The sequence below is a fragment of the Micropterus salmoides genome, unplaced genomic scaffold (genome assembly GCF_014851395.1).
Source record: "Micropterus salmoides isolate LMB-PRFRI ecotype aquatic unplaced genomic scaffold, ASM1485139v1 Ms_hic_scaffold_10, whole genome shotgun sequence".
NCBI classification, from domain to species: Eukaryota; Metazoa; Chordata; class Actinopteri; order Centrarchiformes; family Centrarchidae; genus Micropterus; species Micropterus salmoides.
The window spans coordinates 10081474-10151437 of NW_024040041.1; the positions used below are offsets into that span (position 1 = coordinate 10081474).

Here is a 69964-nt window from a genome sequence, read left to right on the forward strand (position 1 = left end):
CAGAGCCAGGCTAACTGTTTCCCCCTGTTTCCAGTCTTTGTGCTAAGCTAAGCTATGATAAAGGCAGATTTACTGTCATCGAACTCTTGGCATGAATTTGAATTTCCCAAAACTGTTCCTGTAAGGTGCTGCAGACAGAACAACATAAACAAGATAAATGATTTAAATAAGGTAATAAACTATTACATCGTGGGAAAACGTGTCATCATGTTGTTGAAAAAGTGGCCCACAAACAGTGCTTTACCTGCAAAAGCTGTTTCTGCAGTGTGGCTTCCAAAATGTGAAGATTCACACAGACACTGATGTGAAGCCCGTAGCCAAATTCAAGAAAGTTTGCCTACCAGAGCATCCTAGATTGTAATTGTGTTCAATCCACGCCAGCACGACCAAACACTGGCGTGTGATTTATGATATTCCGGGTTAAGCCCTCGGCCTCTTGTATGCCATACAACAAAAAGATGAGTGGTGGCAACAACAACAGCTAAGCTGGCTGAAAACCTTTGTACCAAATGACTCTGGCCCCACGTTGGCTTCCACTAGTGGCCTCTGGGTCAGGCTGCTGAACATACTGATTGTACGAACACACAGACAAGGTGTTTTTACCAAAGGGCACAGGACTTCAACAGCTAAATTACAGTCATTTTCAGGAGCTCCCTAACTCTCCCTGACTCCAAATGACAGGTTTAAACCCCGAACTTCCACTTGTTGCTCTCGTTAAAGTGTCACTTAGTTAGACAAGTGGTCTATTTAGACAACCACTACTCGTATAATAGACATTATACACAACACCTCAAGTGTCTGGGTATAAACTACTGTCTGGATGAAAAATCCTCAGGAAAAAAATCATTAGGTGGCTCGATTGCACTAAGCAACTTGGCAGCTAGGTCCAGGTTTAGAGAGCCTGCATTTCACTGGCATCCAAGGTGTAAACACACACACACATACACACACTGTTATGACACATGAGAGGAGTCGTCCCGGGACAGTATTCCAAGCACTTTACTAGTAGAAATTCCCACTGAAGAGTGTTGACAACACATCACTTAACCAGAAACCTCTCACTTACTAGCAGTGAGCCATACACACAAATACAAGTAAATGCATGCCCAAGTCCTTATTACCTGACTGACACTTGATTTAACACAGTGATACAGAAACAAACTCCGGTTTCACTCTATTCGGAAGAATATGTCAGGCCAATCAAAAATTTCTTCACCTGAACCAAGGTAGGCTGGGCCGGAACAATTACTCACTCACAAACGTATAACCACACACACTGTGAACTTGAGAGGCACTCCCATCAGGCCAGATTACACATTTCCCAGCCAATCCCTGTTTAGCCAGTACAGTATCAACATGGAGAAACAATGTTTTCTGTTGAAATCTGTTAACAGTGACACCATTTTTTCCATTCCCTCAGCACAGAAATACAACTTGATCACCAGTGAAACAGATACAAATGCATATATAATATAAACAGGCAAGTTTCAGGCTGACTTAGGTCAGATAGGGATCAGTAAGGTTTGACATTTGACTCTTAATGATGAGATTTAAGGCCTGTAAATCAATAAGTGGGCCCAGTAGACCTTTGATCTCCTTAAACACCCTTCCTGCCATCTACAAACCCTCTAACAGCGTCTGTATGAGACTATGCAGAGTCTTTTACAGACTCAGAGTCAGACCTCTGTCTCAACATGGGTGAATTGACGAGTCTAGCTCTAACTGTTCCCTTTTATTGAATGTTTATCACTACCGAATAATCATTTAAGTCTGGGAGCAGGGCTAGGCTTAAACTGTGTTTGCAAGAATGGCCTGTAAGAACTGAAATGTGCTAATTAACAATTGAGAATCTGCAGGGTTAGAGGAAAGTTACACAAGCCTTTGCCATCTTTCTGCATATTAGAAGACAGCTGTTTCACACTGCACAGTCACTGAGTTGTGGCTAATTTAAATGGGTCATACAAACCATGTGAGGTCGACAGTAATGTCCATTTAAAGCCAACTTAACAGCATGAATGAAGACAAGGAAGAGAACAGCTACATGGGAGTTGACGCAACTGAGAGAGAGGAAGAGGAAGTGGCAAAGGAGGAAGAGAAGAAGTTGCTAGATTTCTCAGTTACAGCTTTAAATGGCACTGAGGCCGTCCAGCCATTCTGCTAACGTACACACTCATAGTGCAGGAGCACAACATGAATGCAAGTGTGTGACAGATGTTACACATTAAGGAGAAGATAGATAAGAGGAGGATGGAGGACAGAGGAGAGAGAGAGAGAGAATCTGGGTAAAGAAGAAGAAAAGAAAAAAGGAAGGTTTCTTAAAAGTGGGGCTGCATAATTTATGATAAGACTGTGGTCTGATGGGGTATAAACCTTAATACAGCACTGAATAAGGAATGGAAATTTTACTAGCCTGCAGGTCCATGGCTAGCCTTAAGATTTAAGTCTGAGATAGTGTCACATGGGCCTCATTAGTCAGGATGTGAATGAGGCAGAGGGTGAAAAGCTCTAATATTTTAAAAGTCCACATAATGAGCTGCACCAGGAAGTGGAAATAGAGCAGAGTGTGTGCATCTGTTTTATTTAATAAAGGTGAATAAGAGTGTGTAAAACAAAGGGGATTTGATTGATTAAGCTGGATGCTGTGGAGTGTGGTCTGTCTTATAGAAGGTGGAGTTTGTGCACTTCCTGCTTCACAGCCAAAATCACATGCAATAGCTGTTTCCTACATGATTGAAAGGTGGCTGAAACAGCAACTGAAAATCTCCAGGCTAGTACTTTCACTCAGAGTGTATTTTGGTGCTTTTGTAATTTTCCCAAGGTAGTTTACATTGTCTAAGGGGGATTATTTAACTCTGCAGGCAGCATGAAAATCTGAGGATGCTAACAAATCCCATCCTCTCCTGAAACAACACACCTTTGTCAAACTATTGTACCTCAGGCAGACGAGAGGTAACCAGCAGCCAGTGATAGGACATTTAGGTGGAGCCATGTAGCCACAAAGCACAAATACTTGATGAATAAATGAACATCATCAGCAAGCGTTGGCAGCGTGGGGTAAGGGTGGCCTACATAAGTGGTCATTCCCCAGCCTGCGGCAGGGCAGCTCCACTGCCCTGTGTGTGTTATGTATGTCATGTGTTTGACCTGATGATGCAGTGGCTATGAGTCCCACTGAGCTTACAGCTGGTTTTCAAAATAGACAGCAACATCAGTACGGCCTCCACTCTCCATAATGTCTGACATATATCGAATAGTGTCCTGTTAATATAAAGAGAAGAACTGGAAGCAAGGACAGCCTTCTGGAAACAAGTCTTGGGCCTTTGCAGCCTTCACAGGGAGGAGTCCAGGGCACTTCCAGTAATCATAAGCATGTACCCAACGGCTCAGAGCATAGTGTATGGAAGACATTTTCACACTTATTAAAGTTTATACATCATTTAGCCTGAATATAAAACAGTACATCAAGAGATTAGGCTTACTAGGCCTCACAACATCAATCCCTTCCCTTTTATTTTCTCCAATCCTTTGCTATTATCGCCTCCCCCCCCCCTCTCTCTCTCAAATCGCGAGCGCCCAGTGCACCACAGCGTGCACGCGACGTGCCCTAGTGCATGACGCTGGACCAATCAGAGGGCGCCATTCCGAAAGTTTACCTTTTATGGATAGAGCCGGGCAACTGACGCAGTATAAAAAACACGCGCCCACAGCCTTCAGATTCACTCTGAGCGCCGTCACGCAGCTTGTGCGGGATATCATTTGCCTGAAACCGGTTCCCTTAAAGCGAAAAGCCCCCCACCCAAAGGTAAGAAGATAGAAACTATCATTTACATATTTCTAATTTTAGAACAATATTTATCAAGTTAACAATGAGTTGAGTGTTTTTTCAGTACAGTTGTCTGAGGAATTTGATTTTGAAAGCTAAAGATGGCAGAGACCACGCGGTTCTTTGTCCTGTCATAACGTTACACCAACTGTAAGGTTACTGCTAATGTAACTTATTTAAAAAAGATAGAAACCATTATCCGTATATTGATTGTCTTTTTAAAATAACGTTATGCAGTGGTGATGGCTGGAGACCGCTAAACTTGCGACGCACAGGTGTTTTTTGCTGTAGCCGGCTTATGCTTTACGTCTTCTTGGAAGTTGAACGTCTTACTTTGTCTGTCATTGTGTCTGTATGCAGCGTTTGCATTAAGGTTGTTCCAGCGTTGGCTTACATCTCTTTCCCAGCAGGGTAGTCTTTGAAAGAAGCTTTTGAGTTGCGGTCGTCTGGGTCCCGGCTGCTCCTTTGTGCGCTCGATGCGGCGGGGTGTGACCTACTTTAGCATATTAGCCTAGCCACATCATGCTAACACCGCCCTTCAGACTTGTCAGTTTTAATCAAGATTTTATTTTTTTATATGGACACTTGTGTACACTTCCCGGGCCTGTTTTTTAAATTTTACTTTATCATCGGAATAATTCCCGTATGTAGAGAGAAGAATACAAGGCCTGCAAAAAAGCAGTGATTAATAGTTTAGAATAGACAGGTCTCGATATGAATTTTGTCTTTCCAGCTTGCACGAGGAAAAGAGGAAATGGCGAATGACAAGTCATCCACTCTTAAAAAAAGGCGTGGCTTTCAGGAAATGGAGCAGTCAAGGACTTGTGACCCATTCATGAGTCAACATGAATTCATTATGCAACTTGATTTGTCTCTTAAAAAGCAGCGTTCAAAGGCTGAAAGTGTTGCATTGTTAATGTAGTCGTGTCAAACGGGTAGTATGCAAGAAATGACGCAGTGATACTGGGGCGAAGCTTTCAGGAGGGTATTAAAACTAGTATGATTGAGCAACAATGGGAGGGGGCAGCGGAGGAAGTCTGAACCGGAGGGAGTGGTCGCGCGGCCTGATAATGTCGAATGTTCGCTCTTGACGTGCTCTGCCGCTCTGGCCGCGCGCCACGGCGCCGGTAGCCGCAAAGCTGCTCCAAACCGAAGCATGTCCTTATATGGTAACAACAGACTGCAGCGCCACTTCCTTTTGTCTGAGCTTGGTCGGAATGTGGGGGACCAACTCCACCCAGTGGCTAATCTCGTGAACTGCAGCTAGTTGTTGTTAAACAGGAAGTGAGCGCTCAAAGTGCCTAGCGGGCGGTGTTGAGAGGTGGATGTGAAACTTGAGTGTTCAACGGTACTTTTTTTTTTTTTTTTTTTTTTAAAACAGTTCAGCCATGGAAGATGAAATCGCCGCACTGGTTGTTGACAACGGATCCGGTATGTGCAAAGCCGGTTTCGCCGGAGACGACGCCCCTCGTGCTGTCTTCCCCTCCATCGTTGGTCGCCCCAGGCATCAGGTGAGTGATCGCCAGCACAATGAAGCCTTTTTTTAAAGGATTTGCAAATTATGCATTAATACACATACTATCGTAACTACATTCCCAAGTAATTAAAATGAATTATTCTTGAATGTTAGCTGAAAATTGCTTTGCTCAAATGCTAGGACTCCTAATGTGGTCTAACATAAGCAACATTTACATGCACAACCATTATAAAATAAAGTACTATATTACGGGAGACTGTATTACCTAGACCAAGTACATGTAGTCAAGATCTTCACCTTTAATTGGATACGGCTACATATCCTGTTTTAATTGAACAAGTTTCATGTCTTGTTCAGGGAGTGATGGTGGGTATGGGCCAGAAGGACAGCTATGTTGGTGATGAAGCCCAGAGCAAGAGAGGTATCCTGACCCTGAAGTACCCCATCGAGCACGGTATTGTGACCAACTGGGATGACATGGAGAAGATCTGGCATCACACCTTCTACAACGAGCTGAGAGTTGCCCCTGAGGAGCACCCTGTCCTGCTCACAGAGGCTCCCCTGAACCCCAAAGCCAACAGGGAGAAGATGACCCAGGTACACCTCCCTCTCCTGCACATGCAGAGTTGCACATATGTAGTTTAGCCACACACAATGTTAAAGTATTGACTGTTCAAAACTAGTTACTTTATTTCCTTCTTGGTTTCCTCACTTCCTTCTCCATTCATTCTCATTTGCTCCTTCCTCCAGGACCTCTCTTCTATAAGATGATCTATCATCAACAGGTCTCTCTTGACTGTGTGCCTTATCTGCACTTGTGTCTGTTTAGCTGAGTCAGTAAATCAGCTCCTAATAGACATCTGACATGCACAAGTGTGAGGGATGTTTACTTTCTGCACTTTTACTACTAACTTTAATCTTAGCCTCACTCTAATGCATGTAGTGAGTGCAGTGGCCACAAAAGCTAAATACTTCCTGCTGTGAGTGCACACTAAAATGTTCTCTAATCCTCTTACAGATCATGTTTGAGACCTTCAACACCCCCGCCATGTACGTTGCCATCCAGGCTGTGCTGTCCCTGTATGCCTCTGGTCGTACCACTGGTATCGTCATGGACTCCGGTGATGGTGTGACCCACACAGTGCCCATCTATGAGGGCTACGCCCTGCCCCATGCCATCCTGCGTCTTGACTTGGCCGGCCGCGACCTCACAGACTACCTCATGAAGATCCTGACAGAGCGTGGCTACTCCTTCACCACCACAGCCGAAAGGGAAATCGTGCGTGACATCAAGGAGAAGCTGTGCTATGTCGCCCTGGACTTCGAGCAGGAGATGGGTACCGCTGCCTCCTCCTCCTCCCTGGAGAAGAGCTACGAGCTGCCTGACGGACAGGTCATCACCATCGGCAATGAGAGGTTCCGTTGCCCAGAGGCCCTCTTCCAGCCTTCCTTCCTCGGTAGGTTTCCCACCTTAAGCCTAACATGCTTAAAACCTACTGAAGCTTATCCTGCACAACTCGCTGACTAGTATTTTGTATCTGTCCTCAGGTATGGAATCCTGCGGAATCCACGAGACTACCTACAACAGCATCATGAAGTGCGACGTCGACATCCGTAAGGACCTGTACGCCAACACCGTGCTGTCTGGAGGTACCACCATGTACCCCGGCATTGCCGACAGGATGCAGAAGGAGATCACAGCCTTGGCCCCATCCACCATGAAGATCAAGGTGTGCTGACTTGCTACAGAGCAGCATTTGTGTTGCTTGCATGGTGTCATTGAAGTTATATTTGAGCAATGCTTTGGATCCTAATTTTGTCATTGTCCCCTTGCAGATCATTGCCCCACCTGAGCGTAAATACTCTGTCTGGATCGGAGGCTCCATCCTGGCCTCTCTGTCCACCTTCCAGCAGATGTGGATCAGCAAGCAGGAGTATGATGAGTCCGGCCCCTCCATCGTCCACCGCAAATGCTTCTAAACAGACTGTTCTCCTCCCCGACCAAACACCCGACAACTTCAGCTCTGTGCAAAACAACCACACCACACATTTCTCATACACACTCAGGCGCAGAGCCTAGATGACCAACTCATTGGCATGGCTTCAGTTATTTTTGGCGCTTGACTCAGGATTTTAAAAAACTGGAACGATGAAGGAGACTAATGTTTTTGGCTAGGTTTAAAAAAAATGCACCCCAGGGTTCTGCAGTTGCATCTGGGGACTTAAAAAAATGTACATTTTGTTTTCTTTGAGTCATTCCAAATGTTTGTTAACTGCATTGTTCAGACACATGATTCCAAATGTTAACTGCATTGTTCAGACACGTATTTGCCTCTGTGAAGGCTGCCCAGTGGTTGGCGCATACTTAAACATGGTTGTAGTATCGCTTGTATGTAAATTATGTCTGGGTTTTTTGTACTTTCAGCCTTAAAAATATCTTGGTCCTGTTAATTTTTTTGTTTTTGTTATGCAAAACCCATCGTGACCTTCTTCCCCCTGTTGGAGGGTTCATGCCCGGGGTGGTGGGGTAAGGGGTCTCGAAGTGATAGGGTAACATGGGGTGCCAGACCGGTGGGGCCAACCTGTACACTGACTAAACAATCCCAATAAAGTGCACATGTGTTCCGACATGATGTCTGTCTCTTGTCATCCTTAAATATTTAAAGGTTAATGTGACTGTTACTGAAGGCTTAATGACAATCTTCATACTTTGTACAGCTCTTGCAATCCTCCTCCCTACATGAAGGTAATGCAGAAGTAAGTCAGCAACTTTTGGGTAGGCAAGGGAAGATGTGCACTAGTGTAATTTACACATTAGAACTGCTTTCACATGCATGAACATTAGCTGTTAAATTCAGGTTTGGTTTTTTTTAAGACTGAGCTCTTCAGAAACTCTGTTTACATAATAGAACTCAATGATTTGATTTTGTGCATATTGGACATGAACTATAATCTCATACATTATGTAGCCACCTATGTACCTTGCTAGGCAGGAATTGATTTAGGTTGAGTTCATATAGGCCTATATGAAATGCTATAGACAGCTGACCCTGTAAATCCCTGCAGCACCCCCTCGCCTGTTCATGGCTTCTCAACTTGTCCCTGTAGTGAAGGCATGCTGGAATGTCGCTGTATCAGGATAACGTAAGCTCTAGACTAAGCAGTCTGCCTGTGGGAGTTCAATTAAAGGTGTGCTTGCAAACCTGGGACAACCCCAAGGAGTATTTCACCTGTCTGTGTTGCACTGAACTCTGATGCAAATGCAACAGTATTTTCAAATTATCATTCCTGGATGATGGGAGATGATGCTACAGACTCCAATGCGCATTATGTTTAAACTGAAAGTTGATCTAGTGATCGCATATAGCGTCTTGGCATACTGGAGCTGACCAGGATCCATTCTTATCTCTTCAGAAATGTGTCCTTTGGTGAGTAAGTGACACATTACAGGACTTTTAAAACACCATGATTAGTATTTGGCAACCTAATATCTATTTTTTTTTGTGCTGTGACTTTTCAAAGCACCTGGACCGATGTCAGAACACCATCATTGTCAATACACACTCATTCATCACCCAGTAGTGCCGCATAGACTAAAAAAAAAGTTTTAATCTAATTTATCTGTACAACAAATATATAAATAGTGCAGTTAATGAAGATTATATTTGGTCATTTCATTAAATATAATGCAAATATACCTATATACTGTATCAGGAATAAATAAAGGTCATGTACAGGGCAGGGTCAGGGCAGGCTCATGAAGTGAAAAAGAGCTCAGATCACTGGTCACGTAAAAAGCCTTTTCTTTTTACCGTCGGGTGTCTCATCATGACATCATTTGCGATCATGCTCCCCTCGTGGGATCACGAGATCACAGATTATTTGTCAACTAGAAACGCTTTAATGATGAGATGGAGTAACAGAGGATGTTGAAATGTTACACTCTTAGGAAGGGTGTATATATCTATCTCGTGTTTGCAAATAAGAAAATATTTTTTACCTGATGACACATTCAGCTGCATTGATCGCGTAGACTTCGACTGCAATGGATCTCTCCACTTTCCACTTTTACATTACATTAGAGAACACTGCCCAAATGGTCAGATCTCCCCTGTGAGTTTGAATTTACAGCAGTTGCACAGTTGAGACAGCAGATGGCAGTGACCGTCCATTATTACTTATATCCGAGGTGAGGTGAGACTGCGCTGGATCCTACTGCCATCATTTTCTCCGCATGTCACTTTAACACTTTAACTCATATTAAAGCTCCTGCAAAGAGCTAGATCTGAACACGTGCTTGTTATGCTGGCTTGTGTGAATATCCTTCTTTGGCAATGACATTAAAATCGATGTGATTTTGCTTGAATGTGTGGGCTGGTGTTCTGGACAGTGGATATTGAGATTGGGGAGTGCAAGAGACTGGATGGTGAATTAAGTCCAGCGATGCAAAGACGGAGCGTGCCATTAAAAGTAACTGAGCTGGCACATGTTTTGTACCAGCCTTCCTGGAATGGTGGAGGAACGATCCTCTGCTGGCCACATTTCCCGTCCGCATCTAGGCTAAAAGCGGATCTCCACATTTGCATAATACAGAGATGAAAGAGGATAAGATGGATGGTGGATGGCTGCGGCCCCGCCCTCATGTTCTATGCATCATATCCTGTTTCTGTGCATGACACCACAGATCCAGCACTAACCCGAGTAACGCATGAGTCCATTAGTCAGGCTGGTCCCAGTTTCATACAGTGTTCTGGGGTGCACGAAGCCACCTAATGATTTATGAGCCTGGAGACTCTGTTTGAGGGAACACGGAGGCCTGTGCACATGGAGGTGTGTGTGTGTTTGCACTGATATGCATGCATTAAGTCAGGCTGGCTGCTGCATGCACATACACACTGGAGATCAAGTGTATTTGGAAATGTATTCCCTCTCACTGCAGCCCCACACCCCGTCTGTGATTCTGCTGAGACTGCTTCTCTCTGATATCCTTTTATTGCCACGCCAGCAAAACACTCACTGACAGGGAAGGGCTGCTTGGCACGAGTGTATGTGTGCGTAGTGTACTATACGTGTGTGTGTGTGTAACCATACTCCCATCTTTCTGTACTTGTCGAGGTTGTCGTGCATGTGAGGGTGTGTGTTCCCTCCGCAGGTGCGAGCACTGCAGGTGTTTGTGAATGAGGCACTCCAGAGACGGCACAGGGGGAGGCCAATTTGTCAGAAAATGAGGCGCGCTGTGTTCCTCCATTTACTACAGCTGTGCAGCTTTACAGCAGCTCCATTGGCCAGGTCACTGATCTGCCACGAGTGCAGATCTCATCTTTCTCCAGCAGGTGGTGCCGCTGCGCTACACGAGCCTGTGTGCCACATTGTTGAACTGAGTGAAAGAAGACTACCAGTGCTGACAGAAGGAGGCCAACAGAGAATAATTGATCATATTCTAATACAGTAGCCCCTCTGAGTGATTTGCATTAAACCGATGGTGACATATCCCTTGGATGTGATGCCCCATCTCTGCACCGCTATCCCTGTGAATGTTATTTTGTTTGATTGACTGACAGCAGATATAAAGTGCTGTTTGCTGTTTCTGAATATATGAGGCTATAAAACTAGTCACTTTACTCATTTTAAATCGGGGGAGCATGCTGTTTCGTCTCTGTGTTTTTATAGTTCTCAGATATGTCAAAGATAATCTCTACCCAAAGATGGAGACTGTTCCCATCTTTCACAAGCCTAGACCCATTTTCTGTCTTTTCTTGAGGTTTCGGTGGCCCTGACACATCACCACTGCACATCAGTGTGTCTCTTGCATCAATGTTTCCTTATGGCTGTGGCGAGGCTGGATGTTTTTTTTTGTTTTTTTTTCGAGAACATGATTTCACCGAGCTCTAACCTCAGACACCAAAAATACACACCGTGTGCACTGCAGGCTTGCTCAAATACCATGCATGCACAGTTGAACAACCCCCCAACCCCCATCTTGGATTGAAGCAGTGGCAGATGGGAATCACTTTGCTGTGACTGTCCTTGCATTGGTACTTTTTTTTAATTACCAGAAATAATAAAAATTCAAATGGCCGCCTTTTGGCTGTTTAATGGTTTGGACAGCACACACACCAATGTGCATGACTGTAGTATAGATGTTGTGAATTGTAGACATGTGGGTCGACTTATTTATTTGATGTGTTGTTCTAGTTCGGTGGCTCAGTCCAGCTAAATGAAGAAACTTCTGTGTAACCTAATATATGGGTAGTACATGTATGACCATATGCATGCCACTATTTTTTTGCAAACAGCAACATCCAATCATCCAAATAGAGCAAATTATCTATAGAAACTACTGGGGATGCTGAAACCAATATGTATCATTAATACTGGGCACATTCATGGTGACAGATTTGTGGAAAAACATTGCCTAGCCTACATTTTCTTCGTACATCCGTGTCATCTTATACAGTTGCATGACCGTCAGGGTTGTGTACATGTTACCGGTTGTTTGTCCTCCAGCAGTCCCCCCCCCCCTGCAGTGATCCACCATAAAGCCCTGCAAGACACTATCTGATGATTGGCAGCTACCCCATGAGAGCTGGGGGTTGGTGCGCGCGTGGTGATGTCAGTCATCTCAGACTCAGTTTATTGCTTATTTGTGCGCCTGTATTTGTGTCACTCCATCAGGAAACATGACTGCAATCAGCCTTCCTCACGATCATGTCGGGGACTTATCTTTGCTGCAGTGCAGTAGCAGTCGCTTCAGTAACAATACAGTACTTGTGTTGAGCTCGAGACAAGGTATGATGAATGATTTAGCCCTTTGGGCATGCAGGCGCTCCCTAGGGGTGTGTGTGTGTGTGTGTGTGTGTGAGAGAGAGAGAGAGAGCGGGGGAGGGGTCGCTTAATATATCTGGACTGTTGTTATTCACTCCTGCTCCTGTTTCACATTCGTCCAGTCAAGGAATATTGTAGAAAATATGTTTGATTGGGAGCATGGCCATCCTTTCAGACTTCATTAGCACCCCTCAGCCCCAAGTAAGATACTAACTGAAGTGTTGTTGTTGAAGGGTGGGTGTTTGTGCAGGAGGAGATCTTGCTGTATTTATTTATTAATTTGTTTTCCAGAGAGGAGTGTACCCCCAGCTGAATGAATCAATGCTGTCTCTGTGCTCTGTCCCTTGTGGGTTAATGCAGCCACGCGCCCGGGGACAGTCTGGCCGCCAAATCAAATCATTTACCCTGACCCTTCAGCCGATAGGGCAGAATTAACCCAAACCCCAACAATGGTGTTTGGAGCCACACATATAGAGGTGAAGATAGAAAAACACACACAGCTAGCCTGAAACAAGAGTCAGGGATAACAGATGTTCTCATTGAGTAATCTTTGGTGTGCAGAATAAAAACAATGTTAGTGGAATGAAACATTGGCTGTGGTTTTGTATTGACTCAGCAGCGCTTTAGGCTATAAATCATGGGTTTCAGTACTTTTCCACTGCAGCCCCACATACAGAACAAGCTTGCCGCTTTAAGTTGGACCATCCTCAAAGAACCCAGTTGGTGTAGGCTATATGAAACATAATCTACCCAACGGTCCCATCTGCTCCTGTAGTAACCAGTGGGACAAGCCTAACCTGGAAATAAACAGGCTCCATATCAGCGTTATTACCATAAAATAAAGAAGGTGAGAACCTTCACAGAAACCACACATTGTTCTATCTATCAGGTGGTTGTTGTTCTGTAGGTGGAGTGTGCAATAAAGAATTCTGAATTAGTCCTTACTTGTTTGTTACCGAACCGCTGATGGATTTCGTTATACGGCCATAATCAGCCTGTGGTTTTAAACTTAAGTCACTGCTGAATTTTGCATGCGTAAAATGCTTTATTTGTGCGTGCTATATGAAATATATTGTTTGTATCTATTATCTGAAGGAATCATGACTAAGGTCTCATTTCCACAGCCCAAACAGCTAAACTAAAACCACCCCACTAACGTCGCGGCATTTGACAAGAAAAACAACAAGAAGATGAAACCTGCCTCCTGCTCGCAGGGTGAACAGACAGCAACAATAGGGCCCTAATCTAAACGCATTGTCTGAATTCCAAGTCGGAGCAATTTGGAGAGCAAAGGCCGGCCCGGGCCATCACTCTGATCTCTGCCTGGTAATCCCCTCCCGGGTCACGTCAGGGGTGACAGGCGCTGCGAGCAGACGGGTCAGCGGGCTGAGGCGTTTCGCTGAGCGGCCTCTTCGTTTTGCGCAGCTCGGTGGTATAGTTGTTGTCCGGTTGGGCAAAAAAAAAAAAACCGAGGTGTGAGCGCCGAGGGTGTCGCTACCTCACCGGAACACCGGACATGAAGAACAGCGGGTTGCTGCTGTTAGCATGTGTCCGTAGCTGATCGGCCTCCGCCGCAGCCTCCTCGCTCCTCTCCGTCAATGATTTGCTCTCCGTTATAGCTCTTCCTTACCTCTATCGGGGGGTCGCCTTGAAACCGACACACTGTGGGGAGGAGGGGCTGGAGAAGCGGAGGGGGTGGGGGTGGTGACATGGGCAGCTTGAAACCGCCTCTGATTTTTTTAATCAACATTTTTTGCAACTATGTAACGCGGAGCGGTTTACCTCAAAGGGAATTTACGCATAATAAAACCCGCGAGAGTCTGACAGTGCTGTGCACGAGTAGGAGTAGAAAAGTCGTGTGAGAGGGATTTTAGAGCCCCGATTCACACCAAAAGGTCGACCAACCCCCTTTCTGAATATTAGCATAATAGTACTAAATCAGTTGCTTACGCTACTTTCTCTGCTCTTCTAATGCAAATCTGAGTGTCTCGACGCAGATTGCACACAAGGAGACACCCAGCGTTGCTTCACATACAGCCTGTTTTGGGAATTTGCATACCGAAAGCCGGCATTATTCTGAGAACTGGTGTGGGGAATTAGGACTGTAGCGGTCAACAAAGATAGTTTAGTGCGATCCTGGCTGATATGATAATAGTCCAAGATGCCTTTGAACCGGGAAATCGGCCTGAAAAGCCACCAAAGTGCCGAGTGATGGCCGTTTCACAGCAATTAGAATAAAATGATAACAATACGGTTAATAACCTACATTTGCATTTGATGGATGTTGCATTAAGTAGGCTACAAGGCCTTTTAACCCCACATCTCCACTGTTTTCTCCAGCCTAACAAACGTATAAAATATTTTTACTGTATGGGCTTCTTCATAGCCTTCACGGGTCACTCGGACGTGCAAGGACAGCTCGGTCAGGTGCCAGGCATAAACTTTTCACTTATCTATGTGTTTGGCTTTTTAACACGTTTCATTCCCATTTCTGTTTCCTGCCCCCTTGTATCCTTAATGATTGGCCTGTAATGGAAATTGCGGGGAACACAACGCCCAAATTGTGGTTGCCCCAATGCAACTAAATTAATAAATTACAAATAATTTAAGGGCCTGTAGAAGTGGTGAGATTGTTTTGATTAAGGTTAATTATCCACTGCTTCCTGGTGAGAAAAAGTAAACTGAACCCCACACCACATTAAAAACGAGTGCAATATTATTATGCGTAACAACGCCGCCATACTTTCCAACTCCCAATCTTGAACGTCTATTAGGCTATAATAACCGGCGTGGAAATTGGTTGGGAGGGGGGGTCGCCTTGAAACTGGCCCCCACCACCACCGTCCCTAAAAAAACAGAAACCCACCGCTTGTTTTGATCACTCGGTCTTGAAGGGAGAGGGGACCTTGAAACAGCTCAACCTCCTTGCTCCATAATTGGTTTTATAGTGCTGGCGAGCGGCCAGAGTGTTTTTTTTATTATGCTGGGACTTTGATTGACACGTCGTGCAGCCAATCAGGTAGCAGCTGTGTAAACCGTACTGGACTGGGCTGCGGTTGGGTGGTAGAGAGGGAGAGGGGCGGGGCTTGAATAACAATGCTGTGTTTCATTGCTGAGGAGTTGAGTTTACGGACGCGTCAGGGGCTGTCTCTCCCCCTCAGTTATCCCCCAGTTTACCTTCGGACGAGCCTGTAATGGACTAGTTCAGTTCTCCCAGAAACCTGGAATGATTTTGTGAAACGTTTGGATTTATAGGTCGTTCCCAGAGATTTTCCACATTCAAGTAAGCGGTCGGCATGTTTTTTTTCTTGTTTGATTTTTCTTTTTCCAGTTTAAGTGCCAGAGTTCCTCGGTGTTTTAAAACATAATTTGGACTGTAAATGTGGGTGAAAAGGGCGCGGAGGTTATTGCGTACGACATTTTGGATTTTTAGTTGCTTTTGTCGGTGTGAAAAGCCCACTTAGGAGACGTTTCCGCTGAGAAAGTTTTTTTGTGTCGTAAATGGAACCGTGAAAAGTTTGAAACGTGGCCGAAATGCCGAGCTCCTCCGCCGCCGTGCCGCATGGATCCCATCGGGAAAGGATACAGTCTAACATACCTCCCCGATCTGTTGCAGAGGGCTTAGAGGCGACATTTGTGTCTGGTGGATTTTTCTGAAGGAAGAAAGGTTTATTGTGATTTCTGAACGAGCCATTCTTCAGATCCCGCCCGCCTGGATATCACGAGTCATTGCTGTAATGTGTTTGCTTACAGCCTTTGAAGGTTAATTCGATTTTCGCCTTGTTTTTAACTTAAATGCATGTAGCTTACAGTGTTTGACTAGTGTTATTTATTTTCGGACAATATGCTATGTTTAAAAAATTACTAGATTACACAAGACGCGTTTTTATCTCCTTGTTGCACAGATAAAGTCGCAATTGCTTGTTGTTGTTCTCCTTAAAGTAACTTTTAGTCTTTTTGTTTGTATTTTTTTCATATCGCACATACAGGCCTCTACGAAGATTGTTTTATTCTTATTATTCTTATTATTTCCAAAATGATTAAGATCGACATTTTAACAGATTTGAGACGCATTGCTCGCGGGTCGATGCACCTTAATCTGAATATCCGTCGATGTGTTCTGTAAAATACAGTAGGCTATTATATCTCAATACTTGGGTCCAGATGATAAACCGTCGACATGGTGGATAAGCTATCAAGTGAGGTTTTACTTTATAAACATCGGACTGAAGTGTTTACGGGTTGGGTTTGGATTTCTTTCCTTGGGCAGCACCCATGTCCAACTGCGAAGTAGCCCGGACTAAAATCGCATCTGCGGGCAACAAAACACCGCTAAGCCCGCTGATGAATGATGCAGGCTTTTGCAACCTTATTTATTTTTAACCCGTTTGAAATTTATATTTGATGCGCCTCCAGTATTTATGGTGTATTGGTTTACAGCGCGACTCGGCCCATAGCCTACATTGCTGGTTTACGGTTTAGGAAAACAGCTGTGTAATCGGAAAAGGCAGAATAGGTTATTACATTTTGACGCTGTGCGTTTCCATCGCGGGATCGCAGTTTTGATGGCCGGGCAGAGCAGCTGGCCCCTCTCCTGCTTGTGTTTCCCTGGGAAGCGGAGCCCCGGAGCGGCTGCCTGCTCGGTGTTCCGTGGGGGTGGAGCGCTGCTAGTCGGCTCAAACATTAGATCATAATAATGTGGATATAAGTTAAAGCTGCATGAAGACCTGTAGTTCGGGTAGGCCTACACCAGGAGCAACTCATATGGCCCCTCGGTCGACCGGGTAACATTCCACGTTTAGTTTTTGAAGTGGTTTTCCAAACTGCGTCATTGCACAGATGGACCGCCTGTTCGCTGGAAAGATGAAAAATCCGAAAACTACCAGTTCCCAACAGTTTGCTTAGCCTGCCCTTTTAGATTGAATATCAAGCGATATGTTTCTTGTTGTATTTTATAGGTCAGCAGGATGGCTGAAAAGGAACCCGAATCGCCTGGAAAACTAAAGACATTATTATAGCCGGAATTGGCTTTTTCGGAATACGGGGCCTATCCGAACGGACGATTTCTTTTCACAACTTTTCTCTCTGTGGATAATGGATGGCAGAGATTTTGGACCTCCCCGATCCGTCCACGTACCACCTCCGTTGTTGGCGGGGCTCGCAATGGAGTCTCACCGACTCGGAGCAGCAGCTGCAGCCGGGAGGATCCCTCCCTCGCCCGGTCACTTGGGCGCGAGTCATCCGCCGCCTCTCCACTCTGGAAAATTCTTGCCATCGACCATTAACCTACATCCACACCACAGTAAGTATATTCTATTACACTGTTTAAATGCTGCAATGTGACTGCCCCAAAAGCACAACCATCAGATGATCAAATATTAACTTGAAATAACGCTGCGCAAAAATGCGCACAGTTTGTGGCTGCCCGTGGCAGCATGTGCGGTCATCACTTGGATGTTGCTACAGTGTTCTGTGAGAAATGAACGCAGACGTGGATTTCATACGGAGGAGTGGCTGCTCTAAAGCTGTGACAAGTTTCAGATGCGAAAGTATGGGATCATGTTAAGGATGCCCAGCCTTTGCAACGGGCATCGCATTAGCGGGAAATTACTTGGCAATACACACTTAAAACACAAACAGGGCTGACTTCGGATTGTGGTGTTGGTGTTGTTGCAGTGGTCTTCGACGGCATGTGAACCATTACACAGTCATTGCTGTGAGAGCAGATGCAGTGTGTGAGTGTGTGTGTTTGTTTGTGAGAGTGGGGTTGGTAAAGTTGTGACCTTATCAGGGATGACAGACCACCTCTTACCCTGTTGGGGGGTTTTTTTTGCTGTTGTGTTTGTGTGAGCCAGTGGCTGTGGTTCAGTCTCCAGTAGAACTATCTATTTGGAGTAAAGGCCATTCTCTTGGGACATTTGGCAAATGGCTGATGCTGCTTTTCCCTGCCTTTGTACCAATTCTGCTGGACATCCCCGCTGCTGCTTCTGTCACACTGGGGAATCTGTGTGAGGGTAAGAGACAATAAAGTGTGTGTGTGTGTGTGTGTGTGTGTGTGTGTGTGTGTGCGCGCGCGCCCGCGCGCACTCAAATGAGCACGTTGTGTGCAAAGTGGATGGTTTTGATGTGTCTGGCCATTAAAGAGAGGTTGTTGCATGAAGCAGGCACGGGCCCCATATGTTTGTTTACATCATGTAGGGGTGTGTGTGTGTATAGTCTATATATTTCTGCATTACACAACTGTAGTCAGTAATCATCTACAGTAGGCTATATGTTATTCCCCGCTGAGCTGGAGATTTTCCTTCACTTTCATTGCCTGCACAGTGATGTCTGCTCCTGCTATTAGTAATGGAAGCCTTGAAATAACATTGTGCAAAAACGATAACCTTACATGTTTGCCTACAGTTTCGTGGTCAGTCAAAGGGAAAGTCAGAGCGCTTAAACTATATTGTGTGTGGGGGGGGGGGGGAGACATGTCTGCTGTGTCTTTTGGAAAATGGAAAGTCTGACAAGTGCTCTTACATCTCCCTGCAAGTCATGTAGCTGCAGACAAGAGAGATACAATTACAGTTTCTGGTTTCTTTTCAGAGGTAAACCCCGGAGATAATAATATTCCAGTTTAGCGGTGTTCTCCCCATCCTTATCTCGCGAGCGTGGTTCAATGAAGCACTTGTCATCTGGAGCTCAAGGTACTAGAGGTCTAGTTAAAGTGAGGCAGTGCTCTCGCGGCTTCTGAAGCGTTAATTTGACACACCGGCAGAGCCCACACACTCAACACACACACGCACATGAAAAGCTGTCAGAGATGAAATCAACTCACAGCAGGGAGCGTGGGGATGATTGATGGGTGTATCGCGGCAAAAAGATGCGGCGCAGTTTGTTCCCACTAGTTGAACTGCTTTTGCGGCTCAAGGATAACATTTTCAGCTGAAATGATCTGCCGTGTGGATTTAGTAGAGCCCAAACTGTAGTATAATTTCTTGGTAAAACCTTTTCTTTGTGGCAGCAGCAGTGTATTTCACTTGGGATGGTGACCCCCTCCTGTGGCTCTGAAACGAGCTGAAAATTGCTTGCGGTGTTTGTGTGTGTGGTGGGGGCAGTTTAAACACTCCTTTTTAAAACGGGATACATTTGATTCTGCCCACACACTGACCTCCTCACACGCACACTCGCAGCCTCCGCCCACCGAAACACATCACTGCACGGCGCAGGTCATTTAGCTTTACGGCGCTCCTCCACATCAAATCCCCGCACATTACATTAACCAAACCCAACCGAGAGCTCGCTCCCATGCTTGTAATAACACTGTACAGGCAGATTACATGATAATTACTCGGTAATTGCAAATGTTCATAATGGGCCCGTTTAATTGCAATAAACAGCGTGAATCCAGCACTGAAGGAACCAGTGTGCAATCAGAGGAGCCAAGGTCGCACCGCTACTGTTTTTGTTTACACGTGTTTCAAGGAACTGGAGATTTTTTTTTGTTTTTTTTTCACTGTTGTTTTTGGCTAACCTCCTGACAACAGCGTTGGCTGTTTATAGCTGCCAACACACCCTTATTTCCCAGGAGTCTCTTTGATTTTTATTTTTTAGTTCAGTTTTAAAAAGGATTTCCACCTGACTAAAAAGGAGCAGAGTGTCTCCCTTTTTATTTTCACAACTCAGGGTTAGCAAGTGTGTGTGTGTGTGTGTGTGTGTGTGTGTGTGTGAGAGAGAGAGAGAGGCATCTCTGCATTTGTTTTAGCTATGTTGTGAAGCTGCAAATAGTTTGACGTTTGTGCAGCTTGTACACTCATGAAGACATTGTTTTCCATCAGCGAATCCTGCTTTCTAACCCGCAGTGCCTGCTCCAATCCATTCACACAGGTCAAATCTAAACACGATAAGGTCTTAGTCACTGTTTATATGATGGCTGTAAATGCTCCTCTGTCTACTGGAGGTCTGCTGGAGCCTCCCATCACCAGATTGAGGCCATCTGTCCTCTTGCCCTTCCTCCTGGCATCCCTAGAACAGCAGAGGTAGGACCCGCTGAAGTGTGACTGCACTGAGAGAACGATGCTACCTTTACTGCGAAAGGTTGGCGTGGCTGCAGATAATTTTATTGTGAAGGGCTTGTATCAAGAATCAAGATTGTGCAGGTGGTTGAAAATAAAAACCTGAATATTTATTTCCATTTGAGCAACATTTTAGGTGCTAAGCGCCGTTTGCACATTTCCCAGAGATCACTTGATAACCAAAGAGCGTGTGGCTTCTTTTTTCCTTATAGGCTTGGACCAGTTGATTACTCCATGCTTCAAAATAATGTTTCTGCTGCTGTTGGAAAAGAGAAGCACTTCAATTTTTTTTAATTTAATCTTTATTAACCAGGCAGGCTGATTGAGAACAGATTCTCATTTGCAATGGTGACCTGGTCAAGAAAGTGTAGACATGCAGATCAACATATGGTTACACATTGAATTCACATAGTATAAATTACAAAAATACGTAAAACAGTCATGAGTCTGTAAGGAGAATATTTGAAAGTGCAGTAGCGTCTATGTACATTTAGTGCAGGTGGCGATCGTTCATCCCCTGTGCACCAGCAGCTTTTCCCTGGGTACTGGGTGTAGCAGGTTGAATCTGTTGTACCAGTTGGCCACTGTTGGAGGTGATTATTGTAACTGTATCGAATGACCTTATACATTTAGGAGTGCAGTTTTGGAACAAAATGCAATTTTAATGAGGCGTCAATGTCATTCAAGGAGGCGTCCCTCCTCTGTGAGACTTAAGAGGACAGCGCGCCTGGACCAGCAACTTTTCAGCTCTTTTTCTCTCATGCACACTTTCAGTGTTCACAGGGGAGAAGCAGAAGATAGGATTGAGAAGAACAGGCAAATGTAGGTGTTGTAGTGAGTGCACAGAAGGGAAGTCAATACATGGACAAATGGAAAAGGAGGACTAAATGCACAATCCCTAAGGTGGAAAGCAGTATTTTGTTTTCACGGGATAAGAGCTGAGGTGTGTGTGTGTGTGTGTGTGTGTGTGTGTGTGTGTGGATTGAGGTGTTGTGTATGGGAACGGGAGCATGTGATTGTGCTTAGTGCAGTTAGAGCTGGGGTTTCCCCCTGGGACTTTCTGCAGAGAGAAAGGAAGGAGATTTATCCTGACCACAACACATTCGTACACGGTTAGATAAATGTGGTAGCCCTTCAAATGTTCTCTCTTTCAGAGACACACACACACACACACACAGTGTAAGTATAATTCATGCAGCTTACAGGGCAGGCCAGGGTTGTCTAGGCCGATAACAATTTGTCTTCCACGCCACTTGGTTAGTGTGTCTGTTTACGTTACAATTAATGTGGTGAGTGTGTGTTTATATATATTCAAGACACGGACCTGTGTGTGTGTGTGTGTGTGTGTGTGTGTGTCTGTGAGCGAGAGAAGATGTGGCTCGGACACATCCCCTCTCAGATTAATTGAATCTTTCAGGAGAGAAAACAGGCTCCTTAAGAGAAAGCACAAGGCACTGCTGCCCTGCTACAATAAAGCTGTCAGAGGCAAACAAATGACACGCAGTCATACACACACACACACACACACACACTGTCAAACATGAGAGTGATAGGCCTGTGTGTGTGTGTGTGTGTGTGTGTGTGAAAATGAGCATGCCGTGGCATGTTGAAATACCCAAAGCATTAGCTAAGTCCTTCACTCTGCCAGAACCTTCCCATTTGACTCAGCCTAACACACAAAGGTCACACTCTGCATTGTGTCTGTCTGTTTGGTTGCATGTCCTGTCTCTACATGTCCCATTACATAAGTTTTTTTTTTGTTTGTTTTGTTTTTTTAAGTTGTTTTTTTAAGATTATTGTTTCAGGCATTTTTGCCTTTTATTGGATATTGACAGCTGCAGGAGAAGACAGGAAAGGCAGGAGAGAGAGGGAGGGATTGACATGCAGCTAAGGGTTAAGTTAAAGCGAGGCTCAGGTTTATAATATTCCTCCTGGCATAGTTGTTCAAAATGTGTAGTGACATGAAAGGGACAGACAGAGCAGGTTTGACATGCGAGACAAGTCAAGACTGACTGTTTCTTTATTATGTGGTATGTGCTTCAGCCAGTTGAGCCACCAGGACGACCTGTATGTTTGACTGTTTGACACCTGCCGTTTATTTTTAAAGCGTCCGAAGACTGACAGATTAATCGTTAGCCTCTGAAACCAAATGAATGGCACACCTGCCCATCGTCCTTTGTGTGGCTCTTTACTCTGCACCAGCATCTCAGAAACAGTCTTGATTTAATCTTTCTATTGGGGAAGTGTCTACTGAGAAATGTAACTCCTGATAACATTCATCACTGATTTGTTTTATTTAAAAGATCAGATCAGTCAGCACCTCAATGGTTTTGTGTTACCACTTTTTGGTTTAAGATAAATGCTAAAAGCAAAAGTAGACCAACTCTGGGCTGCAGGCGGAGATGTAGGTGACACTTGTTCGTGTATGTGTGTGTTTCATTGCATCATTGGTGTTACCATGCAACTGTGCATGCTATTCTGTCTCCGTGTGACTCTGCATGATTGTGTGCGTGCGTGCGCCTGTTGCGAGTGAGTTTCCATTTGCTGGTATCGAGGTGTGTGTCAAAATAACACCTGCTGTCTTCACAGGAGATTTTCTAAGTGTGTCTCAAACACACATGAGGTGCGTTTCCATCCAACTGTCAGATCAAGTTTCCGAGAGTTCCAAGGAAAAAAAAAAACACTAACTTTGTTGGGGTTTTTTTTGTTCTTTGGTTGAGGTGAATAAAATTGGCTGTTGTACTATTGAGTTCCATTTAGCTTCTTCAGTGTCAGGGACCTGGTATTGTGCATGCAGGTTTTTTGCCACACTGTCATGACTCACCAGGACACTTGAGCCATCTTTTATGTTAGTAGTAACATCTGTGCTTAGACTATTGTCTGCTGTAAAAAAGCCCTGTTATAATTTCAGTTCATCAGTCTAAGATGATTAGTGTAGCTACCATATTCCAGTTTCCAGGGCCACTTAGTCTGCAGTGGATTTTCTTAGTTTTGACTTGGGTTCCAGTTCATTACATCTAACTTTGTTGTGAGCCAGTCTACTCACAGTGGAAGCAGAGAAAATGTTCCCACGAGAAGTGATTTTCATACATAGATAATTATCAACTTCATGTCCTATTTTATTTTTACACAGTTTTACTCCATATGACACCGCTATGACACAGTCACAAGCTTGTGTGGGCCCAAAGTTTGCAGGCTAGTATTCTATTAAAACACACACTGTCTTATGAACTTCAGTCACCGATGAACATATAACAGAATAAGAAATTCACCAAATAAAAACATGTGCTCAACTGGCTTTTAAACTTAGAAATGGTGAAGTCTGTGCCAATGCTGTCCTGAGTCCATTTTTCAATTTTTGTTTCCATTGTGCTTCTTTTAGTCTCAAGATAATGTACTGAACAACTTATGGACTTTTTATCCCAGTATTTGCTGGGACTACCATGTATAAAACATGTGTGATCTGCAATCTCGCCAACATACACGTGACATCTATGGTAACTTACTTTTCACCTTCGACGTAATGAAGAAAGAAATCAGATTTTCTTCTTGTCGGTGAAGTGGTGGATGTGTAGTGTGTTTTCAGATGGTTCTGGAGGTTGGTATAGGGAGCATTTGTGCACGCTGCAGTTAACTGTATTGTGTAATTTATTTATTTTTTAAACGAACAGTAATACAAAGTAAGGCCACATCAGATATTAACACATTTCAGTGTGGTTTGCAAAACTGAAGGTTGACATGTTGTAACGATAACCTTGCTTGTGTTCGCCTTGAGTTCACAAACACACAAACAAAATAGTTTCCTCTAAACAGCCTGTACACAGGAAAAGCAGACAAGCACATTTTGAAATCACTGACGGACACAATTTAAACCACACACTCACACAACCTGAAGGAACGCACACACAAAGACAGGATGGTTAGCAGTGTCAGTGTGCCAGTTAGCGGTGGCGAAGCCAAATAGCCGAATTTTACTGTTTTTGTTGTTTCTCTTGCAGAATAAAAAAACAGATCAATAGAGACAGTCCCCCCACCCCCACCTCGCTAGCCCTGTTCTGAGTACCACTGATGGATAACAGATGGGTTCACAGAGTGTGTGTTTGTGGCAGAGATTTTTTTTGGACCTTGTGTACATGTTCCAGTATTATTGTTTTTGGGTTCTGTTGCATTTCAGTCCATCTTAGGTTGATTTGCGATCAAGCGTCTTGTTCTTGAGGGGTGTGTGTGTGTGTGTGTGTGTGTGTGTGAGTGAGTGAGAGATTTGCAGCGGCGTCTCTTATCAGAATTTATCTCCAGCAGGCCTTCTACTCTCTGATATCGACATACTTTTCTTATGAGGATCTGAAAGTGGAGGCTCAAAACGCGTTGGGAGTCGAGGGAGCGTGTTTCTTGGCAACTTGCACATCCCAATATGGCAAACTAACTTGTCTTGTGAAGTGGGAGCCAATGTGTGTGTGTGTGGGGGGGGGTAGGAAAGCTGGAATGGAGTTGTGAAGGGAGAGAGAGGAAGGAAGGAAAGGGCTGAGAGAGAGGTGGTAATGAAAGAGTGATTCCAAAACATTTAAAGAAACATTTCCCTCACAGCTACCATTTGGATGTTGTTTCTGGAACAAGGAGTGCAAATGTTTTCTCTCGTTCTACCCCTCCCTCTTCTTCCTCCCATAGACTGTTCAGGAAGGGGAAAAGGGATTTGGGGATTGTATTTTTTTTTTCTCCAATCACCGGCATGAAGACTGTGTAGCTCTGTGTATGAGTGTGTGTGTGCACGTGTGTGTGTGTCTGTACTCTGCACACATGGATTAAGGGCCTGTAGGCGGCTGTGATGCTGAGATTGATCCATACTCCAGTGGGGTATCTGTGCCTCTTGACGTGTGTGTGTGTGAGACCCTGGTGTTTGGCCTGAAGGAATGGAAACTGCTGACATCCCACCAAGAGACCTTAACATCTTTGACAGGTGGTGGTTGTGAATGTATTCTGTGTGTGTGTTTTGTCAAGGAGAGGTATGTCTATGTTTTGTTCCACACACCAGGTAACAATTAGAAAAGAATTATAGGTGAGAATAATTTCTTAGAACAACATTGTCGGCACGTATCGTGACACACGCTGGAGTGAAAGGTGGATAGGTGGCAGTGAAAATATGTTTCTTAGCAATTTTTAGTGGGTTTATTTATATAAGAACTTGCATTATTAAATTCCATAGAGCAGTCATGAGTCGCTGGGGTTTACCATAATGCTTGAGGTCACATGTTACGCTGGTAACAAATAGCAAATTACTTTTTACAGTTACAGGGATTAAAAAACAACAACCATACTAACCAAAACTATTTCGATACTTAAAAAAAGGCCACCTAATGTACAGTTTAATAGTCAGTAAATATCAGGAGATATTTGACTTTAGCATTTGAGGTCCATAAAAGAATCATGTGTTCTTAATGCAACACAGCTTAATATAAATTGTCGTCGCTGTCCTGTAAAAACCCAAATCACCAAAATGTCAGTTTTTCATGAGCTAAACTTAACAGTTGTTTTCTGTTTTTTTTAATGATTTATTTAACATAAAGATATAACCATTATGATTAAAGCCAGTTTTTGATACTATTTGTGGTGATATTTTTCAGCAATGGCCAGTCAATATATTTCAATTCAGCAAGTCCACCATTCCTGCACTGGATTCAGGTTACCTTCCCATGCAGTGGGGTCCACAGGGAACAATGCACGTATGCATGTGTAATACATGCAGCTCAGTGGTATTGTTTGTAACTTTGTCTCATTGATATCAGCCTCATTGTTTACTTGTTTGCTCTCCTACACCTGTATCGGAGCTGGATTAAGTTACTGCTAATGCAAACCAAACCTCTCCGTGTTGCTGCTAGTCTGCATTAAAAGCATTAAACTTGTGAAACACAGGAAGGCCTTCATTTGTGAAGCAGGCACCACAAACCTAGTGCGTTTCTCACTGAGGTTAGCGCCAACCGCGGCCATTAAACAAAAATGCATCTACAAAGCAAAGAGGTTCGGCCAGTCGGTGGATGGGTTTAAATTTTTGCAGGGAGTAATGGAAGAAGAAGGAGTAGCCGCACTGAGCTGTCAGACGCAGAGTGGAAAACTGTGAATTCAGATGGTGGTTGCTCATGACATGATGTAAAACAGCCAATTATTGATGGACAGGGTGAGTTTGTTTCGCTGCACTGCAAACAGATACACCAGTTGCTCCTATTTCTGCTTGCTGTTGTATTAAACCACACTTTTATCAACAGTAACCACAGACCGAAATCCTTAGAAGTATAACCTATCTTACAAAATAATAGAACAGTAGTAATGTAATAGTTAAAAATGTGCTTGAAACTCCTGCAGTGTCTCAGACTGGAAGGGCATTAACTGCAAACCCACACAGAACTGCTTGCACATGTCAGTGGTCATACAGCGATGCAACGGAGCCTCTTCAGCTACACACAGAAACCCAGGGAACATACACAAACACACGTGCAACGCACACACACAATCACTGAGAGACTTGAAGAAATCTGTGTGATAGGGCTGGGTTTGGAAGGTCCACCTACACAGTAATGTTCAAAGCAGAGAATAAAGGCACACTGCATTACTCCTGTATGTGTGTGCATGTGCGTGCATCTATTTGGGGTTAATTGGAAAGCTGCATTTACTATAGTGTGTGTGTGTGTGTACACACACAGGCACTGACGGACTGCGGTTTTAATGTACTGATTTAGATGCAGAGGAAACTCTGAGCACAGCATGTCTCTCAGATTCCCACAGGACTAATACAGAAACACACACACACACACACACACACACACACACACACACACACACACTCGGTCCCTTCCCCCTCGCCCATATACAGACAGCACCCTTTCCCCTACACACATGGTTAGTTTTATCAGGGTAATGGCTGTGTGTTCAGTAATGGGCTGGGTGGGGGCAAACCTCAGCTAAACATGAAACCTTTCCCAGCTCTTCAGAGGTTGTGATTGGAAGAGCCAGTAATGGTTCAAAGGTTCAAAGTCTACTGATGGTCAGATTGTTTACATGCAGGGGATGGAGTCTAATAAAAAACAATCTAACGTTATCATGTTGAGATATGAAATGCTTTATGAGGATTTACTCTGTCGATGTTGCTGATTTTAATGGTGAAGGGGGTGTGGGTGTGGGTGTGTGTGTGCCGTCAGCGTGCTTTGAACGGAGTATGTGTGTGTGTAAACACGCATCACTGTGTGCGCTATGGACTGCTTGTTCAAATTAAACAGATGGAGTAGCGGTCGGTCTTACGTTGAAGCCAGTTTTCCACGTCATCAGGTTCAGAATGATACTTTTACATGGTAATGTCTTTTTATTCTAATTTTTTAAAAAGTTAGTGCCAACCAACCCTCCCTTGATGCAAGGATGAAATATTTTTTGAAAAGACTGATTCTGACATGAATCCAACAGAGAAAGGTTGACATCAGTGATGTTCCTGCATCCCACCAATGTATTTCAGAGGGTTTTCTGCCCTCTAAGAATTGACAATATGATGGAAACTATTCAAATAGACACATTTATTGCTGGGCTACTAAATATCAACACAATATTTTATATACAGTACTCTAGAGACAGATTTGATCTTACACATGCTTTCCAAGAGCCAGAATCTGCCAAAGCTTAATACTGACTGCTTTTTTTACACATTATCCTGCAGGTATTTTCAAGATCTCAAAGCGGCACTCAGCTCTGCTCTTCCTCTTAGCTTGACGTCAGTTAAAGTCTGCAGCTGTGGCCGGCGCAGTCTGTGGAAATATTGGATTTAAACGTTGATTTCCAGATGTGCAAATATCTGTGGGATCATAAAAAAACTTTTGAAGACACTTGCTACTGTAACAGTAATAATAATAATAAAATATAGCGTAAGGCTGACAAAGGACACAGCATGTGACTAAGTCATGGAGTAACTTACAATGGGAGGATTTGCTTTTTCTTTGTAAACTAAATATCTTTTGGGTCTTAGACTTTTGGTCAGACAAAACAAGACAATTGCAGATTTAAACTTTGTAAATAGGGCTGTATACCCAGGCTAGTTCTGTATGCTAAATTAGACCAGCTAATAATGGGCTTTACTTTACAACACACAACAGCTGTCAAAAAAAGAGATTTTAAGTCCACTAGATAAAGATGTATACAAGGTGTGTAAACAATCCTATTGTTTATAAACTAGCATTTAAAAGACGTGTTAGCAATGGGTTGTTTTTTTTTTTGTACATTTGTCTTCTAGATAAGACAATTGGATTAAGAGGTAACCAAATTCTCGGTTAAAACACCTACACAGCGACAGAGAGTGAATGTGCCAATCTAACCCAACTAGGTATACGCAACTCACTTTATGCCCCAACCAATCACTGCTCCCCAGAAGACAGGGTACCCTCACGATGGCCCCTCGTAGTTCACTCCTGTTCTGACTATGGTGGTTTTTAGTTGGTGGTCACATTAACTGTCCTTTTCTCCCGGGTGCAGTCTGTCTGTGGCCTGTCTTGTAGAACCAGAGTGCATGGTGGCTCAGTAATAATGTTATTACAACAGACTGCCTCTGCAAGGAACCATCAGCACGTATTGATTGTGCACCACACACACTCAAAAACACACACAGAGAAAGTGACAGCATGTACGGTATGAATCGATTGTCTTTGTCGTTTATTAGTTTGGTTCTTGTGGTTACGGGGGTGACTGAAAGTCCTCATTCTTTTTTTTTTTTCTTTTCTTTTTTTTTTCAAGGCGATGCCTTCCCGGCAGGCTCCAGTCCATTCCTGTCAGGTTATCCAGGCCCCTCGTCCTTGACCTCTGACCCCGCAGCGTACCGATCGGCCAATCCCAGCGGTCTGCAGATGGCTCAGGTCTGGGCATCACACGCTCATGAAGGTAAATCACCAGTCTCCTCAACAAACATTTCTCTGTCTCCTTTTTTTTTTTTTTTTCTGTTCCTCTCCTCTTTTTCTGTCTCAGTCCATAATTCAGATGCTTAAAGACACAAGTGAACCATATTTTCATGACATTTCTCACAGTCCGTTCCCGTCCAGAGCCCAGGAGGCTTGTTCCTCTGTTTCTCATTGCTTACACTAGTGGCATCCTGTTCCATTTCTGTCTCTCTGCTGTTAGCTGTGCTCCTGGCACTGTCCTATATGTGTCTCGTTTCCTCTGTCCTCCACCTGTCTCTTAGTTTCGCCTGTCATGCGGTACTGTAATCTATCTTCCTTTCTCTTGTTCTTTTTTTGAGCTTCCTGTCCACTATGCACTTTGTCTGTCTCTCTTTAGATCTTATGCCCCCACTTTCCCACAACATCTCTCTCCTGACCTAGCTTATAAACACAGTTTTAGACACACAGAGGTATGTACTGTAAATGTTTGTGTGGTTTTTCTTTTGTCCTCTCCTTGGAACCCTCTCTGTCTCTGTGCTCTCCTTAAGACCTGTTCAGTGAGTGATTGAATCTCACTCCCTCCTGTCCTTTTGTGTCTCCTTATCAAATCTCGCTGGAGTAGAAGGTCAGATAGAAGGAAACGTATCCCGCAGTGCATTTTGCCAAGGTAAACAGAGAAGGGCGAACGGATTTAATTTAGGATTCATTTTTAAAACAGATTGCATCGCCCGTGTGACACTGATCTTGTTTAGTGCTTTCCAAACCCAGCAAATCGGATTGGGTGTTATTCGTTTGTTTTAATTTTTACTTTCCGCCATTCAGGGACGGTTCAAGGGGGCGGCACTGGCAAGTGATTGCACCCGTGATTATAGGCAGTAGTCTGAGCAGTAATTTCTGCTGGTTCCCTGGCAACCGCTCGGAGCCAAGAATAGTCCGGCACGTAACCCACCATAAAGCGTAGAATTTGTCTTTACACTTCGGTTTTTGTACTGATTAAACAAACAAGATATACTGTGTTAAGTATTGTGCTTTAGAGGAACTGATTGGTGCATTTTGTTACCTTCAGACAGAGCCAGGCTATTTGTTTTCGCCGGTTTCCAGTCTTTATGCTAAGCTAAGCTAAAGTGCTGCTACCTTATACATATCTTTATGTTGAACTATTCCTTTAACGCTGGATTACATACGTGTGTGTGTGTGTGTGTGTGTGTGGGAATGGCGGACTCCGCCTCTCAATTAAAACTACTATATTGAGACGCAATCACAGAATACATTGAACGGCTATTCGTCAAAAAACAGGATTGGATCTACCCTGTTTGACTTTATATTCAGCCAAAGACGGAGGGATAAAGGATGGATGGACTTTTGACGCTTGACTTAAAGCCTGATTTGAAGCTAAAAGTATTTGAAGCTAAAGAAGCAAAACCTCCTGCTGGCTGAAGTAGCTGCAGAATCGACTTGCTCTGATATGAATAGAATATCTTCACAGCCTATGATATATTCTTAATACCTGGTGACTGGGCTGTAATAACAGCTAAAGTTACTAAAAGCTGGAGACGTTTCTGGGCGCCAGCTAAGAGGCAGACTGTGGACATTGCCTGGGATGCACGTAGCTGCAGAGGAACCCCATATCAAAGCTGTTAGAGATCAAGGTTAGCTGTTACTGTGGTTAAAGGAAGCTTTGCAAGAAACCTATCGTGCATGCCTTTACTCTCCTCACATCACTCCTCTTATATTTCTGTCTCCCTCTGCCTTCCTCTAACCGGTGACACCCCCACCACCCGCCTCCTCTGTCTTCTCCATTTCTGCCTCTCAAAATGAAGAGACAGATTTATACTTGGGCTCTGCTCCCCACCGCTTCATGCTGGAATGGCAGCGGCGTCTTTGATATTTCCTGAATGGCTGGAGTGTGGGAACAGGGAATGTCTCACCCTCTCTGGGTGGTAGTCTTTTTTTTTTTAAACATGTGGCCTTATGCAGTGACACCAGCCAGCATCAGAGTTGCAGCCAGCTCAGCCTTAACACAGAAGTCCAGAGCATTACACCAGGCGTGAGGCCTATATTAAGATCTGGTCTCTGAGAGCAGCAGCTGGCTGTCAGGCAGACTCTTGCCCAACATCAACCTCAAACTGACCTCATGAACAAAACCAGTAGTTGACAGTGACGTGGTAACCGTTACTGATGATGATAATGATTATAAAAGTGGTCAAATCTGGTTTACACAGGCTCAAATCTGTTGACTAGTACAAATTAACACTGAGAGTATAAGTTGATTAAAACATTAGTTGATTGACAGAAAATTACCAGGCAGCTATTTTGGGAATTGATCAATTTTTAGTTTTAGCCTGATTATTGGACAAAACAAGGCATTTAATGATGTCACCGTGGGAACATTTGGATGGGTATTTTATGCTATATATTGACATTCAAAATAACAAAGTGGATTGATCACGATAATGAAAATATTCATCAGTTGCTGCCTTAGTCACAAGGCACCTCACAAGGCATGTCATTACCTCACTAAAACAGTTTCAACGAAAACATAACCTTCATGAATGAAGGAAGTATTGTAGAAGTGTATTAGTTTTAGTTACATGTACCTAATAAACTGGCAACTTAGTGTAAATACTGTATATAAAAGCAATGATTTCCCTACCAAAAACCATGCATTTGATTGGTAGTTGGGTTGCTTTACTCAGAATCATGCAACAATCCAAAATCCAACCCCCCCCCTTATCTACTATTTATGGTCTTGTTAAAGTTACTCATTAATTTCTGGCGGATATACGGCTGCAATGGAAGATTGTATTCATTATTGATTAACCTGCCAATCAGTTGGTCTGTCAAATGTAAAAATAAATTAAAAAACAACACAAATTCACACAGTCCAAGTTGACGTCTTTAGGTTTTGTCTAAGGCATGAAGGTATTTAAATTACAATGACATAAAATGGAGAAAAGCTGCACTCACATTTAAATCGGGTGTTTTCTGCTTGAAAAAAGACAAACGATGAATGGATGTTCTAAATTCAATCCAGCAAATCGACTCATTGCAGCTCTGAGTTTAAGTACCAATGCTCTGTTTGTTACTTGGCAGCAGAAGTTGCTTTGAAATCCTCGTGCAACGAATCACCAGGGGTTGTCCAGGAGCTCCAAATGGTCCTCGTAAAAGTTTCACAGAAGCCGTGACATTATTTACACAATAGTCTCAGTTTTGTGTAAACTACATTATGTGACACATTCTGTGTTTGTCTGTTTTTGTCTTCAGGCTACCCTCCTCTGCCAAGCAGCCTGTACTCCAGCCCCTACCTGTCCCTGGGCCACCTGGATCCTCCCTCGCTCTCCCAACACCCTCTCTATGACTCGCATAAAGGTCAGTCGCTGTCAGCCACAACTGTCATGGAGACAAGTGGCTGAATTGAGTGTACATATTCTCTCACATCCTGTGATACCTGAGTGGAAGTAGGTTTTGTGTCAAGCCTTTTCATTTAGTTGTGGAACTGGGTTAAACCTCCAGCAGGGAGTGGGCAACATTTGACTGACAGACACTGATTTTAGCCTAGATTCTTATTTTATTTTCATGCTATAACGTATAATACATCTGGGTATGGCTGCTGAAGAAATACTGTTACATTTACTTGGCAAGTCTACATTTAAATATTTATTATACTCATATGAAATGCTCTGAATCTTCATCTGTTTCAGCAGTTTGCGTTGATGTAGTGGGTGTGTGACTCATGTGTCTTTATGTTTTGTGTCTTTTAGAGGGCTTTTACCTGCCAGCCTCCTTGAGCCAGTTGCCTCTCCACCCGCCGTCTGCTCCACCGACCACCCCGTCCAGCTCCACACCCCCTCAGAGGTTGTCCCGGGATGGGGGTAGAGACCGGCATTACCGGGTGGAGAGGGAGAGAGAGAGGAACAGAGAGAGAGAGCAGTCGAGAGAGGAGCAGAGGCCGCACAGCGTGGTGGACCTGACACAGGACGGGAGGAGCGAGGAGGACCGCAGGGCGAGGAGCGGCGACCGGGAACGAGAGAAAGAAAGGGACCGGGACACAGAGAGAGAGATTTGGTCCTTCCATCCTCACCCCCACCAGCAGAAGTCACACTCCCAACCTTCCACAGTGGAGCCCAGATCCAGGCCGTCACCTTCGCAGCCCTCCTTCCCTTCAGGTGGGGGTGGGGCAGGAGGTGCGGGCAGGTTTCATGGACCAGACACAGACAGAGGGGGCCGGGATGAAGAGGGGGGCTCTCGACCCCACCATAACTCTAACGCTAACTCAAATAACTCAAACTCTCACTCAGACAGACAAAGGAGGAATGACTCTGTGGCCACCTCACCTGGGGCGCTCCACGTTTCCTACACCCTTCCTCCTGCGCTTCAGCCCTCCGCTGCTGGCCCACCCCACCCCTCCACTCCCAGAGAGCTTAACAGAGAGCAGCGAGTCACCGCACCGACATATGTGCCTTCTGTGGAGGTTTACGACGAGCGGGCTGGGCCCATCCAGATCGCCTCGCAGGCTCGCGACAAGCACGGTGACAAACACAGAGACAGAGAAAGGGAGCGAGAGCGCGACAGAGAGCGAGAGCGGGAGAGAAACAGGGAGAGGGAGAGCTACAGGATTCCTGAGAGGAGCTTGATGGAGCATCCTCGGCTCTCCCAATCTAGCGATTCAAACAATCAAAGAGAGGAAGGTTCTGTCATTTGTTCCAATGGTTCTATTGGTAAACGAGGCCAGGACGCGTTTAACTCCTCCAGTCAATCAAGGTTCAGCCCTGAAACCAGGGACATCTCTAAACACTCAATCCGATTGGGCATAGAGCGGGCAGGGGCAGAGCCTAAGTGGAATACTATCAGCCCCTTAGCAAACTATGCCACAAGTCACATGGCTGCCCTGGCAGCCCAGCACGGACACACTATCTCCTCCCCCCATAGCCAGCCGACACACACACAAATGCCCCATTCCCCTCACACATCCCACCGGCCCAGCAACCACCCTCACTCTGCCCACAGCCATTCCCCCCAAACACACCCCTCCCAACACGGACATGGTCATGCAGGTGAGGAGGGGAGTCAGAGACGGTACCTGGACCCATCTGCGCTTTACCGACCTGGGTTGTCGTTGGTAGGAGGGTCCAGTGGTGGAGAGCGAAGCGGGGGTGCGGGTTCGGATCCCACAGAGGTTTCAGCCATGCAGAGTCTGATTAAATACAGTGGGAACTTTGCTGCTGAAGGTCCTGGGTCGTCCAGGCACGCTGCAGATGGCCGAGGGCCCTTCGGCGGTCTGGCTAACATTGGGACGGAAGCCGAGAGGGAGAGGGAAAAGGATAGAGAGCGTGAAAGAGACAGAGAGAGGGAGAAAGAAAGAGGGCGTGAAAGAGAGAGAGAGAGAGACAGGGAAAGGCTGTCAGTTGGATCGGGTGCTTCAGGGGCATTGAGGGTGCCTCCCCAGCTAAAGAGAGAGCAGGAGCGGCCGGACAGCGCCCGCTCGTTTGGCCGGGAGGCGGAGGGGGAGGTACGCCACCCTCCGGTTGGCATTGCTGTAGCTGTGGCCCGGCAGAGAGACAGTGGGAGCTCCTGTAAACAGACCAGTGGACCTTCAGACTCCCAGAGAACCCTGATGCAAACAGCTATTAAAGGTAACGATGTATTTATGTAACGTGGACGCCTCGTCATCGCTTCACTTGAATCCTGTGCTGCATTCTGCTAACCTTCTATAAAACCTTGTTTCCTTGCATGTAAATGATCTTGGTGCAAATTCAACTGAAAAATGAATCATTCCTCTTGTGATTGTGTATGAAAAGGAACAGTTTCCCCATGTTTTGGTATAATATGCATTTCTATTGGATGTACGTTAGAAGTACTTTCAGGAGTCGTGTGGTGACGCTTATTCAATCACACAAGTCATTTTATACATGATGGTGTCTGGCAAGTTAAATCAAGTGTACTTCATTTATTTGAAACATTTTTCTAATGTTTTTCCCGCTTTTGCTTTAAACTCTCTGCCGTGGCTTCTCTCAGAATCTCACTGCAGGGGAACGCAGATCGCCTCAGTTAAATGAACCAAGAGCAAATGATTCCTCATTTTGGTTTCCATGAATAATGGAAGATTCATTTTCTTTCGGATCAAAGTTGTGTTTCCTCAGGCCTGTTTGACTTTGAGGTGTTCATGCATGTGACGTGATTGGAATGGTCGAAAAACACAATTACTAATTACGTCATGGGTTGTATTTTGTTGAAAGGCTCCTTTTTGGCAAGTCTATCGGCTCTCTTCACTGCATAGCAATTCCTGCCATACAATGCTCTGTTGTTGTACGTCAAGGTCATTCAGCTACAGTGCTCCCTCTCCATCTATCAGTCTTTCTCCTTGTTTCTGTCTCGCTCTCTCGCTCTCTCTCTCTCTCGTGCACGCGCTCGCTTGCCGAGAGAGTCTGCCTTTGTAGAGGCACTCCCTCCTTGTCCCACCTCAGGCCCCCTTGCTCATTCTCCACTCTTTTCTTCAGCTCCACCTCCCCACCCCACCTCCACCCTCTCTGCATTAAACATGTCATTACGGAGCTCAGCTAAAAGCTACAAACAAGCCTTGAATTACAATAAGACCATGGGTGCGTTGCTAAGCAATGCATCAGACTTCAGAGTGACGGACTGTGTGTGTTTGTGTGTGTGTGAGTATATATCAGGAATTATGTGTATTTGTGAGATACTGTAAATGTTTGTGTATTTGCATGCGTGTGAACACCCCTCTTGGGGGCGTTTATTTATTTCCTTGCTTGAGCAGAGTGATTGGTCTAATAGCATTGGCCCCTCACGCTAAGAGGAGCTCTAAATAAACAGCAGAGGATTTACGCAGGAAACACAAGTAGATAGATGAATGGATGGATGGAAGCAGAAAGAAGAAGAAGAGACTGATGTAGGTGAGATGATATAAGTTGACAGATGGGAAGAGAGAGGAATGTCGGGAAGTAAAAGAAGTGAAAACAGTGAGAGATGGAGGGGAAGACCAGCGACGGAGGAACGGGGAGAAAGAGGGGGCGTGCAGCGCTAATCGCTGGCTTTCTGATGCAGAGAGGATAGCATGTGGGACAGGCTCCTTGTAACCTTGGTAACAGTCTTGAAACCTTTTCCTGCGGAGCATGTCAGTGTTTGTTCAAGTCTCTTGTCCCCACGCGCGCGCGCACACACACACACTCTTCACAAGCAGAACTGAAGGGTTCACCACACTTGTATAAAACCTTTCTGCTGCTCGGGGACCTTCAGTCAGCGTGGACGAGATGGAAGAGGGTTAACGGAAAAGACTGTGAGGAGATCCTCATGTTTATTCTAGATTGCTTGGTTGAGTGCTGCTACTGTCCTCCTTTTTTTTTGCTCTCAATCTCTTGCTGTTGGCCCTCATAGTAAGCTGTGTGTGTGTGTGTGTGTGTGTGTGTGTGTGTGTGGAAAGGCTGTAGTGGTATACTATGTTCACACATCACTAATTGACTGATAAGAGCTGACACTCAGAGTGAGAGCTGTCACTGTGTGCGTTTGGTTTGTACATTATGTGTGCACATGCTCTTTGTATTCAGGTTGTGGCCCAACATTGTATTTTTAGCTTCTCCTCTCATTTTGGCATGCTGTGTCGTGTCACCATTATATAGCCATGGTGTCACCTTGTCACCACATATTTTTTTCAGTATTGCTTCCTCTTACCTATGAGCCATCCAGCATATCCTACTTTGCAGCTCCTATTTATAATTTTTTCTTTTAATGTATATTACATGATCAGGGTTTAAACATTCAAGGAGCCTCAGTGATGCAACTACTGAACATCTAATCTTGTTCTTTACCTCGGTGTCTGAACCCATCGTAGATGAGGAGCGAGGGGACGACCATGCTCGTCATCATGATGACAGACTGCTGTCTGGCCGGCTGGAGCGCGAGCAGGAGAAAGTGCTCAGGTAAGGGGGTGTGGCTGATTAGCCCATGTGCTAATTTATCCTTATTAACCCAAATTCGAATGCTTGCTAATTGAAATGGTGTTATTAATTAGAAATTGCATATATTTTTGTTAATAAAATCTTCTTCTAAACACACAATATCTAAAACACAAATGTGTTTACTTCCAGAGAGTCCAAGGAGCTGGCAGAGTTTACTCAGATGCACCCTGCTCCGCTGTCTAGCGGCCTGACAGCTAGTATGATGACACCCAGCCTCATGACCCCCAACCTTATGGTAACAGGAGGGGCCGCCCTGGCAGGGGCAGGGCGATGGCCTCCCGACCCCTCAACTCTGACCTCTCACCCCTGGATGCCCCGTCCTGGGGCTCCCCCAGTCTGGCTCTCCAGCTCACCTTACAGTAAGTGGACCTACACCCGATGAAAGACACTTACTATTACAAGCAAATGATTAGATAAGAAAATTCTTATATCAGGAAAAAAAGTGATTATAGGTACTGAAATAATGACCCCATAAGTCTATTATCAGAAAATTGATCTGCACTGATTTTGATAAACAGTTCATTTTTGAATGTTCTAAGTAATTTTTCAAGCTGAATTTCAATACCAAGTTCTAACCTTTCAATTACATGTTATTAGCTTTAATTTATTGGCACAATATTTTCAAGTGTTCCACATGCATGATAAATGCAGAAGTTGATTCTTTGTCGGACTTGAATGACCTTTCATGTCTTCATGTGAGCTGCCACTTGATATATCCCCTAAATGTCATCTGCAAGGTGTAGTTAGTAGTACTATAGTTTGCAGTGTGCAGCTCTTGGCCTTTCCAGTGAGCATATATGTTTTACTGTGTCAGTTATCCAACCTGGTACTAAAGAGTCTAAATCAGTTCACCACCAGCATGAAGAATGCTTGCAAAATTTTACATGCACTTGTGTAGCCTTTTCTGATTGGTGTAGCAAAAAAGGGAGGTGTTGTCTGTCTGTGGCTCGTCCAGCAGCAGCCTCCAGGGGTCAAGTTCCTCAGACATTCCTGATCTTTGCAGGACATTCCTGCTCCTCCAGCGCTCGCTGTCCAGAAATAACAGCATCAAGACATACATACTTGTGTGAGCTTAAATACCTCCATATGGCTTCAACATGGGTATAAACACTGGGTGAAGAATGATGCTAAGTAAATGTTGGTTTTACCTAAGCTGAGAATTTTTTTTTTTTTCCTTTTCCATGTTTTCTTTCCATTTTCACCTATTTCTTCCCCTGCTCTCCCATTCAGGCCTGGGTCCTTCCTCACTCCACCAGACCCTCCCCCCAGGCTACCCACCCTCTCTGCCAGGCTCCATACCCCCTCACTACCAGTTTGCCAGGGACCCACAGTCTGGACAGCTAATAGTCATCCCCACTGAACACCTGCCACACTATGGTATGAAAGCCGCTCTCTCTTAATGTGTGTGTGTGTGCATGTACATGAATCTAAAGTAGAAGCATAATGTTGGTTTGCAGATTTTATCACTTATAAAATTACTATGTGTTGCATACTAGCGAAAATAAACTATTACCACATTCATTCTGAAACGGATGTTAGTATAAGTAATTACTGTATACAAATAAGACCCTGTCCAGCAATATTAACAGCCTCCATATGTTATTGTGAACTGTGTGGCAGTAGTTTTTTTGCTTTCTGATGCTTTACAGCACAAACAGGACAGCGCTGTGATGCACTTGAAACATGATTATCCTCTTCTCTAAAGTGAAAGAGAAAACAAACCTAATAGCTTCACAATAGAGCAGTGATTCCCAAACAGGGTACTTGTACCCAGGCGGCACTTCTACATCTCCAATGGAGTACATGGAAATATCGTAGCTCAAAAAATATATAAATTATAGTTTGATTAAAAATATAGGCACATACATTAGCTGAAACAAAAATCTTGTGATTAAGAAGGTGTATAAACATTTAGCTTAAAGTACTTGGTAAACAGTTCAAATAGTTAGCTGAAAGCACTGTTGGTAAATTGTAAATTTTTTCCAGGGATTGTACGATAGTCTTCATTTTTAGAAATGAGGCAGTAACAACGCTGTCAAACATGCTCATTTCTTTACCTTCAATACAACAACTTTGAAAGAATGCTACATTAACAGTGTTCCATTTTAAATATGGATTTTAATCGTGCCCTCCTCCATTGTTCTGCAGGAGGTGATGTACTGGAGCGTGGAGCCCCTGTGTGGTCAGGGGGAATATACAGTACAGGCAGCTCCTTGCAGCATGCAGCCCAGCTCCAGCTCCTCTCCCAGCAGCAGATGCTCCGGCAACAGGAGCTGCTCATGATCCAGCAGCACACCGCGCAGGTCCTGGAGCTGCAGAGGAACGCACAGCTAGTTGTAAGTGGAGTTGGTGTAGTTAAGCTCTCACCCATCAATAATTACACATACGTCAAACCCCATATTCAAAGACATTTACATGCCCAAATATGTATGATATATATCCCTACTGAAGACTTTTATCTTTTAAAAAGGGTCAAAAATATATTTTTAATTTGTTAAACTTTGTGGCTCATTTGTGTTTTTCACACACTTTTATGATAAAATACAACACATTCACTGAACAGCCACTTACACAGCATCCTGCAGCCGCAGAAGATTACGGTCAAGGAAGTCTAAACAATGCAACCACAAATTAATATTTATACTTTGAATATGTCACATCATGAATACAAAGCCGTCTCCTCTCCCCGTGTTTCAGGAGCGTTTAAAGGCCAGTGAGCATCGGCCGGAGATGGAAGAAAAAGCAGACAAGCGGAACGCCGACCCCAAACTCCGCCCCACCTCGGTATCTTCCCCGTCTCCCTCACCCGTCCTGCACCCCCGCAAACCGCCCCCCCACTCTCGCTCGCCAACCCCGTCTACCTCCTCCCTCACCCCGCTGCCTCCGCTCCCTTCGCCAGTGACCACCCTCAAGTCAGAGGAAGGTGGGCAGAGAGTGTTGTCTCACCCGCCGACACCCCTGCCTCACCCGCCTTCTCCACGCTCAGCCTCTCCGCCTCCATCCTCCCCACGGCGACCTAAACAGGAGGTGTCCGAGGAGGGCGAAGTGGGACGGAGGGACCAGAGAAGGGGACAGAAGCCGGCCTCTGCGTCCTTTCAAGGCATCTACTCTGGTGAGTCATCAGCTGCTCACCCTGTATATTAACCGAGTTAGAGACACTTGTATTCTTGTGTATTTGTGGCTAAATGTTTGTATATTATACAGGAGGTTTATGAGATGTTGGAGCTCATCTAGTTTGTTTGATACTTTATGAGCTTCAGTCATGAGGCTGAGTATATAAGATAAGTTTCCAGTAGTGTGAAATATTGAAGAATGTTTGAGTAATGGATAAATCAGGCCTGTGCTTGATTTTGGTATTAATTTCTGTATTTTTGCTTTATTGTTATGACAGATCTCCCTCCAGGTTACCCATACCAGTCCATCAGTGCCCCATTTGGCTCAACTTTCCCCCCTTATCACATCCCAGCACCCACAGGGGCAAACACAGAAGTTGTCCCACCCCACCACTCCCGCTCTCCTGCCTCTGCTGCCCCTTTGCCCTCAGCCCACCTCCATTCAAGGCTGTTGGATGCAGACATCAAGCCAGAGAAAGTAGAGCCGTCAAAGACGGGATCTTTTCTCAAGCAGGAACCCGGCGTGGAGCCGCCTCAGCTTGACATGCCGCCAGAACCTCTGGGTCCCCTTCACCAGAGCTGCAGCCCTGTGCTAGCCAGCCAGGACAGAGACGAAGACGGGGAAGCCCAGAAGCCCCATGCTCAAACGCTTCCTCTTTGTGTCCCCAGCCCTCCACTGCAACGAGCTAAAAGACTGGAAGAAGTAAGGGAGGAAGAGAAGGAAGGAGGGCAAATCAAAATGGAGGTGTCATCTTACTCCTGTCAGGCTGCATATCCCCTGCCTCCTCCACACACAGAAGCCGAGCCGAAACCAGAGGTCATCAAGGATCCAGAACGATACCCATCATGCATCACTGCAGATTCAGACAGCCAGGAATCAGGTCTGATGTGCTCGTCACTAGAGCAAACCACCAGTGCTATGTGTGACCAAGAACAGCCAGACACTCGAATCAACTCACACACTCCCATTCAAAAAGAAAGTGTCGCTGAAACTCCCATTTATCCTCATCCCACCTCCAACTCCCCACTCACGCTGGTCACCGGTCCAGAGGATCCCATGGCAGGGATGCTTGCTCTGCTGACGGCCAGTGAAATGGCCCAGGCACGCCCCTGTACCCCGCCTGCTCAAATACTCATACCGCAAATAGAAAACCCTCCCCTGGGTGCAGACTGCAGCAGCGCCGGTGCTCTGGAGATGGTGGCACTAGAGGGGATGGCCCTGCTTAGCCAAATGGCCCAGCATGAGATGGAGAACATCAGCCTGGAGCGAGGTGAGTGGATATAAGGGGGGTAAGAGGTGGGGAAATGTAGGGCAATAAGAGAGGAGAGGAATAAAAAGAAATGGTTAAATTAAAACTAATAATATTCATGTGCGTCCCATTCAGATCTGACTTTAGAGGGTTTGGACTGTCTTCTTGAAGCAAGCAGGCAGATTTTGTTGGAGGCCATTGAGAAACAGTCCCACATTGATCTGCCCAGAACGCTGGACCCCAACAAGAAGTACAGCTGGAGGCAGAGGAAGGAGGAGCCGGTAAGATGAAGAGCAGTGTCAGCCAGAGAAGAAAATGTGCCCGTCTGTGAAATGTTGTGACACTTTCCTCTCACCTCTGTAGCTGTACAGTAAAATGTCTGTGGACGTGTTGGATGCAGTGGAAGTGGAATACCGCGTTCGCCTGGCCGAGCTGCAGAAGACGTATAAGGAGAAGCAGAGAGATTTGAGCAGGCTGCAGAGACGCAGAGACAAACGGTGAGTGTTATTTCACGTAGCTGCACATACTTACTGTAAGAGCCACATACGAGATAATTTAACCACTCTACTGCTATTACACAGCGATACACACGACTAAAACAATCATTCCCTCGCCGCCATCCTAGACAAACATACACCTATAACTCTTTTATGCATATGTCAGTGAGCGTCAGCAGCAGGAGGATGAGAGGCGGAGTCTGACAAGGCGGGGCAGAGGACGACCCAGGAAAAGGAAACACTTAACTACACCTCCTAAACTGGACAGCAGGCCTGGAAAGTGAGTGTGACTTACAGCTCAATTCAACCATTTTTATACCAATTTTGCATGTTTTTCTGTTTGCATGTTTTTTGGTGTTGTGGCATGTACAGTGCAAATATTCCGATGTCTCAGGGTGGGTAGGACAGTGCAATACTCGGAGGACTCTGAAGCTGGGGAGGGACAGAAGAAGAGGTTCCGGGTGTCCAGAGGAGAAGAAGAGGAGACGGAGGCAGGAAGTGGAGGAGTGAAGGTGAAAAAGAAGAAAAAGAAGAAGAAGAGCTGGAATGACCAGGAGCCATCCACTAGTCATTCTCTGGAGGTAGGCCTCTTGGAAATGCATGTTTTGATTATGGCTGCAGTGTTAATATGCCATTGTTCCAGTAAATTAATGAAGTTCTTTGTGTTTTTTGTGGCATTTTCAGCAGAAGGCGAAGCGTGGCCACGTCTGTGAGCAGGAGCAGCTGGCGTCAGACCTCGACAGAGCGCTCTCGCTCTCGCAGCTCGGCTCACTCAGTGCGTCTCGCAAACTTGCCTCCAGCTCAAAAGTAGTTAACAAGTCGAAGGGCAAGTCTGTGGAAAGTCAGATGAAGGAGCGTGGCATCCACCCGTCTGTCAAAGGAGGGAAGCACAAAATGGCTGCCAAGGCTTCTGCTTCGGAGACCGTCCAGAAGGAGAAAGGTCAGAAGAAGACTGCTTTGTTCTCTCCCATGAGATCAGAGCTCAGCAGCTGCTCCAACAGTGAGTACCTGGAGACGAGACACAACTGCTTTATATGACTGATGTTGTCAGATCAGAACTAATGAAGTCCAAGTAATGTTTTTAGAAACCATCATCAAACCACTGCTGTCAGTAACTCTGTGCTGTACCTCTGGTTCTAGTTTGTAGAAAGTGATAAGGCTGGAAGTACTCTATTTGTCTTGATATTTCTCCACTTACTAGTTGAGTCTTGAGTTACGATTACTTTTGTTTTCTTGTTGTCAACAAATCCCATGAACAGTAACAACAAGTAATAGTCGGTGTGTCCAAAGCTTGATATCTAAAATACTCTAGAGCGCAAAATGTGTATTCACCTGCCACTGAAAATAGTTCCCAGCAAAAGTACTATTTCGTCCTGTTCAAGTATGAATAGAACAATGTATATGTGACCTGTTGTAAGAGATTTTACATCTTCAGTAGAAGATAAAGGCCCACAGACAGGGTAGTGAAGTGGGAAAAAATTGAGAGACGGCCTAGGAAATAGTTGGCTTTGGTATTTTTATGGGATTTGTTTACAAGAAAATAAATAACGCCAGACTTGCGCTTAAAAAACTGACTCATGGGTTATGAATCATTAACCGTACTTTCTCTGCACCAGACTCAGATTCAGAGGAGCGCACTTCTGCTCAAAGGGGCTGGCCCCCTCCCTCAGGGACGCGTTCCCTAGACAACCTGACCAGGAAGAGGCGGTCTGCATCGTCGCCGACATCCCTGCTATCCAGTCAAAAGTCTCAGAAGAAGAAACACAAGCACTTATCCCTGCTGCTGGAGGAAGCGGGCCTCAGCTCCTCTGACGACTCCTTCGACCAAGGTTACTGACCATATCCTACAGCTCCTCGCCCCTCGCTGTTGAGTCAGACAAAAATGTGTCTGTGAGCCTTGTCACAGCTTGTGTCTTTGTTTGCATTTTGCTAAGGCAGCTGTTTTCAGACTGTGCTTTAGCTTGACCATCCCTACCTCTCTTGCTGCTGGCTTCTCTGCAAAGTTGCCTTTTAAAAAAAAAAAAGAGTTTACCTATTTCTATTATGTGTTTTTTTTTTTTAATTGCCTGGATTGCAAATCGTGTTTTTGTAGCATTTTGTACATTGAAAAATTGTGTGAATTGTGAGATTTTTTTCATAAAGTTGTATTGCAGTTTGATACCTATAAGCTTTATTAAAAGTGTTGATTTAATTGGCACAGAAAGCGAAGCGCTGTGGTCCTTGTGTCTGCTTCATCTGTCTGTCCGTCTCTGTCACTCTGTCCAGCTGCCACTGCACCTCACACATCCTTAAGACGGCTCTGTTCGTCAAATATCCCTTCAGTTCCTCCTGGCAAAGTCTGAAAAACACTGTTCAAGTTTAAAAGTTTACATCTGGAAAACTGAAACATGTAGAAGGTTGATGGTGGATTTCCTGGTCAGTTTAAATGGTCATAAAGTAAAGGGAAAAGTAATAATAATTTTTTTTCTATTTTAGTAAGGTTAGTTACATTTACATCAGACTAAATGTTTATTGATGATGTGGTCCAGCTTTTTGGCGATGTGGGGGAAATGAATGCATTCCTACTCATTCTAAACTTGAATGGCACCATATTACATGTTGGGGATATTTGGACAATAGAGCTCCTCTGTCTACTAAACCTTCAAATAACCCTTTTCCCTTTTACGTTGCGCTCTCAGACACCTTGCTCTGTCTTCTTACCTTTCCCTCCTCACCTCTGCCCCCCCCCCCACCGCTGTCTTACCCATGATGCTTTGAGTGTCTCTCAGCCTTGTTCCATGTGCTTGTGCTGCTGCTGCAACATTACAGAAGCTTGGCAAGGACTAGCGCAGCCTTGAGCCTATGCTACCTCGCTACAGCTAGTCTAAGCTGTGGCTAAAGCTTTGCTTAAGCTTGACTTTGCTAAGGCCAGGCTATGCTATGGCTAGGCTGCGCTTTCGCCGCTGCGCTGCCCCGCCCTGCCCTGCCTGAGGCCACACCCCTGTCACCTGCTCTGTAAGTAGAAGGTGCCCCTCCCTTTATTCTTTTTTGACCTCTAACATGGGCTATGCTGAAATTGAACTACATACACAGAACATTATCTTTTACCTTATTTTTGTTTTTATACTTTTACTGTTCTCACAAATCAAAGCTCGCTAATGAGAGCCATGGTTACCCCCACTTACCCAAAACTTTCTCCTGATGGCTTTTAAAAGTTTAAAGGAAGACTTTTTGTGCTCTGCTGGGACAGAGGATGTAATGAACCATGTTATACCAAGGGGCCTCACAGGGCTGTCCTCTCAGTGCCTACCTGTTGTATCATCTGCTTGCTACTGTTAGCACATAGTGGATTCACAGTACAGGGTGCACCAGATTTGGCTCCTAAAACAATAATTAGTAAGTTAAATAAGTTTTTTAATTTTTTTTATTTTAATTGGTCCATTTTATTTTTGTATGGAACCACAACAAAAGTAAACAGTTTAATTCAAACAAGCCTTATAAATCAAATTAAGCATTATTGTTTTAGTTAAAGAGCAACTTAATGCTGCTAAAATCCTTTTCATCAGCTTTTGTTGACCTCCATTGGTTTAACACCTTGCGGCAGTGATGTACAGGTGTACTCTGGTACACCATGACATCACCTCTTGGTGTGGTTAGAGGTGTGACGTACTCGAAACTTTAAACACAGAGGGCTGCATAACCCTTCTTTTCAACCTGGTGTTAAGATATTTTTAAATAAAAATACAAAATAGCTAATTTTATGCTACTATAATAAGTTAGGTTGTCTGGTGGTTGAAGAGATCTTGTACTGTGCATCCACCCTCAATGTTAACACCCTAACCCCTGTGGAGACCCTCCTCCTGCTCATCTGTTGCCATGGACCTAACTGCTAACTACCAGAAACACACAGCTAACCCGCAGTATTATACTGTGTGTGTGTGTCTGTGTGCGCGTGCTCGCACACATACAATAGTTTATATCTGAGTCAGAGTTTCAGCTAACATGGTCTCAGCAGCTGTGTGTATCTCATATGCATGTATGTGCTAAATCAGTTTTTCCTGCTGTATCTTGCTTACTCTGCATTACATTGTGAAGGCAGGCTGCAGTGGTTTGTCAGTCTCTGTCCTTTCTCTCCAGTCTTGTCTCTGATCAGCCTAGATGTTAAGCTGTGAGATAATGCTTGTGTGTGCGTCTGTGTCTATCTGGGTATTTGTCTAGACAGTCTGTTATTGTCAGATTCATGCTACCACAGTGTCTTGTGTTAGAAAAGTTGCATCTTGATTTTCTTAATTCAACATCTCTGTGGTGCAGTCTTTGTGTCTGCAGTGAGTAGAAACAATAGGAAGTGATTTGACCTTTGGCCCAGACCCATGCTGCAGCCACATCTCAGAACTGAAAATCTTTTCTCTTAAACAGAGACCTCCGAGGATGACGACGACAATGAGGATGAGTCCGATTCGGACGATGATGGCGGCTGTGAGGAGAGCGGGCTGGGTCTGCTGGCCAGGTTTGCGGCGAGCGCGCTCCCAGTCAGCTCCACCCCATTGAGCCTTCTCCATGACGGCAAACACCGCAGCAGGCAAAGCACTCTGGGTAACACAACACAACCGATACAAATGAGTTGTGCATTACAAAGTGTCATGTCTGTGAAAAGGTATTTATTTATTTCTAATTTTAATCATGTTAATAAATTAAATGATCCATACAAAACAATACATTTAGTAACATCAACAAGAAAATACAAATAGACAAGGGCTCCACCACAGTCCCATACCACACACATTACATCTCTGGTCCATGTACTGAGTTGACCAATAAACTGAAAATTAAGGTAAATACAATCAAGAACAAGTACATTTGAGGTACATGAGCAGAGTAAATAATAAAGTGCAAATAATGAATAAATCTGAGAGAGCAAATGATTCCAGTCTGATGGTGCTTTAAACTTAGAGGCAAGTCTCCCAGTTTCTTTAAGATTCTAGGCACAATTTTAAAAAAGGATGAAGGTGTGTTTCAGAGGTGTTCTGCTACATGATATCTCTGGAAAAATTAAACTATATGTAACAGTGTCATCTGCATATAACTGAACAAAATAAATACAACGCATTTTTGGAAAATCATTAATAAAAATTGAAGAAATATAGATTTTTGTGGTACACCCTTCTTAATATGGGTTGTGACAAAAAGAAACAATGACGACTGTGAAGGTAAGAATTAAGCCAGAACAATGCCTGTTGAGAAACACCACTAGCATAACGTTTAACTAGCAGGAGTTGATATCACCAATAACCAAAAAACAAAAACAAACAAAAATAGGACATAAATTCACACATAAAAACACCACAGGGCAAAAGCTCAAGTGAATTTTATTAGTTACAGAAAACCCTCATCCCTTGATAAACATGGGCTCAAACAGAAGTGAGAAAGTAAAATGCACAGAAATAAACTAAGAATAGCACACGAGAGCAGTCTTTTTCACATTATTAATGATAGTTTTTGATTGTCTGTAGCTGAAGGCCACAGGATAACACAATTTACGGCAGTGTTTACAGTCTGTACCATCCAAATCTTAAAAGGTGTTGGGGAGTGGCAACTCAAAAAAAAGTGCTGTAGACAATCATAAAAAGCAAAGATGCATTAACCAGTCACAGTAGCCCCGCACTATATAATACTAATCAATAGTCCTTTCAAGTAGGGTGACTCAGTTAATGTTAAGGTAGGAAAAGAAGTTAAAGAAAATAAAGGGGAGCTCGCTTGAATGATGACAACACATACGTATTCCATCATGGAAAATGTTATGAGAAGTCACAAAGAAAAGACTGCTTCTGAAGGGTGGCTGAACAGACTTGGATTGCCATCAATGATCACTCTCAATGTAGATGGATACAATACTGAATATTTCATGCTGAGGTCTCTCGGAGTTTCTTCTTAACAGTCAAATTTCCATGCGTTTCTTGAGTAGCCCTGGCGCTGACATATGGATTGAACTCATTATGCAAGAGCCACTGCTTACTCCTTGCAAGCCGAAGAATCCTCACTGTGTCCTAGAAATGATGTTGTACCAGGATTGGCCACGGACAAGCTCTGGCATCCTGCTGAGGCAAGGTGTGAGAATGGTGCACACTCACAGTGACTGGGGGAGTAAGAAAATTTCTCTTACCAAGACAAGTGGGATAAGTTGTTTCACAAAGCTGACAACATCGCTGCCCTTCGCGATTTCAGGAACTTAAATGAAACACAGATTCAAAGATCTGCTTTCAGCATCCTCCACCCTAACCTTAAGGTATGGATTTTCTTTTTCAAGAGTCTCCACCCGTAAACCATACATCAACCACATCATAAGCATTATCCTCATTTAGCTCACTTTCTGTTCCAGTTCAGACACTTGCTCCCAAAGAGTAGTCAGCCATCCTTGAATGTTATTGGCTGACTTGGATTATATCAGTTGATTTTTTTTGTTGTTGAAATGGACATTTCAGATTTGATCTGCTGTGTGGCATCCGAAATGGTTTGAGGAGAGACCTCGTGCTGGTCCGTTGTGGGAAATCCCCTCCAAGAAACTGCCTGACAACAGCTCCAAATTCCAAAATTAAGACAAAAAACATTAGTCTGTGCAAAATACACTGATCAGCCATACCATTATGACCACCTGCCTAATATTGTGTCGGTCCCCCTTTTGCCACCAAAATAGCCCTGACCCGTCGAGGCATGGACTTCACTAGACTTCTGAAGGTGTGCTGTGGTATCTGGCACCAAGATGTCAGCAGCAGATCTTTTAAGTCCCGTAAGGTGAGTCCTCAAGGATCTGGAGAATTTGGAGGCCAAGTCAACACCTTAACCCCAAACTTTCCTGCTTTGTGGCAGGGTGCATTATCCTGCTGAAAGAGGGCACAGCCATCAGACCTTGAAAGAGTGTAAATGGTCTTCAACAGTGTTACGTGTCAAACTAACATCCACATGAATGGCAGGACCCAATGTCCAGGACCCAGGCCACCTTCTTCCACTGCGCCGTAGTTCGGTTCTGATGCTCACATCCCCATTTCAGGCGCTTTCGACAGTCAACAGGGGTCAGCATGGGCATTCTGACTGGTCTGCAGTTACGGGGCCCTTTACGAAACAAACTGTGATGCGTGCTCTGACACCTTTCTATCAGAACCAGCAATTTGACCTGAAGTAGCTCGTCTGTTGGATCGGACCACACGGGCCAGCCTTCGCTCCCCACATGCATCAGTGGCCCTGTCACCACTTCACCACTTTTCGTCCCTTGGACTGACAACTGCAGAGCAGGAACACCTCACAAGAGCTGCAGTTTTGGGGATGCTTTGACCCAGTCGTCATCACAGTTTGCTCATCAAAGTTGCTCAAATCCTTCCTGCTTCAACACATCAACTTTGAGGACAAAATGTTCACTGGCTGCCTAATATATCACCCCCACTGAAATGACATGGTCATAATGTTATAGCTGATCGGTGTATAGTTTTATAGGAATTCTACGCCCTGAATGATGTTAATTAGTAATGCAAACAAAGCATGCAACACGCAGTGGCCATCTTCACAAATTCATTGAAGGTTGACAGAATCTCTGTTTATTCAGTAGAAAATAACAGCGATTTGGCTTTCCTTATTATATTTCAAGAAAACATAGACCAACCTGTTCGCTGCACCAACTCTCCTGCATTTACAAATTTCACAGGTTTCCCTGACAGCATTTCAGGCTATAATTGTAATTTTTGGTGGTTGAGCCACCTAAGCATTTATTCAGGATTGTGTTATTGATTAATGGTTAAATAACCATTAATTTATAATTGTCACATCAAGGTGCATGTAATGATTCATTCTTGAATTATGTATTATTTTCAAATTGATCAATAGTCCTATTCACAGGGTTATTGATTTCAGAGAATCTAACACCTGGGTTTATTACTGTCTGCATGTCTATGGGAAGAGGCTGTGTTTTGTTTCTGTAAAGTGTGTGAGACAGGAAGAGTTTTTCCATCATGTGACACTCTCCTCTCCTCCATCAGGGTCATCCGAGTGTGAGTGGTCGGACTCTGGCTCGGACTTGCGGCTGAGAAAGTTCCCCTCCCTTCTGCACGGCAAACGCTCTGTCCCAGAGCTCCCCTTGTTGCCCCCGGCAACCCGCCGCATCGACCAGACCAGCCCCACCAAGCAAGACGAAGCACAGCCAGTCAAACACAAGCCTCTTCCCAAACCACGGCCTTCTCCCCGGTCGCCACGGCAGTTTAGCTTCGACCTCCCCACCAGCTCTGGGGTCGGAGGCTTCAGCGAGGACGAGGGCTGGAACCGACGACGCAGTGAGAGGATTTTCCTCCATGATGCCACCGCCTCGGCCAGTCAGATGTCTGTGTCTGCCTCTGCTTCCACCAGTCAGAGCTCCCCCTCCAGCTCAGCCCCACCTCTCACCCCAAAGCCCGCCTCCAGACCCAAACCCACTCCGCCCAGCAGAGAGGGGAAAGATGCGGTGAAAGTACGTTAATTATTCATCGGGTTGTTATTCTTCAACTGAGACTGGAAAAACAAAGAGACTCTTTTTTACCCCCTCCGTACTTTGCTTATCTTTCTTCTCTGTTACTGTTTCACTCCTCTCCTCAAACTCCCATTCCCTCACATCCTTTTGTCTCCCTCAACACCTCTGTGTTCATGAGTGTGTGTTTAAGTGTATGTGTCAGAGTGCCAGCAGGGTTCCCCAGTACATCAGTCACTGCAGCACTCCCCTGCTGCCTGTGTCGTGTTGCTGACAAGAATGGGCAACTGCAGGCAGCCTGGCATCATCCCACCCTCCGTGTGTGTGTGTGTGTGTGTGTGTGTGTGTGTTAGAAAATATAAATCTGTCCAGTAGATCCTCAGTAGCATCCGTCATATGCATGTTTTAATTCTGTGTGTTGTGATTTTTGTAAATCAGAAAAAGAAGCTGAAGGTCTCTCCTCTTCCTGTGAGCCCGTCCACTCTGTGTAGTCCAATCCCAGAGGGCCCTGTCCCTCTAAGCCTCAGCCCGGCACGCAAGAGCCAACCAAAAGCCAAGACCAAGGCCAGAGAGGTCAGTGGGATGATGGATCAGCTGCAAAGTCATTACAGATGTGAACTTAATAATCCTGACAAGGACAAAACCAGAACACTTTAGTTATTAGAACTAAATGTGCACACACACTTTACTTTCTAGCTCGCCATGTTGCACAAAAACATGAATAAACAAGAATTGAACTGATAGCTTCTGTTGTGATTAACACAGTTAGTGAGAGAAAAAAGTAAACCTCTTGCAACGTGTGATTTCTGCCAAAGTGTTGCATTACCCTCCGTCTGCCACCAGCCAAAACTGGAGTTTGTTTTGGAAACACAAAAGGCAGCTTAAATGTGTGCAGAGCTCTTTTGTGGTGGTGGAGCAGCAGAAAATAGTATTTAGCAGCATAAGTGTTGTAATATGTTTGCTGTTTCACTTTAAAAAGTTAATTTGTGGTGTGTCAGCCTGGTATTTTGGGCGGCTGCCACAAATTAACCTTAGTAGTAGGAGAATTTCACCATCATTGTGATTTTTTTTTTTTTTTTTTTTAATCTGGGTTTTTGCAACGTAAACTAATACATTTCAGGCAGTTGATTTTCATAATTAGTGCTGTGATATAAAGCCCGTGTGTGTGTGTGTGTGTGTGTTTTTGCAGCCTTCCAGGGGAGCGGTGAGCCGGCTGATGGAGAGCATGGCGGCAGACGAAGACTTCGAGCCCAACCAGGACAGCAGCTTCAGTGAAGATGAACTCCTCCCACCGCGCAGCAACAGCGTGTCGGAGAGGTCCTCCACACCTGGTCTGTACACAAAGACACCATCTACTGCTGCTTCCTGCTTACAGACTTGGCTTACACAGTAGATAATGATATGCCTATTTATTGTACGTGTTCAGCTCCAGTGCAGTGCGTGTTGGATAAGGACTCTCTGGTGGATGGACTCCGAGTTTTGATCCCGATGGACGACCAACTACTGTACGCGGGACATGTGAACACTGTACACTCCCCTGACATGTGAGTACAGACTTTAAACTTCATTGGGTTAAAAAAAAAAGCCTGGAGAACAGTGATGGATTTGCAGTTTTTTAATAATGGAAACACACACACATCTGTTTGCACTATTAAAAGCTGTAAATCAATCAGTGTGCTCCAATTTTCTTCCCCTGTAAAGTTTGCTGTCCTTGATTTGAGAAGTACCTGTTTAAGCTGCGCATGGCTGGATAAACCCCCAGACATTTAAACTATTGTTAGGCAGCGTCTGCAGGGTTTTTTTTTTTACGTGCACAACACAGAGACTAGGATTTTAACTGGTCACTGTGTTTCATACATGCATAGATGCTCTTTATTTTGTTGAAGAAATAGATATTTTGGGTAATACACTTATTTTCTTTCTTGCTGAGAGTCAGATGAGGAGATTGATACCACTTAATACTGCCATCTGTGGTGTCTGTACACTAAACATAAAGCTATCAGCTACTTAGCTTAGCATTAAGATTGGAAGCAGGGGAAAACAGCTAGCCAAACTTTAGTATTGACTAAACAAACAAGATATAATGTGTTCATTAGCAAGCTTTAGAGATGCTGTAAGGCAGTTAAGGAACTGTGGATAGCCCCAGGCTAGCTATTTCCAATCTTTATGCTAAGCTAAGCTAACTGGCTGCTGGATGTGGCTTTATATTTAACCGTACAGACATGTGTGTTGTCAATCTTCTCATCTAACTCTTGGCAAAAAAGCATATGTCCCCGACATGTCAAACTATTCCTTTAAACAAGCACAAACTTGCATACACACAAACATGAAAACATAAAGTGTTACATTTATATGTAATTTAACTGAGGCTCAAATCCAGAGAAGCTTCATTATAAGAAAACAAACAGACTAAAGCCCTATTCAGGCACGATTAATATTCCAGGGGGATGCGGGTATAAACCGAGCTCTGCTCTGGAAAACACTTTAGCCTGAGCCAAAGCACTACAATGGTAGTTACTAAAAGACAAGGCATTCCTCAGCCTGCTTATCATTAAAGCAGTCAATTAAGATAAAGTGCTGTCTCACTGACCCCAAACTTTTGACCCTGACCCTTTTCCCACATTGCTTCCCTGCAGATACAGCGTGGTGGTGGAGGGGGAGAGAGGGAACCGACCGCACATCTACTGTTTGGAACAACTGCTGCAGGAGGCTGTGAGTAAACTGGATCACCTATCGATCCTCTGCACATTTGGAAGACTCAAATGTTACACATCTCTTTACTTCCTGTCATACATGAGATGTGAAACACTTTGAAGTGAAAGTGTTTTGTGCATGTGCCAAGTCTGTTGTATAATGTTGATGTATAACAGTTCTTCTGTATGTGCAGATAATCGATGTGAAACCTCCATCTGTGCGCTACCTCCCAGAGGGCACCCGCATCGCTGCCTACTGGAGCCAGCAGTACCGCTGCCTTTACCCCGGCACTGTTGTCAGCGGTACAACAACAGCACAAAAACACACACCCACCACTTACATGATATGATCCACAATCCTCTTACATGGACAATTTAATTGTAGCTGGCAGCACAAACAAATATAAAACAGCTTAACAGACCTTCAAAGTATAATGCATCAGAGTTTATTACGTTGAAGGGACTGATGGTAATGGGAACAAAACTGGTCTGGGTTCTGTTCTTATTGAACACTTTCAGTTAGCTGAGCTTTAATGCAATGAATCGTAAGAAACGATATTGCTTGTGTTACTGGATGTGACACAGTTATATAAATCAAAATACATGAGTTACAACAACAAGGCGTTTTTAACCTCTAAAATGTGTCAAAATCAAATGTTCTCTTCTTGCTTGTGACTGTCCCTCCCCCCAACCCCACCAAACAGGAAGTTCCGATATTGACGAGAATGATGATCTCATCACGGTGGAGTTTGACGACGGCGACACCGGCCGCATCCCCCTCTCACACATCAGACTGCTGCCGCCAGACTACAAGATCCACTGTGAGCGCGCGCGCACACACACTCAGTTGGTGGACAATGCTGTAACAGCAACATCTCATTTAATCATGACCTCATTAGATTTTTCTTGTTGCTTTTAGTTCTCCGTTGAAGCAGTGCTTTCACATGCAGTCAGATTTAAATTTGATCTTACCCTCACTGCTTGGTTTGAACCTTGATATGTTACTGCGTGTGTGCGCAGCATCACGTCTGACTGCATTTGCATGAATGCTATGCGCGTGGATAGATAGAGATAGATAGAGAGACAGCAGCATGCCTTTATTCGGGTGTCTTTGTTTTTCCTTGTTAAGAAACTTGAATAGCTGAAATGTCTTGCAGTCATGACGAAAGCTTGAGAAGCATATAGGTTCAATTCTTCAGACTCGCCATGAAGCCTGCTGGCTCTCTGCTTCTGTTCAGGCGCTGAGCCTTCCCCTGCACTACTCGTGGCCAGCTGCTCTAGGAGACGAGTCCGCAAATGCAGCAAAGAGGGCAAAGAGGCCGCCACAAAGCCAGAGGAGGCTGTGCCTAAGATCAAAGGAAAACCTGGTCGCAAACCCAAACCCAAACCAGGTGAGCTTATCGAACTTGACTCTAATGTATCATCGGACTGGTGAATGAATATGAATTTCATAGAAATGATTGACCTAAATGTCTTTTCAGTTAAAGAAAGAAAATGAGATTTTTGGGTACCGTGGGAGGTAAAAATAAAGGAGGGGTGCTTAAAATAAAACTAGTGCACTGTACTTTAAGTACTGCCATCACATTTGCCTTCATTTGAGATACGCTGCCTTTTTCCTTCTTTGAGTAATTCCTTGGGACCATCTCTTCACACACTGGAGCCAAATGTTTCAGCATAATGTCTTAAAAAAGAAATGGATTTTTAAATTATTTGGCTCAGTGGAAGTGCAGTGTGTTGCTCTCCTGAGTGCCTTATCCATTTAGGACAGTTGGAAATGGACTTCATTACTGTTGATTATTAGGAATAGTAATAGAAATGCGTAAAATGCAATTTCTTGATGTCATTATTCTAGCATATTTATCATAGAGACCATTAAAAAGCTAAAATCATCTTTGAGGAGTCTTTTTTTATATTTGTAAAACAACAGAACCAACAAAAATAGCTCAAGGCTCAGACAGGCCTTTCATCAGACATCTCATAGTTGACCATGGCTGTCATCTCTTTTGTATCAGTTTAATGAATTTGCTCAAACAGCTTTGTTGTTGTTCTGTAAAGCTCAGGGTCTATTACTCTAGCTGTAATATATGGCATGTCGCATGTCTGATTTGCTGATTCTGGCCTTGTTTCTACTGCGTAAGCAGTTCTTATATGCAGTGTTTTGTTTCAGAATTGTTTTCTTGCTGATTTGTCTACTGTTCTCAGCATGTGAGGCTGCAGACCACAAAAAACATGAAAGCCACACAATGAAAACATCAGCACATCCAGTATAAATCCATTTAGAGTGTAGTTGTTTGACCAAAAAAAGCAGAGAGTTGTTCAACTTCTTATTGTTTTTCCTTCTTCTTTCCAGAAACCTCCGTGAAGCCTGAGGGTCCTGCATCTTCCTCCACCCAGGCTGCAGAGCGACCCCAGCCTCCAGCCAAGCCTCCCCAGGACAGGACCTCTACTGTACAGAAGGCAGCTCAGGAGAAGCCCCGGCCTGCATCCCGGCCGACAATGGCAATCCAGGCAAAGCCGGGCCGCAAGAGTTCCACCACGTCCCCTGCAAGTAGTCCTACCCTTCCAAACCCAGTGCCCAGGAAAGCCAGCTCAGCCCTGCCTCCTGCTCCTAAAACTGCCCGCGCTCTACCCCCATCCCTCTACCCCTCCACCTATGGGAAGGTCCTGACTGTGGATCTGTACAGCGAGCCCAACCTCAGCTCATACAACAACCAGCGCAGAGAAAGAGAAAATTCCAGCAGTGTCAGTCCCACCACCAACAGACCGATGTCCAGGCCCAATATAGCATCATCATCTACTGCACCCAAGCAAAGTGCTTCGTCCACACCAAGACCCACTTCTGCTTCCACACCCAAAACCAAGCCCTCCTCGGACCATCACAGCAGCTCCAGACCTAGCCTCAGCTCTGGGCTCATACCCAGCCCCACCTCCAGGCTGTCAACAGGCAAGCCTGGCTCTTCACTGACTCCCAGACCTTCATCATCATTGTCTTCATTATCTTCATCATCTGCCCTCAGACCCAAACTGAAGATGCCATCCGACCAGCTATCCTCCAGCCCCAGACCCAGCCCCATCTCCAGACCCAAGTCCAGCTCAGGGCAAAATGACATGGGCTCGCTTGTGAGGCGCAAGCCACTGTCTGCGGAGCCCCTTGTGAAGCTCGACCATGAAGGTGTCACCTCCCCCAAGACCAAGAAGACCAAGGCTCTGATGTTGCTGGAGGGTCGGGGGGTCAGACGGGACCACACCCCCATAACCACAACCACAGCCACAGCCAATCAGAAACTGCTAAAGGCTAAACTGAGAGCTCCAGATAGAGAAACCGGCCTGCCAGAGAAAGACTCCACCTACAAAGTGCCAACGCTGGCTAAAGAGAAAGCAGATAGTCGTGGAGGTGCTGGTAGAGGACAGGAGATGGACAGCAGAGAGGAAAGGGGTAAAAAAGAGGAGAGAAAGGAAGCGGAGAAAAGAGAGGAGAGAAAGATGAAAGAGGAATCTCAGAGTAGCAGCAGCTCAGAGTCGGAGGAAGAAGGGGAGAAAGGGAAGAAGAAGTGCAAAAAGAAGAAATGCACCTCAAGTTGCTCTTCTTCCTCTTCATCCTGCTCTGGTTCATCCTCATCTTCTTCATCATCATCATCTTCGTCATCCTCTTCGTCCACTGATGACTCCTCCTGCAGCTCAGACGAAGAGAGGACCCTTACGCCCCCACCAGGCCCTGCCTCTCCTCCTCCGACAAAGGACAAACCAAAAGAAGAAACGAAAGAAGAAGAAGTGAAGAAGGAGGCGGAGGTAAAAGTGGAGGAAGAAGAGCTTTCTCCTCCCTCCCAATCTCCCTCACCTTCAACCTCTCCTACTCCTGCTGCTCCTGCTCCAACTAAACCCGCTAAACCAGCCACCGGGAAAGGGTCCGGGCAAAGGGGTCGTCCTCCGAAACCAAAGCCCGGCGGAGGAGAGGGGAAGGTGGGGAGACCAAAGCGGAGAGAGGGGGTCCATCTCCCTACAACCAAGGAGCTGGCTAAACGTCAGAGGCTTCCCAGTGTGGAGAACAGGCCCAAGATTTCTGCTTTCCTTCCAGCCAGACAGCTCTGGAAGTGGTTTGGGAAACCCACACAGGTGAGGAGACAAGTTTATACAGTAGATAGAAAACTTCATTATCATATTTTGAGAAATGGCTAGAGTTTTTGTCCGAATGTCTGTCCTTTCACTCTGTGACCAGCTCTGTCCTCTTCTGACCCCCACCTCCAGAGACGCGGTATGAAGGGCAAAGCTAAGAAGCTCTTCTATAAGGCTATTGTGCGTGGCCGAGAGATGATCCGCATCGGTGACTGTGCTGTGTTCCTGTCTGCCGGCCGGCCCAACCTGCCGTTCATCGGCCGCATACAGAGCATGTGGGAGTCGTGGGGCAGCAACATGGTGGTCAGAGTTAACTGGTTCTATCATCCAGAAGAGACAAATCCCGGCAAGAAACTAACCGACAAGAAGGTAGGAGTTAGAAACCACTTCTGAAGAAAAGAGTGCTCCCTAGAGCAGTAGCGCTCTGGTTGTCATTGTAAAGAAACAAAACTTTGCATCCTGATGAATCGCTATCTGAGAATTTAGATTTGTCATCCAGTAAAAGATAATTTTGTTCTTTGAATTATTTTGTCTGAATAACTGCAGGTCTTATTCACAGTGTTTTGACACGTATTTCCTTTCAAGAAGAAATGTAAAGAAAATAAATGTAATTCATGAAAGGAGAATAATTTAGTTCAATCTCATAACTAATAGAACCATCCTCCAACCAACCTCCTTCTTCTTTCCTCAAGCTCAATTATGACTTTTTTAATAATGTATGTGTGATTCATTCATAACCGCTAAGTAAAAGAAAAATGTTTGTGTGGGATTAGTTTCGAAGCTTTTTGCTAAGACTTCTTTCCTCTCCAGAACTGGGATCAGATGTGTGGTCAGTCTTTACCAGCAGCTCTGCATTCTTCTATCCAGAGAAAAGACTTCATGGAGGTGAGAAAAAATTTATTATTTCACCTGTGTTTTGAGCTTCAAAATCCCCAGTGATTTTATTATGACTATAAAGTAGAGCTTGGACAATATGGAGCCCCAAAACTGACTAAATGTTAAAAATATAACTGAATACATAATTAAATAATCATATTAGTAAAAAAAACATTCAACTGAGTGTAAAAGAAAATATAAAGCTTTATACTTTTACTTTAACTGCCAATAAACTGGTTTAAAAAGCATTTTGTTGTTTTCATTTAATCAGTTGATGAAATAAATCAAAACTTTATTTAACTTTTCGTTTCTCTTTCACTAGATCAATTTATAGCTAAACATATTGAGCACTAGACTTTTCAGCTAGCTACTTAGCTGAAGCTAGCTTAACGGCCTAAACAAGTAATGTTATTCATCCATATCTTGTACTCCATACTGATGTAACACCACTCTATAAACTCCTGTAACTGTAGCTAAAGCATTTTAGCCAGAAAGCTAACAATGCCAAAGTTAGCGAACTAACGGTACTTAGAGGTCTTTTGTTTAGTTTGTTTGACATTATGAGAAAAACGTTAAATTATACACATCTACAAAATGGCAAGAATGACACAATATAGTTCAAGACTTTTTCTGTTGTGGTCCTTAATGGAGAAAACATGCATAAAGATGTTATGAAGACCTAGCTCACTTTGTTGGTGTGCTGGCTGAAAAGCTTTAGCTGCTGGTAAAGCGTTTATATAGTAATGTTAGAGAATTTAGTGTGTATAAATGATGAAATGGCTAGTAGTTTTTTGAGTAAAGTTAGCTTCAGCTAGGTAGCTGACGTTAGCTGAAAAGGCAGAAGCAGTGTGTTAAGCCACCAGTTAAGCGCAATAGTCCTCTTAATGGCTCTACTAATGTTTAAATGGATTTTAACTCATTTTGGGTAAGGGGGGGGGATAAAAAAAAAAAAAGTAGAATAAAAACCTCTGTCTCTGTCACAGCGCGCCCTCTACCAGTCGTCTCACAGCGACGAGAACGACGTACAGACAGTCAGCCACAAGTGCCTGGTGGTAAGCGTGGAGGAGTATGAGCAGATGACCCACACGCGCCGCTATGCTGACAGCGAAGACCTCTATTACCTGGCCGGCACCTATGAACCCACCACGGGCATGATCTTCAACACAGACGGAGTCCCAGTCCTCTGCTGAACATACACAGAAACTCACTACGAGTTGCTGAAACCAAATCTTGACCCGGCTTTCCTTCTTTGCACTCACTGAGGAGTCAAACTCAACCCGTGGTCTTTCACAGTCTAATCACTGATCTTCATTCATGATGGATCTTTAACAGCCGTGACTCATTGAACTCAACCGCTCCAATACCATGATACACTTTAAACAGACTGTCATGAACAGCCACTACTACAGAGACAGGAGACACTAGACAGTATTATAAGGAACAAGTCTCCTGAAACCTTTGCACACACAGACTCTATTTCCACGTTATGTTGTGCTTATTGTGTTCATGGGAAAGCTTCAGAACACACAAGCACCTCAGTCTCCTTTTACATGTAAATAAACACGCTCACACGTGCACAGACACATGTAAATACCCACCTCCATGTAATACACACAGTTATATAGAGGAAATATGAGTGTTTTATTTTCTGTAATAGATTTATGTCAGAGTACTTTTTTCTAATGAGGTAAACAGTCGAAAAGCTTTAATGAACTGTGAATGATGATATGGGAGAGAGGCCCGCCTCTGTCCGTCGGACAGACAGACACACGCCGGTGATGTGACGTTGTGATTATGATGTTGCTGTGGTGATGTTACATGTTACAGTCATATAAATGTATCTACAGAACAGCAGGAGCGACAGATGCAAAAGAGAGAAAGAGACGCACAGAAAGAGAGAGATAGAGACTCCTTCCATTGCTGTCCAACAGAAGCACTTAACAAAAAAAAAACACTTAAAGTTTTATCCTTGTTTAATTTAACCCCTTCAATTCCCCTTGACAATCCTAACTCGGGCAGGCAAACCGTCTGTGTGCTACTAATACTTCTGACTCCCTCAGAGACTCAGGTTTAAAGAGAGAGGAAGGATTGTGTACTAATAAACGCACTTCCCATTTTCATCTTTGTGTTCCTTGTCTTGAAGGAAAAATCCACCCTGAAAACACTATGAAACAAAAACAAGCTGCTGTTGATGTATTTTGTTGTTTGCACTGAGGTCAGACAACAACAGGGGGAGAAACAGATACTAGAGGAGGCAGACTCCAGTTTCTCCACCTTATAGAAGAAACCTCAATAGAGACCCAGCACAGCTACGAGATTTTGGGTCGGGGATGTTCAAAGCATTCTGGGAAACATAGGTTTGTTTTTCTTTTGGTAAGTAAAATGGGTAACTATGGGTAAGCTACAACACTTCTAGTAACTCCATGAATGCGCTGAACAAGGTGAGCAAATGTATTAATGGTGTAGGAGTCCCAGAGGGTGGATTTTTTCTTCTTTTTTTTTTCTTAAGGCGTTTTTAGGGTTGTAAACATGGCAATCAGTCCATGATGCATCAAGGTCAAGGCACTGATAGTCAGCATGAAGCTGCCAGCACTGATTAGATTACGAACATAATTCAGTTTTGACAGTCATCTTCCACAGTTTGGCTTCGTTCATTTTGGCTGCAGGGTTTCCAACCTCTGAATGTCCTGTGTTCGATGTATTTTCTTTTTCTTTTGCTTCTGGTGTTTTATGGGTGTCTATCTTACCCCAGTTTGATCACATTTCACCCTTTCCGAGCAATCTTCTTTGACATGAGTGCACTTTGAATGAGCTCCGCTGCAGAGGAGAGACTGACTTGGGAGTCTTGTATGTTTTCCTTAGAGTATTTGCTAATGCCCCTCCCACCACTCTCGCGGCCTCTCCTCTGCATGATGCCCCTTCACCACAAACAAACACACGCCGCCACGTCCCTTTTTATTCTTTTCGGCTCTCTTAGCTGCTTATAATTTTTTTTCTACGTGCCTAGTTTTTCACCGTTGTTAGGGTGAGACTGTTGAATGTCGTGCTCAGGGTTGTGAGCGTTTGGGCGGTCTTACTCTCTCAGGCCTTATGATGATGATTTGCCAAATCTCGCTTAGGTCCCGCCACCCCTACTCCAACCACCGTCCTCAGCTCCTTTTGGTGCCCGAGGAGTAATCACATTGGTATATTCCACAGTCTGCTGACTCTGGGGAAACACCTTTCTTCTTTGTGATTTATAGTTTAAACAACCCTCCGTTCCTGAGCGCTTAACTCACTTAGCTACACTATTGTGTATAGAGTTTGTATCTATATACAGTATAGTATACTGTATATATAGTATATATCTGTGATTATCATGTTGATTTTCTTGTATGTTTCTTACCATGTTGCCCTCTTTCTGCTTTGCTGCAGAGATTGAAGATTGTCTTGTTGATATTCAATAGGTTTAATGTTTTCTACTCTTTGAGATCTTTTGGTTATGTCTGGATGTGTCTGATTTTATTATAGGATATGTCATATTTTTAACTCTCTCTGAGATGGCTTCGTGACGTCTGGATGACGGCCCAAGATGTTAATGTTGTTCATATGAGATTTTCCCCATAAATGACATGAAGACGTCTGCCAGTATAGTAGCATTTCAGTACACGTTCATATAAAATCCAGACATGACAGCCACCCAGTAAAGGAAAGAGTTTGATAATGTGCTGCTAGTCTATTAGTATTGAAAGTGGTGTAAAGCCAGGTACGGAGTGACTCTATATGCTGTTTTCTGAGATTACTCAATCAGTTGATGCCAGAAAATCTTATCTGCTAAAGCCCCACCTGCTCCCCATGCTGCTGCTCTTATGTGTGCTCCCCTCAGGGCTGAAACCTGATCGAACATATCTGCCCAAAACTCCCATTTTCTGCTGACAAAAGTGTAAAAGTTTTGAGTGACAGTTTGCCAAAATGGATCTCCGACTGGTATCTCAGCCGTGGGAGTGTAATGGGTACACAGGTCGCAGCGGTGTTTGCAGAGTGAACAAGTGAACGTGCCCGTTATGAATGTTTGTTTACCCCTGGAGCTGCTAAAGCACTTTTTGCTGTGTGTGTGTGTGTGTGTGTGAGGGAGGGAGACTGATAAGACATCATACTCTTATCCCCTGGTATTAACACATACACACACACACAAACACTTACACACCTTTGTAACCCTTTAAGGTGTGTGTTATTGCCTTCCAATCTCTATTTGCCCCCCTATCTCCATCCAAAGCTCAGCCTTAGGTCTTCAAACAGGGTCCAGCACACACACACACACACACACTTATTGCCCACATCGCCTTCATTTTCTTTTGGTGTCATATGTTTTAAGAGCCTGACTTTGTATGTGTTCTTTGATCACCGTTAATGTTTTACTTTGCCTTGTCTCATGTTTTTGCTGTGATTTGTTTTTAGAACTCTTTTGCATGTTTCCGTCATGTTTTTCTTTTTCATCCCTTGCTTCCCCTCTCTGAACAATCGTCCACGCCTCTCAAGCAATACTGCTGACAGGCACTGGGAGCTAGCTGCTAGAGAGAGAGAGAGAAAGAGAGAGCGCAAAAGAGAGAATGGGAGAGAGAGAGAGTGAGGTGGACTGGAGGCTGGTTCTTCGTCTGCTGTTCCTTCAGTATCGTCCTGTTACAGATTTAAAAAGAAAAAAAGATTATTTTGAAAGTGAACAGAAAAATCTTCTAAGTTTTGTAAATGCTCCTTCAGTGTCGAGGGAAAAAAGAATATACTTTGTACACATGTCTTATCTTGTAAAAATGCAAAAAGAATACATTTTAGAGATAAATCTGAAACCAGATATATTCTGTCACCCTATAATATGTGTAAGGACTGTTTTTTTCCTCTTTTTTTTTTTTTTTACAGACAGCAACCACATTTATCAGTGTTTCTTTTAAATTGTTTTAGTAACTCAATATTTTATAGTTAATCAATAAACAGATGTAACTGTACTTTTGGTGTTCTGTGTGTCTCTGGCTTGAAAACCAAACCTCTTTCGTTTCTTTAAGCCTTTCTCTTTTCTGAATCTTTTGATGACATTCGTGTACCTTTTCCCTTTCATCACCCTCTTTGTTTGTTTTTCCACTTCAGTCATAAATTAGCAGAAACACAGTCTTGACTAATTTTGAATTTTAGTCAAGACAAGCTAACATGACACTTCGCCAAGTCAAAGGAAACATTTGCTTTGCTTTCTTGCTAATAATTAGATGTCAAGATTGATACCACTCTCTAATCTCTTAAGTTATAGCCAACAGCCGGTTAGCTTAGCTTAGCTGGTAGACTGGAGACAAGGGAAACCCTAGCCTGGCTTTGTACAAATTGAATAAACAAGATATAAGATGTTAATTTGTGAGCCTTAGAGCTGCTGGTAGGTGGATTTTATTTCATTTGGACAGCACAGCTACCCATCCCCCCCCCTGCTTCCAGTCTTAGTGCTAAGCTAATGAGCTGCTAGCTCTAGCTTAATATTTACTGTACAGGCATGAGAATGTTGTCAATCTTCTCATCAGTCTCTGCCAGAAAGTGAATTAGCATATTTCCCAAAGTGTCAAACTAGTCTTTTCACTTAATAGTTCAAATTTAATATTCAGGTTATTCCACTCCTATGTTGTACTTTCTCCTCCATCACTTCATCTCCTGCAGTTTTCACTGCCACTAGAAGACGCAGCTCACTCACCTTAATTAGCTGCTCTCATGTTTTGTTCTTTTCCCTTTTGTTTTTGAGCCTGGGTTCAGTTTGTGTGGAGTGCCACTTTAATCAACAGTGGACTCCATCAGGCCTCCATTTTGGCAGCCCAGTGATGAAGCTGCTGGTTGTGATAAAATGGAGGAAAGTTCAGCTTCCTGTGCTGAGCTGCAGAGCTGACCACAGGAGACACATTTTCCACCACTGACCGTTCATGACACTGCCCTCAAAGTGCTGGCAAAGGTGTGTGTGGCTTTTGAATTCCTGTGTGTCCATGTGTAATTAAATCTTTGCTGACATGAACTGCGTGTGTGTTCCTGTTTCATGGTGAGAGCTGCAGTCAGGGGTTCGGCCGCCTCTCCGTTTCCCCCAAAGGACCAACATCAGCATAACATCAGAACCTCCCAGGAGCTCTCTCTCTCTCTCTCTCTCTCTCTCTCTCTCTCTCTCTCTCTCTCTCTCTCTCTCTCTCTCTCTCTCTCTCTCTCTCTCTCTCTCTCTCTCTCTCTCACTCTCACACACACACACTCACACACACACACACTCACTGTACACCAGCACAGAAAGGGTATCCACACACTGGCACAGACATACACACACTCTCTCCATCCTACCTTAGCAGCGCCCTACACACCCTCCTGTGGGAGTGTCAGCATGCAGAGTTCTGATTGGCCAGCATCATATGAACAAAGGCATTCTATTGGCTGAGACTTCATTGCAGCCTAAACACAGGGAGCAGAGGGAGCCGAAGTGTGTGTGTGTACGTGTGTACGTGTGCATGTGCATGCAACTCTGTATATGTGAGTGTTTGCACTCCATTACTGTTGAATCCCTCCACCTCTCTTTCTTTCTTTACCCCTCAGCTCTTCCAGGCAGCTGTGTGTGTCTGTGTGTGTGTGAGCGAGCGAGTGAGTGAGTGGGTCGCATACACCAGTTTCCCAGGAGACAGGTATCTAAGTGAGGGGGCGTTCAAACGCACACTGAGCACAAACAGTTTGAATGGGTTGTTATGCAGACAGCAGACTGTGTCCTCAGACTCGTCCTTCAACTCTGCTTTGTCAAGAGGAGTTTTGTGTATTAATTTCTATACTTTGTTCTCCTTTCATTCTTTCTTTCAATTCAAATGAACTTTACTGGCATGAATGTAACAACAAAATTGCCAAAGCATCATATATACAACATACATCTTTCTCTCTGTCTGTTGTTCTTTCTCTCTCACATTTGTCCCACTGTATTTTCTTCTCCTGGTTTATGCAGGCTGAAATCAGGAGGTCTAAAAGGGCACAAAGTGGATGTCACATACAGGACTTTTTGCAGTCTGAGCATCAGCCTGGCCCCTCTGCTTCATGGCAACAAAAACAAGAAACTAAAAACATGTTTTGGGAAACTTGTTTGTTCTTGTGTAGAATAAGCTGATAAGATCATTACCACTCTCATTTCTATTTAATCAATATTTTTATAATAACAATGGATCAAATGATGACATATGATATTGTAAGTGGTCGCTCGGACTGATGAACCCACTGAGAATTATCACTTCTGCAGTGTCTCTCAGCTCTACAGAGCTTTTTAACATCTTTAAGCTCCTTGTTTGTTTTTTCCCGGCTGCAATTTTACGGTTTTGGTTCACTCTCGCAGCTCTCAGGAAGTCAGTATTGGCCGCAACAGTCAGGCAATTTTCAGTTAAAAAAAAGCTGCAGGAATCCACTGTCACCTAACCTAAGCAGCATTTAGCAGCTAAAGAGCCAGATATTTCCCTCTGTGGTTTGTGGAGACCAATAATAGTGCTAAAAGAGAGTGAATATTGGTGATGGAAACAGCTCTGTTCAAAAATACAGCAACCAGGACTTGTACAGCTCAGTGATGAACACGATTCACCTCATTCGTTTTAGTCTTCGCTCATGAGCTCTGAAAACAAAGGAATGTCATTTTTAACCCCTCATCACAGGTTGCCTTGTGTGCACTTTAACCAACAAGGGATTTATTTTTGGTTAAATGTATTTAATTGAATCTACTGAAGTATCCATTGAGGCCTGCAGAGACATAACGGTCCAGATAAAGGGAGATACAAAAGATTAGAGGAAAGTCAGGGGAAAAAATTTTCATGTGGCAGAAATATATTTTCTTCTTTACTATACAGTTGTTGACCTCATGAACCCAGGTCTGAGGGTATTAGGAAATAGGATATCTTGCCATATTAGTTTCCACCCTCTGCACATTTGTGTGATGTGTGTGTTCCTTTTTTCTCTGGCTTTTGATCTCTCCCTCACTCTTTCCCCTCACCATGTCTCTTGTGATACATTTCAATGTGAAATGATGACTGAGCCTTACAAATATTAGTTCAGAGTGCGATCCCACATGTAAGTGTATGTGTGTTGTGTGTGTGCGTGTGTGTATGTGATGTACTGCATATCAATTAGCTATCTATTATTCATGCTGACAACATAATGAATGAAACATCACAGTCTTTGAATTTCAGGCATGTTTACTTGTCTCTCTCACACACAGCTGCTGTTGTGTGTATTTAGACAGGAGTGACAGTGTGAATTAAATCCCATTGTAGCTGCGAAGATGAGGTGATGCCTACTGAATACCTGACAGCTGAATGCAGCTCAAGACCATCAGCTCCTCCTAATGAAGGAGGAAGGGCATCATTCAGGACAAGGGGGACATGGTTTAGTCTCTAAACGCTCTCAACAGTGTCCTCTGACTGTCCAGCCACCAAAATCCAGATAAGAGAAGAGTTGATTCAAATGTTGGTATTATGGTTTGCCTAAAATGTGCTCTTTGTGGACTTTTTGCCTCTCAGGCTTCATAGGGCATCCCTTACTCTTAAGATTGGTGGAGGTTTTCAGTACCATGACAGCAAGCTCTGCAGACACTACTCAGGGTTAAAAACAATACGATAGAAAAACATTTTAAGTATATTTCAGCAGTACAAAATTGGATTTGTTACTATATACTGTAGGGTATAGTGTTCGCATAGTTTAGTTTTTAGAGAAAGGAGAGGTTCCTATGCAAGAAAAAGCTATAATAAAACAGAGGTTTACCCAAAACACCACCAGGCAAACTACAACTTATGGGTATGCAATCTATGATTTTTCCATAAAACTATTTTATGCCATATAAATGTATAATTTAAAAGAAAACAGTATGTGAATTGTGCAGTTATAACATAACACAACCACAAGCCAAACCGAACTAAGCAGCTAAACCAAGAGAGCCAAATCCAGTTAAAGTTAGATGGAGAGAGCCTTTGGCTATAGTTAAATATACTTACTTTTCTTCCGCAGCTGCTTCCTGCAATTGAAATATATCAACCAACATCTCTGTGATTTAGTTTGTCAACCCACATAAATAAGGAAGGATCTAAATGCAGTAATGGCGATAAAAATCAGCTGAACTAGTCCTGCTAAAAAGGTAACTAGCCTAGCAGAGTAGCAGTAGCTGATATCTCAGCTTTTGACTCTAGTGGAACTCACAGTCTGATTTGGTTATTTCTTTTAAATCACATATTTATATGTATTAAATTACATGTTACATTATTACATTCATTTCAAAGTCATTACAAATGACATTTGGAAAGCTGAAAAAAACAAATTGGTATTGTGTTTTCTCATTGTAGTCCATGAAGTCTTTGCAAAGGCTGCAAATGACTTTCTGTTATAAAAAAACTAGGTCTAAAAACAAATACGAAAATGAGGCATTACATCCTACATCTATTCCAATTTACACAGTCAGGCTGAAACCATTAAAGCTTTTTCTCAGCTTCAGCTTCTTTTGAAGCCTTGTCTCTGCTTTTGTAGAGTAGTACAGTCTAGTTGCATACTGTAGTGATGTGCACACTGTTGTCCTTTTCTCATACAGTCTGAATGACAATATTACATTTCCACTGTAAAGAGCTGACTTACATTGTAAAGCTGCAACAACATCCTGCTATGGGACTGACAGACTTTTTTATGCTCATGCCAGTAAAGTCTATTTGAAGTGAAACACATTTTAAACAGGAAAAAGAGGGCAGAGGCGAGAAATCTTCTCCGGCTCAAGGCTGCCACCTGCAGGAGAGGGCCGACGCTCACCACCCAGGAAGTTTTCTGTCATATTTCATTTTTATGTTTTGTTATACAGGGACAGACTGTTTTTATCGTCCTCTATCCATTCTACTTATGAGACGTGTCTGTGCATAGTGTCACTTATCAGGATGCCTCTGTCTGTTCTTCTGGCCAATCCCCTGTTCTCTGGTTGCCTCTCTTTTCTCCTGTATCCATCTCCTCTCCTTCCTCTTTCGTGACATCCCTTGACACCTTGATGTTTCAGCCATTTTGCTTTATCTCTTCTCTCCCTCATGCACCTCTTCTACCTCTTTCACGGTGTTTCCTTCTCTCTCTCTCTCTCGCTCCTCTCTGTCTCTCTAGCTGTATACATTACCTGTATTTGTTTATATATTTCTTCCTCACTTTATTCAGTAACCTTTGTTCTTCTCTTCAGTCAAGTCAGTTTTATTTATATAGCCTAAAATCACAAAGGGCTTCACTATCTGTACACGACATGACACTCTCTTTACATCCTCAAAAATAGCATGACAAAAAACTCCACAACCAACTGATAAACAGAGAGAACCCTCAGGGAAGAGCATCAGAAGAGAAACCCCTTTTGCAGGACTGGCTTGTGGTGGATGTTCATTCTGACCAATAGGGCATTTTAGCAAATTAGCAGTGACCATAAGATGCAGAACAGAAGCAGGAGTAGAATTAGACAAATACACAATTGCAGAGAGAAACAAAACATGAATATAAGAACTGTACTGTATACTTGATATTAAATGTCACATTTTCTCCCCAAAAGCGCCAAATATATGGGAAATATCATAATTTGAGGGCACAGTTGACCAGTGCTTCAACAAGGGGACTGGATCCTACTTATTTCATTTTTACTTAGAAGTTCATCTATCCATCCATTCATCCATCCATCCTCCATCATCAACTGCTTATCCTGCGTACAGGGTCACGGGGGTGCTGGAGCCAATCCCAGCTGACTCCCAGAATCCAAACATAGCCCTTTGAAAAGTGATTGCCCCTTAACCTTATAACCGGTTGGGCCACCCTTGACAGCAACAACTGCAATCAAGTGTTTGTGATAACTGGCAATATGTCTAATACAGTGCTGTGAAGGAATTTTGGCCCACTCATCTTTGCAGAAATGTTGTAATTTAGCCACATTGGAGAGTTTGCGCATTTACCGCTTTTATAACATCTCAATTGATTCAGGTCAGGACTTTGACTAGGCCACTCCAAAGTCTTCATTTTGTTTTTCTTAAGCCATTCAGAGGTGAACTTGGTGTGTGGTTTTCCTCTTGGAACTTTGCCCAGTCTCTTACTCATGTTAGATTCATGAACACTGACCTTAACTGAGGCAGGTGAAGGTTTTTTTGTGACCTCTTGGATGACCTCTTGGATGTGTCGTCACTGTGCTCTTGGGGTAATTTTGGTCGACCGGCCACTCCTGGGAAGGTTCACCACTGTTCCATATTTTCACCATTTGTGGAAAATGGCTCTCACTGTGGCTCGCTGGAGTCCCAAAGCTTTAGAAATGGCTTTATAACCTTTTCCAGACTGATAAATCTCAATTACGCTTTCAGTCGGCATGGATTTTTTTTTGGATTGCAGTATGATGTCTATCTTTTGAGGATCTTTTGTTCTACTTCACTTTGTCAGACAGGTCCTATTTAAGTGATTTCTTGATTGAGAACAGGTGTGGCAGTAATCAGGCCTCGGTGTGGCTAGAGAAATGTTTTAACGAGGCGATGTAGGTTTGGATCTTTTTTTCCCTTAATAACAAAAACCTTCATTTAAAAATTGCATTTTGTGTTTTGTTATCTTTGCCTAATGTTTCAATTTGTTTGTTGATCTGAAAAATTTCAGTGTGACAAACATGCAAAAAAAAAGCAAGAAATCAGGAAGGGGGCAAACACTTTTTCACACCACGGTAGATAAATAAAAGGTGAATGTTATAATATAGCAGCAGGGACACATATTTATACACAGATAAATACACATGAATGCATATATACACATATGTACATATATATACTCCTATACATGTATACAGTACATATAGTAGCAGAGTTCAGAAACAAAGTCAGATTCTGAATGGCCAGCTATTCAGCAGTCTGACTGACTGTGGTTGAGGTAAA

The 69964-nt window shown here is 44.0% G+C and overlaps 2 protein-coding genes across 4 annotated transcripts; both read left to right on the forward strand.

The window, feature by feature from the left end:
• The first annotated feature begins 3651 nt into the window (after positions 1–3651).
• actb2 (actin, beta 2) lies at positions 3652–7933 on the forward strand. Its single transcript, XM_038695351.1, has 6 exons — positions 3652–3802; positions 5205–5334; positions 5658–5897; positions 6319–6757; positions 6849–7030; positions 7137–7933. The coding sequence occupies exons 2-6, from the start codon at positions 5212–5214 to the stop codon at positions 7278–7280; spliced, it is 1128 nt and encodes a 375-aa protein (XP_038551279.1). The 5' UTR covers positions 3652–3802; positions 5205–5211; the 3' UTR covers positions 7281–7933.
• A 7311-nt stretch (positions 7934–15244) lies between these two features.
• Positions 15245–59307, forward strand: tnrc18 (trinucleotide repeat containing 18). 3 transcript variants are annotated; one of them, XM_038695353.1, is made up of 30 exons: positions 15245–15408; positions 17084–17427; positions 28943–29086; positions 32347–32451; positions 32844–34715; positions 36926–37013; positions 37182–37411; positions 38283–38429; positions 39201–39388; positions 39750–40164; positions 40444–41436; positions 41551–41696; positions 41779–41912; positions 42079–42192; positions 42307–42493; positions 42597–42912; positions 43529–43741; positions 46308–46484; positions 49916–50379; positions 50815–50949; positions 51566–51707; positions 51803–51920; positions 53013–53088; positions 53264–53372; positions 53774–53890; positions 54308–54460; positions 55420–57182; positions 57315–57551; positions 57993–58067; positions 59042–59307. In XM_038695353.1, the coding sequence occupies exons 2-30, from the start codon at positions 17220–17222 to the stop codon at positions 59246–59248; spliced, it is 9273 nt and encodes a 3090-aa protein (XP_038551281.1). In that variant the 5' UTR covers positions 15245–15408; positions 17084–17219; the 3' UTR covers positions 59249–59307. The 3 variants fall into 3 exon arrangements, with proteins under 3 accessions (XP_038551281.1, XP_038551282.1, XP_038551280.1); XM_038695354.1 differs by having other exon boundaries at positions 42600–42912; positions 59042–59248; XM_038695352.1 differs by lacking the exon at positions 15245–15408 and adding an exon at positions 15445–15887 and having other exon boundaries at positions 59042–59248.
• Positions 59308–69964: the final 10657 nt, after the last annotated feature.

What these genes read in the sequence shown, in the direction of transcription:
- tnrc18 (XM_038695353.1), top strand. Translation starts at nt 17,220, where the DNA reads ATGGATGGCAGAGATTTTGGACCTCCCCGATCCGTCCACGTACCACCT. An exon ending in CAGCAGGCAAAGCACTCTGG is followed by an intron (nt 46,485 to 49,915) that starts GTAACACAACAC and finishes CTCCTCCATCAG; the next exon opens with GGTCATCCGAGTGTGAGTGG. An exon ending in GGAGAGGTCCTCCACACCTG is followed by an intron (nt 51,708 to 51,802) that starts GTCTGTACACAA and finishes GTACGTGTTCAG; the next exon opens with CTCCAGTGCAGTGCGTGTTG.
- actb2 (XM_038695351.1), top strand. Translation starts at nt 5,212, where the DNA reads ATGGAAGATGAAATCGCCGCACTGGTTGTTGACAACGGATCCGGTATG. An exon ending in ACAGGGAGAAGATGACCCAG is followed by an intron (nt 5,898 to 6,318) that starts GTACACCTCCCT and finishes ATCCTCTTACAG; the next exon opens with ATCATGTTTGAGACCTTCAA. An exon ending in CATCCACCATGAAGATCAAG is followed by an intron (nt 7,031 to 7,136) that starts GTGTGCTGACTT and finishes GTCCCCTTGCAG; the next exon opens with ATCATTGCCCCACCTGAGCG.